The sequence below is a fragment of the Heptranchias perlo genome, chromosome 34, assembly GCF_035084215.1.
Source record: "Heptranchias perlo isolate sHepPer1 chromosome 34, sHepPer1.hap1, whole genome shotgun sequence".
Classification (NCBI taxonomy): Eukaryota; Metazoa; Chordata; class Chondrichthyes; order Hexanchiformes; family Hexanchidae; genus Heptranchias; species Heptranchias perlo.
The window spans coordinates 19,448,458-19,520,546 of record NC_090358.1 but is presented as its reverse complement, the minus strand read 5'-3'; the positions used below and the strand labels follow the sequence as shown (position 1 = coordinate 19,520,546).

At 40.8% G+C, this 72,089-nt stretch overlaps 1 long non-coding RNA gene across 6 annotated transcripts; it reads right to left on the bottom strand.

Annotated features, from left to right (window-relative positions):
* Positions 1-19,077: 19,077 nt before the first annotated feature.
* LOC137301868 (uncharacterized) lies at positions 19,078-62,768 on the bottom strand. 6 transcript variants are annotated; one of them, XR_010958367.1, is made up of 4 exons: positions 62,704-62,768; positions 21,914-22,246; positions 21,033-21,218; positions 19,078-19,837 (listed from the first exon to the last, which is right to left on the bottom strand). It is a non-coding gene; the product is annotated as an uncharacterized lncRNA (long non-coding RNA). The 6 variants fall into 6 exon arrangements; XR_010958368.1 differs by lacking the exon at positions 62,704-62,768 and adding an exon at positions 34,569-34,686; XR_010958371.1 differs by lacking the exon at positions 62,704-62,768 and adding an exon at positions 27,346-27,471 and having other exon boundaries at positions 20,994-21,218.
* Positions 62,769-72,089: the final 9,321 nt, after the last annotated feature.

The following is a 72,089-nucleotide window of genomic DNA, read 5'->3' as shown; positions in this document are numbered from 1 at the left end:
CTTGTTAAGTCATTCCGTTAATCTCAGTTTTGCAGTGAGATATTAAAGTGCCTTGTATTTACATATGCACAGAATCCTGCTGTTCAGGACTCTCCATTCAGAAGACAAGGCAATTAATCATAGCCAAATACTCCTGCAGAGTCCCCGAGTACCCTAACTGTTCTATCTGCCAATGAATAAGCAGGTGTAAACCACAATGCAGCAAATCTGTCAGAGGAAAATTAAAGTCTACAATAGTTTGAATGGGCGAAGAGTGCATTAATAATTTACTTTATTAACACACATGACATAATGTGAAGATTTTAAAAAATAACTTCTTCCTTTTCCAAAATATCTGATTATTTATTTTGCTACTCGGTGATAAAGTTTAGTAAAAGCTGAGTTTTACAGGAATACTTTCAGATCAAAGCAGCAGAAAATTCAGAAAGCTAACCTAAGCCATTGCGTTTTTAACCAACAGGCTCCTGAGAAATGTGGTTTTGTTTTGTATTTGATAAATGCAACTTTATGAGGACATTACATGGTTCTTTTGAAACAATGCGGTACTTTAATAATTCCTAATGTTTATTCCTGTTAAATTCGGAATAGGTACAGTTCTAATTAAATATATCATAATGCTTGCAACCAGCCCATGAGAGGTTAATACAGTTCTGTAAAAATACACAGATTCTATCACTTACGGCCCATCCACAATGAGGTGTTTGTTCGTGTGTAGTCCAAATATGATGACATTCAAATGACAAAAGGCAGTAGTCAGACTCCTGACTTGTAGATATAAATGATATCCATATATATTAATTCACGATGTACTAAATCTTTCTAGTTGCATTGATAAATTAAGATCAGTCAATTGAAACTTTTTATTATTATGACACTGCGTTAATGCGTAAAAATAGTTTATTCAAAGATAATTTGCACTTTCTTTTGTTGCTAATGGAGGTTGCTTAATTATGTAAAAGTAAAATCCATTATTCACTGCTTCAATTCGAGTTCATTCCAGGGGTTACACAATACAAACAATTTAACCTTGAAGAGACTCACTTTAAACAGTTCTATCCTCTTCTCTCTGGTAATCTAACTGCATATTCTCTTGGTTACTTTGGAATATCAAAATTATTCTTTCTCTCTCTCTTCATTCTTGGTTCAAAACTATTATTCTTTGCAACATGAGGAAAGAAATTTGTTTAAGAAGAATAAGTAGCTAATCCTGATATGTTTTCTGTGCCTCAATGACACAGATGGGTGATTAATATATTTGATAATGTGCCGGTATTGCTTACATTGTGTGCATTTGACCACACAGTAAGCATAATTATTTTTCCTCAGTATAGCCATTATCTTCAAGGTTTTACGATCAATAATTCCAGTGATATTTGTGTAACAGACATTGAATAATCAATAGTAGGTCATATAAAGTAAATTACATTTCTCACGGAGTGATTTTTTTCTGTTGATGAGAAGGGTTTTTTATTGGTTGATTAAAGTCTCATATTCCAATTAACTCTAGAAATGCCAAAAGTGGATAAAATTAAAAAAGATGTACAAAATATTTCCAATGTCCAGTTTAGAGACAAACACTACAATATGCTGATGTGCATTACTACCTGCTCACTTCTGTGCAAACTATAGTAGTGTGTGTGTGTGTGTGTGTGTGTGACTTAGTGAATGCACAAACTGTAAACAACAGATGCAGCAATATTCATGGAATTATGAATAAATAAAATACAAAGAAAAACTCCGCAGGAGTTAATAGTATGTTCACTAAGTAAGTACTGAAGTTAAAACGGAACACCAGCCACATATGGGCACAGATATTAGAACAAAGCTAATAAGAACATTTACTGACAATGTAGGCATCATGATATAGATCTGCGTTCAAACTACTGGTGCTCTGAGCCAGAAACCCCATTGCTCATTTCCAACATTTTGATGTTTGCCACTTGCTTAGCTCATATGTCTTGCACTATCAATCACTAATTGCATCTATAACAGTAGATACTAGGATTAAAAAGAAGCAGGGGCAGGGGTGTACTGGAATGCACTGATATTAGCTATTGATTTGTATATGAAAAGCAGCTGGCTCATTCTGGAGCTGCACCTTGCTGGAGCACATGGCAGCAGATCTACAACCTTATAATGCATTGTAGAAATATGCACAGAGCAGGGGAAAAATGAAAACACTTAAAAAAAATTAAAAAGTCAACCTGCAATGCTCATCACAAACCTCTCTGACTACAAAACGACTTTTACAAGGAAGGAAGCGTTAACCCAATTAATTATGTCTTAACCATGCAAACTGAGATAAAAGTAGCTTTCGCTATGGTAGCTAATTTGAAAGCCATTAAGAGTCTGTTTTTACCCAGATATTCAACAACAGTATTATAAAATCTATGAAAGAATCTGTACAAGTGTTTTGCATGGTAAAATTAGAGATAGACACTATGAATGCAAACAATCTCCTCCGAGAAAATGTGAAGAGGTCAGAAACGTCTAGACTTTGAATGTATACCCTAATGTCTGCTGTCTTTTGGTGTTTTATGAAACAAACAGCAGCTTACACACTCCAGAGACCTTCCTTCCCTTCTGTCTGGTAGCAAAATGGCTAATACTAGCTTGTTCATCATTATAAATTACTATGATATAGTCATAATCAATAATCTTACTATTACCAGAATGACTGTCAGTGTATGTTACTTTTGTATCAGTGCAGTTATTTAATTACTCCTGAAACAGGTTGAAACATTAAGTGTGCTGAAAATCTATTGAACTACGTCTGTTATTACTATGTCAGTCTTGACAGAAGAATTACTTTAAAATGTTAGACCCGGAATAATCATGGCAGCTCACCTAGTACTCATGAAATGCACAGGAAAAAACATTTCCAATTATAGAGTAGTAGATAATGGCTTTGCTATGTCTTTGCATTGTCAATACCTTTTTAGGTGTTGTTTTATGAATAATACCTATATAAAAATGATTCCAAATGCAGTCCTGGGTGGACAAATTATCTAAAAGTAATTACAAGCAATATGGTATAGATTAATTTACAGACCCAGCCAAATGAGAACAACATTAGAAAACAATGATTTCAGAATTGTAATGTAGGTACCAGCATAGACTGGATTTCAAAACTTCATGCCAATGATGTTCCAATTACTTATAAGATTAGAACACTGAATTTAACTCCGGGCGGGTTTTGGGTGTAAGTGTGACAAAGGGGATTCCGAGAGGGTCTCACGGGAGGAGTCCGGGGCTGGGGAGGCATTCCTGCTCCTCTTGGCCCCACAAAAAAAGTAAAAAAAACCTCCTGGTCCCAGATCCTCTTCTCGCTTGACTTTACCTAGCAGGAAAATTGCAGCGGCTTCCCCAATCAGGTCGGCATTAAAATAGCAGTCGGGCCCTGATGACATCATCAGACACCAAACTGGATATGTCAATGAGTGCCCCACTGGTTTTGGGTGGGTGGCATGATTGTCCATCCAATAGCCTGTATCAAAATCACGGACAGCACCATCCTGGTGGCTGGAGGGTGGGTAAGTAACTGGAGCGATTTTAACTGCCCACCTGCCCAGTTTCTGCCAGGCGGGTAGGGTCAAAATCGCCCCCAGCTATCACATTTTGTCTTCTGTGGCTGCTTGTCAGCACTACAAACAGAAAACTGGAATAGCTTTCCCTTTGTGAGGGAACATGACATGTATCTGAGAGCAGGGGCCTTGAAATTGCACCGTAAAATTCTAGCCCATGAGCAATTAATGGGTTAATATGAAATCCCTCTGCTTCCTATTTTGAGCAGAGGCATTAACCCACTTATTTTAAAGAGCTAAAATAGTGAAGAGAGGAATTTCAGAACAAACCGCATAACGTATTTGTGCGTTAGTCTCCCACGGAGTAATTTCAGGGCCAGTGAGCTTTAATACTTTATTCATAAGCAACGTTTGTGCCAAGTGTTTTGTGGGGAAAACTGCAGCTCAGAATGTTACTGCTGGTTGATTGTAGTAAGAGTGAAGTAATCACATGTAGTCAGTAGTTTTGTTGCATAGAGTCCTTTAGATGCTGGCTCATTAAAAAAACACTTCACAAATTATAGTAAGGCACTAGTAACAACATACATAATTTCTGTCAAAATTATAAATGAATATTGAATCTCTACCTGGCAAATATTAAGCTTCTTTTTGTTTTGATTTCTCCCTTTGGGCATTCTCTACAGGCTTTGTTTACTTTTTGTTCTTTTTTTTGTCTGACTCTGGATCGTTTGCCTTGCCTGATTTCCTTTGTACTTTTTTTGATTAGTTTATCTTTCCTCTAATTGATTGGCTAATGTAACAAATGAAGCATTTCTTGCTGATTGTAGCATGGCCCAGGACAAGGTTTCAGATTGTAGATATTAGTTCCATTACCTAGTTAGCAGCAAGAGTTTGTGCCAATATTTAATCCGAAGAGAAGCAAAGTATACAATGTCCAATTGTTTTAATAATATTCCGACTGATACTTTTTTTTGCTTTGACAAATCTATTCGGGAGAGAAATCAGCAAAGGTCAATAGAGGGAACTGATCGGGAAGGAAATGTTGCCGTGTATCCTGGCAGAAGAGGGAAAACATTTAGACATGTATAAAATCAGTATCCATTTGCAAATGTCAGTGGAAACTTATGTACAAAACTACTGACAACTTGCAGACAATTCTATGATGCTATTTTGTCCCAAATGCATTGCAGAAAGAGGAAATCATTGGGCAGGTAAGGTATTGTGAGCTGGATTTCTTCATAACGCAGCGTTTGGAACAATGGGCAAAGGAGTATTTGTAAGCAATTGAAATTGAACACCTAAAATTTTCAAACTTGGATTTGAGAAGCCGAATACTTAGTTAAGATATAACTTCTTCACACAGAGGATGGTGAATATGTGGAATATCCAGGAAGTGGAGGATGTTGTCAGTTTAAACAGAGTGATTGATAAATTTCTGGTTGATAGGGCTATCGAAAGGGATGAGAAATAAAGTGGGATATGAAGTCTGTGACCTTTGGGACTGGCCTGATGAATAGATAGAAATGGTCTCTCCTTGTGCTGGTTTGTGGGGAGGCGAGATGAGTCAAGTATGTCTAGTGATGCATCATGGGTAATCATGGTCTTCTGGAAATTACTTGATTGCCTTCGGGAATCAGGAGAAATTTCCCAGAAATTCTCTTGAAATTTGGCCACAGCTTTTTTTTCTGTCTTCCTTGGGAGTTAGCATTACTAGTGGTTGGGGAGGGTAGTGCATGATTTATACTGTCTAATGAACAGCATGGGTATTACTGGTCTTATCTCACCCTTCTTTTTATATGTAAGTCTGTAAATTTGGTTGAGTTTCCCCTTCAACATATCTGTAGCATAATAGAGCACAGCTTTCCTTTGTGACCCCCACTTAAAGTACAGATATTTAAAACTGTGACCAACAATTGTACTTATTAAAATCAATTGTCGCTACCTTTTGTAGCATTTTACTGTTCTGGATGTTTGCTCATTTTGTCTGCCAAATTGTACAGGATAATGGCAAAGACTATTCGAAGTGCTGTCATAAGATAACAACAAAACTGTAACAACTGTCAAAAGGTAAACTGAACTGCACAAGTGAGACTGGAAGGTGAGGTTGTACATTCAGCATATTATACATGAAAATAGGCTCCCAGATTAACAGTGGAGCTCTCCTTTTTGTTAACTGCAATGACAAAGTTTGTGGGTTTAATACCCCTGCAATGTATTTCCTTTTAGTTTTTTTTCCCCCTCACTGATGCTTTCCTTTACTGTAAATGATATCCTACAACTTTGTGCTGTAATAACTCCTTGTCAGAAAAGCATAAAACACCATCTGTACAGCACAATCATGGAAGCTTGCATCTCCGCTGTGCAGAAGCACTTCTGTTTTAACTCTTGCAAGCCTGTAATTAAAATAGGCATTGTTTAGAGGTAAGGATGTCAGGGCCTAAGAAGGATACTTTATTTATTGCACATCTTTCAACGCTTCCAAAATAGTTCTGCAGCTTGAAACTATTTCTAACACAGTCTTTGCCACTGCAGCTTGGAGAAAGAAGAGCATCTTTATGTCATTATGGGAGTTTGTTTTCACTTGTGGAATGATGCTGACTGTTCAACACATGGTAGTATATACAAAAATTATTTTTCTGCAATGTGGTGCTGAGCATCAAGTGGGTTAAAAGAAATAGTAAGAAGGATTCATTCACAATATACTTAGAAAAAAGGCCCCAGCCTCGATATCTCCCTTCACCTAGTAAAGACATAGGAATGTATGGGAATGGAAAAGACCATGGGCGAGAAATTGCGCCAGACTTCATCTTGGTATAGGTATTAGTGCATGCGCAAATTCTGAACGTAATTCCGAACGAATGTAAAGTTAAGAGAAAATGCTTACATTCAGTGTGCAACGCTGATTTAAAGTGATAGGCTCCATTTTGGACCTTAACGCTCAACTCACGCATAATCTTAATCATGCACACCTGAAAATGTCTTCAAGTGCATGGAGGACCCCCAGCCAACGCTTTTTAAAGGAGCCATGCAGGTGTTGCAGGTTAGTTGCTGGATCATTGCTTCTGGCCGCTGGTAGAATAGGAAGCGTTTTTTCCCTATATTTACTGAGAGATGCTACAGTGCATTTGAGAGTGGTTTGGCAGGTACTGCCTTATGGTTCGGAAAGTTACAACCATGGTTCGACAACATTCCTGGCAACCATGGGTGGTCTGCTAGGGCTTCCGCTGGGCATTGAGCACGACTGGGAGCATGCAGAGAGCCCACGCACAGCAGGTCAAGTAGCGAGGATAGGGAGGAGGAAGAGGAGGAGCAGGGCATGGAGCAGGAGGCCATAGCCAATGAGGGCCTTCCAGGACCAATTCTTGTACCTCAACATGAGCGAGGAGCATTGCATCTGACGGCTGAGGTTCACCAAGGAGGCCGTGACCAAGATCTGTCAGCTGGTGCAGCCACAACTACAGCCTCAGAGCAGGGCAAAGACAGCAGTGCCTGTAGCTGTGAAGGTCACCGTGGCGCTCAACTTCTACGGCTCAGGATCATTTCAGGCCTCTGCTGGCGGCATGTGCAACATCTCGCAGTATGCAGTGCACTGCTGCATAAGGGAGGTCACTGTATCAGATGAGGAACAGGTTCATCTCCTTCCCTCTTGACAGAGAAAAGCAGAATGAGCAAGCACGGGGGTTCGCCCGCATTGCTGGCTTTCCCATGGTGCAGGGTGGCATTGACTGCACGCACATTGCCCTGCGTGCCCCGCATATCAAATCAGCCATCTTCGTCAACCGAAAGGGCTTCCACTCCTTCAATGTGCAGCTGGTGTGCGACCACATGCATCGAATCATGGAGGTCGATGTCTGCAACCCTGGGAGCAGTCATGACACTTTCGTTATGCGACAGTCCAACGTGCCAGCTATCTTTCACCCGGCTCAGCAGGTCAAAAGCTGGCTGTTGGGTGAAAGCGCTATCCCCTCACACGGTGGCTCATGACTCCGGTCAGGCACACGCACACGCACACACGCAGAGCTGGCCTACAGTGAGAGCCATGCTGCCATACGCAACATCATGGAGCACACCATAGGCCTCCTGAAACAACGCTTCCGCTGCCTGGACCGTTCTGGAGGAGCCCTGCAGTACTCCGCTGAGTGGGTGGGAAGGTTCGTGGTGGTATGCTGCATGCTGCACAACCTCGCCATCATGAGGGACCAGCCCTTGCCACCGATGATCGGAGAAGACCCTGAACCAGAGGTGGAGGAGGTGGAGGAGGAGGAGGCTGAGTAGGAAGCAGCTGAGGAGGACGAGGAAGAAGAAGCTGAGGAGGAGGAGGGGAAGGAGCTGGAGGAGGAAGTGGAGGAAGATGCAAAGGTGCAACAGGGAACACACGCCTTGCCTGCAAGGGCTCTGTGTGCTCGCCTGATCCATGCCCGCTATCAATAATGTGAACTACATCCCCAAAATCACCAACAGTTCTACACTCCCCGCTCACACATGACCATCAAATCGCCCTCCATCTGATTACACATTGGTTTCCCCTCCAGCTCATTGCACAAATAAAAACCACCACCAAATGCAAATTCAAAGTCACATTTATCAATTAACAAATAAAATTATGGAAACAGAACAGAACTATTCACCCTTGTGCATTCCCTTAGTGCCTGTTGTTCGTCTGCCTTTACCTATCCTAGTGCTCCTACGAGGTGCATCCCCAATGGCTGGAGCATGGGTGGTGGAAGGCTGGTGGCCTTCAATGGAGGAGAGTGCAGATGGCCTTGGAGGACAACCTCGAGCAGCTCTGGGCCAGGAGGGCCCAGTTTCAGACTGCATCATCTCAGCATGGGCTGCAGCAGTCTGGCCTGGCTGGCTGATAGGCAACAACAAGGGTACTGGCGGAGTGGAAGGGGTAGGAGCAGGAATGCTGTCGCCTTGAGAGAGGACAGCAGGTCCGACTGCCATGGCGCCACTACCACTGTCCCAGGGCAGCGTCTCTGCAATCCTGGTGATCAACTGCAGAATGGATTGCTGGAGTTCTGTGACGACCTGGAAGCCCCGTTCCGCAGTGGTCCCCAGAGCCCCGATAGCAGCAGTCTGAGCAGCAACCGTAGCTTGTAGATCTTTGATGACTTCGGTTAGTGCTGCAATGGAAACCGCAACATCGGCCATCAGGCGTTGCATCATGGTGGGTTCCACAGGTGTGCTGATGGAGGTGACCACCCGTTCCATGTTGGAATGGATGGGCTCGAAGCTCTGCGCAAAGCCCTGTGCCAAGTTGGAGCTGGACTCCTCCATGCCCCTTCTCATTGTGTACAGGCTTTCTGGCAGGCGTTCCAGTGCCCCAAGCATTTGGTGATGTACGTTCATCGGCTGTCTGCTGTAGCCTGGCCCATCGAAGTCCTCATCTAACTCCTCTGCAGCAGAACTAGTGAGTGACCTCACCCTCCGGAGATCTGGCACCTGTGATATCCGTTCTCCCCGCCCCGGCTCCTGCGCACTTGTGCTCGGTGTCTCACCACTTGCAGATCCCTCCTCTAACCTAACCTCTAAAGGATGCACTGTGTCAGTCTCTGAGTTGGTGGATGCGAGTGTCAGATAGAGTGATGGTATGTCTTCAGCGTCCCCCTCTTCCTCGGACGGTGCTGCCACGTGCTCTTGGGTATCTGCAATGACAAAGGGAAACAAGTTGAGTTGAGGAGAGGAGCAAGTAAGAGGTGCGTGACGACAGCATCTGCAGCATGTGAGTCAAAAAGGATTATGGGAGGAGGGAGATGTGGGCAAGGAGAAGGAGCATTAGATATGCAGAGACCCCCTTCATCGGGACCTCCAGCACGGCATGTAATCATGGCTGCAGCGACGGACCGGCCAATGATCCGCAGCACAGTCTCCTCCAAGAGGGTGAGGACGTGTAGGCGTGCCTGTCCACCCTCAGGTCTCTCCTGCTGCTGGCTTTTATGTGCCATCTTCTCCTGCAATACAGAGGGCAGTGTGTCAGTGAGTATCCTGCAAAGTGTCTGGTTGATGTGCCTGTCATGGTGGAATAGCTGCCAGTGTGTGTGACCTGTGAGTGGTGGTTGTGTGGCCTGCAAGTATGTGTAGGTGAGATGCAGCATGCAGAGTGCAGCATTGAGTCTGGATGGGCACTGCTTGTTGGTGGGTTGGTGACGGGGGTGCAGTTGGTAATATGTGCCACTTGACACTTATATTCACTCACCTTGATCACTCGTGTCAAATCATTGAACTTCTTTCGGCACTGCACCCATGTGCGTGGTGCAGTGCTCCTGGCATTCACTTCCAGGTCCACAGCCTCCCAATGCCTGCGGAGCTGGAGTCTGGAGGCTCTCCTGCCACCCTGCGGGTACCCTCCTTTTGTCCACCCTCTCCACCAGGGCCTCCAGTATATCATCGGAGAAGTGTGGCACCCACTCTCGCACTGGTCCTGGTATCCTTCCGGCCATCTTTCCCTCCTCCCAGTGACTCTGCATGTGCCATTTAAAACGTTCCCCTGCACCTTTAAGATGACTTGCACTGAGCATGCCCCGTTTCGGGCTTCCTCATTCTCCGTGCAGACAGCGCTATCCATGCTGCTGAGAGGCTACACGGAGCTATCATGATAAGTAGCAGGCAGCTCGAAATTCACATGCTGGGCATGGGGTAATAGTGGATCGCACTACCAACGCCCGATAATAGGCATTATCCAATTTTTTTTTTTTTCCCCTCATGTGTTTGGGGAAGGGTGGGGGGGGGGGTTTATAGAGTATGTCCAGTGATGTGTCATGGGTAATCAGGGTCACTTGGTGATTACTTGATTGACTTAGAGAATCATGAGAATTTTTCCTGAAATTGGCCATAGTTGTTTTTTTTTCCTTCTCCAGGATTTAGCATTACAAGTGGTACTTATCCAACTCTTCCTTGAATATGCTGATGCAATCATCACCCACTGCCTCCCTTGGCAGTCCATTGCATACATTCCCCACCCTCTGTGCATAGCATTTCACCCTTCCTCTTCTAAGTTTGAGGCTATGCTTTCTTGAAGAATCTGTGACTATGTTAAACATATCTATACCCTTAGGGATCTTGAATACTTCCATGATTCCATACTTCACTGGAAATACAAATCAATAAAGGCCAACATACCATTTGCCTTCCTAATTGCTTGCTGTACCTGCATGTTAACTTTCTGTGCTTCATGTACAAGGACATCCAAATCCCTCTGAACACTAGCATTTAATAGTTCCTCACCGTTTAAAAAATATTCTGTTTTTCTAGTCTTCCTACCAAAGTGAATAAGGTCACATTTCCCCACATTATACTCGACCTTCTTGCCCACTCACTTAACTTGTCTTTTTCTCTTTGCAGACTCTTTGGGCTCGATTATCCAGTGAAGTAACGGGTGTGATGGGTGCGGGGGGCTCCGAAAATCGCGGAAATCCCAAGCGGGTTCGGAACCCGGCTCCAACCCACAAACATATTTATACCCTTAGGGATTTTGAGTACGTCCATCAAGTCACCCGTCAACTCATGTGTCTCATTTAGCAACAAAATGGAAACAAAAAGTGAGTGAAAATCAACACAAGCCAAAATTTTGTTTGCTTCTATTTCTCCCCCCATCTCTCTATCCTGAAGTCATTGACTTCTTACTGAGGCATGATACTATGGCCACTGGGCGTCCTCTGCTACCTCATCCAAATGAACATTCTTCATGCATCAATGTTAACCGTAACTGTCGGTTCGCTATAAACCATGGAGGGCATCAAAGCCAAGTGCAATCCAATCCTCCCTGATGTCCAACACTAACACAATTCCACCATTGTCACTAGATTGGAATCGAGAGAAGGAACCCTGCCGATTTTCCCCTCTCTAACCCAGTTTGCACTCAAGAAGAGGAAAATCAGCTCACTCAGCACAAACTGGGCATCGAACCTAGGATTTTCCTGCATGGCTCAGCTACTCATTGGATAAAGTTACTGAGTCAGCAAAGGAGCTGGCTCCTAGTTCTTTACTGAATAACATTAACAGAGTAGACATTTTGCACTTGAATAAGAAATGTTTATGTTGAGGCACTGTATGTTGACAAACTTAAAACACTCTAGAGCTAATTTTAACTTTGGGCGATAGTCTAGAATGGGCGATATTGAATTATCTGTGCATTATATGCTTCGCCTGATTTTCCCTACCATCAGCTTCAGTGGAAAGGAAAATTTGGTGAGCTGTATAATGGGTGGCTAACTTGATATTGTCCATTTTAAACCATCACCCAAAGTTCAAAGGATTCTCTCTATTTCTGTAACTACCGTTGTTTAATTACTTGGCTCACAGGACAGATTTCGAAAGCTGTTTCAGAATGTATAACTGATACTATTTCTGTAAAAACCCAATTTGGGGGTTAGAGGATCCATATGATACCATCACATGGGTAAGTGTTTTTTGTATGTTTGCTTTCTAAAGTTACAATGAAAAGCAAGTGTACCATTTATTGTGGAAACAATTCATATACAGGAAATAAGCAAAACATTACACATTACAATATCTAACCTGGGCTTTATTTTACTCATGTGAACAGCTAAGATGATTCATATTTACGTCATCCCATGTGCATGTTATAGAATGTGATGAGAGTTACACCACATGCTTAAAATGTCTTAGAAAAGGGCAACATTTTAGAACAAGTGAGAAGGGCGATTGTCAATCTGAATAGATTAAAACTCACCTTTTATTATTTTACTTGTTTTATTTTATTGGGCAATAAAGTGTTATGCTACTTATACAGATAGCACACACCATCAGTTCAGATGTACATATAAATGCTCTTTAAAGTATTAAATAACTTTTTTTTCCACACCCAAAGATTAGTGTCCAAGGACTGGAAAGCTCTTTGTTTGTAATTAACCCTTTGATTCAATCGTTCCAGCATTTAGATCAAAGGCTGCAGTAGATCATCAAGGAGACTTTGCTGATTTTGTTATTATACACTTGACGTATAGCTTTGATTAACTCTACCCCCTCGATACAGAAATGTTATTAAAACCTTTCCACCCCCCTCCCCCCAAAAAAAAACATTTCTTGAATGCTGTTTTGTATACTGTAATAGCTAAAAATAGCAGACAGGAATCCAAAACCACAGCATCTGCTATGATCACGTGATCCCTTCCAGATGTTTAATCCCAGATGTTAGCACACTCACCTGTATGCTGAGGACCTTGTCCTCCCTCAGATGCATGCCTGACCCCCTAACCCCAATCCGTATGCCGATGAACTCAAAGGTTGGCACTAATCTCTAGTATTGATTGGCTATCTTTAGGACAAGAGCTGTAAATTCTCATCTCAGATCTGAGTCGATTTGTTATCAAATCACCCATCGACCGGCTGATTCATTGCCATTCAGTGGTGCTGATTTATATGCAGAATCTTAAACAGATGCAGTATGTGATACATATTTATGGTGAGTGCTGTTGGGAAGATTTATTACTGATTCTTTCATCAGGGGTGTGCATGAGTAAAGCGATGATGGCTTGTATTTCCTCTCAGCTGTCAATGCCAAACTCATTAAAAGAGGTGTGACTATTAATATACATTGTAATACTGACAGACACTAATTTATAATACTGTGGCCTGCTGTAGATTCTTGACGTGGAGATGTTTTGGGTTCCTCTTTCTTATATTGCTGCTAAATGGTGCTTCTAATCCAGGTGATCATTATTTAGAGACTCTGAGGAATATCAGTTTATGGAGAATAACAATGCCTGTAAGAGTATAAATAGCCTTATGCATTTTTTCAACTTTTTATGGATATTGTTTTACTGAACATTCTCAGAAATTACCATATAAGTTTCTTTATGACCAAAGTCCTATGATGATTTGCAGATATGATCCCGGATTGCTTTAGGACAATCTTCATAACAACACGTGCATATGGGAACCACAAGAGCAAAAGGTACTTCATATATCTTCCTGACCATCTTTTATTTTGTATAGCACTTATCAGAATTTTCCCTATGTTTATTTGTGAGAACTGGCCTACATTCTACTGACTATAAGGTAGGACTATACAGGTAATAAAGGCTAATTGGTTGTGACACCCCAAAACGCATCATTATAATGATTTCTAGAATGATGAGAATTAATTGATACATTCTGACAAAAAGCAGATTATAAAAATATGCATTTTTTTAAAATGGAAGTTCAAGGTGATAGAGGTTCTTGTATATATTATGGAACATTAGCAGATAGATTAACCAAAAGAAGGAATCTGATTGTTCAAGACAATGGACATTATAATGCATTAAAGTTTCCTATTCTTGGGTCAAAAGCCATACTGCACAAGTTTTTAAAGTTGCATTTTGAGTATGCATTTGAAATTTAAATCAATTAAGTCCCATCTATCTATTTAAGTCTATAATAAATGTTCCAACATGTTTAATGTTGTAATTGGGGATCCTGCTCTGATTAAAACATGAGGTACAACTCTCAGCCCACTAGTTCAACGTAAAACAGGATTAAACCCCAATATTTGAATTGTCTCTTTCATGACATAACTCATCCCCTCCGCATCATTACTGTCAACTTTTCTCAGGTTTTTTTTAAATTTTCCTACTCAAAACACTTGTTTAGGGCCACCTGTGTGCCACAACACATTTTTTTTGCTGTTAAGAATTATGGTTAAAAGATGAGATTAAAAACTCAGAATTCCTGGGAAAAGCTCCTATGTTAACCATTCTATTGCTTAAATGAGATGAAGAGAGTAAGTAATTGAAAGGAGGGCAAGGGGCAGGGGAATAAGAAGAGGAGAAGGTAAAAGGGATAGTTGCTTTTATAAATACATGTCACGTTGGATCAGCCAATGGACAATTACAGAAACTCTCACTACCTTGTGATATTATAATATAGGAGTTATAATTTTCATTATCACTTAGACTTCCACATTTAATTCTTCATTAACTTCACCAAAACAAGAAGTAAAATTGTCACTGTCAGTAAAATACTTCATAATTAGATAAGAGTACTGTAATACTATCCCATTCTTAACATTATATTCTATTATAAGGAATATTTCCTCTTTGTACTATTTTTAGTGAAACTATAAACATGTCTATGAAGAATAAATTTATCATAACAAAATACAGAAATCACCCCCCCCACCGCCCATAACCTCAATGATATGGTAGTTTTGAATCTGAAACATAAGCACCACCATAAAGCTTAGGAAGTTCATTATATAACACTTTACAAAGTCTCTTTATTCATTGCTGATCATGTTTATATAATTAGAGTCAAAGGCTTTGAAAAATAAAAATAGTTTGCTCCAAAATTCCAGTATAGTGTGATCGCTGCACATTTTAAGAATTAACCTTTCCCTTTTAACCCAAAATCTTCAGCAGCAAAAAACCATTGAGAAAAAGCAAAGCAGAACCTTCATGAGACTATGAGGACCTCGTGAGACCGTGGGGACCTCGTGAGACCGTGAGGACATTGTGAGACCGTGAGGACATTGTGAGACCGTGAGGACCTTGTGAGACCGTGAGGACCTCGTGAGACCGTGAGGACATTGTGAGACTGTGAGGACCTTGTGAGACCGTGGGGACCTCGTGAGACCGTGAGGACCTTGTGAGACCGTGAGGACATTGTGAGACCGTGAGGACCTTGTGAGACCGTGGGGACCTCGTGAGACCGTGGGGACATTGTGAGACCGTGAGGACCTTGTGAGACCGTGGGGACATTGTGAGACCGTGGGGACCTCGTGAGACCATGGGGACATTGTGAGACCGTGGGGACATTGTGAGACCGTGGGGACATTGTGAGACCGTGGGGACCTCGTGAGACCGTGGGGACATTGTGAGACCGTGGGGACCTCGTGAGACCGTGGGGACATTGTGAGACCGTGAGGACATTGTGAGACCGTGAGGACCTCGTGAGACCGTGGGGACCTCGTGAGACCGTGAGGACATTGTGAGACCGTGGGGACATTGTGAGACCGTGAGGACCTTGTGAGACCGTGGGGACCTCGTGAGACCGTGGGGACATTGTGAGACCGTGGGGACCTCGTGAGACCGTGGGGACATTGTGAGACCGTGGGGACATTGTGAGACCGTGGGGACCTCGTGAGACCGTGGGGACATTGTGAGACCGTGAGGACATTGTGAGACCGTGGGGACATTGTGAGACCGTGAGGACCTTGTGAGACCGTGGGGACATTGTGAGACCGTGGGGACCTCGTGAGACCGTGGGGACATTGTGAGACCGTGAGGACATTGTGAGACCGTGGGGACATTGTGAGACCGTGAGGACCTTGTGAGACCGTGGGGACCTCGTGAGACCGTGGGGACATTGTGAGACCGTGGGGACCTCGTGAGACCGTGGGGACATTGTGAGACCGTGTGGACCTCGTGAGATCCTGACGACCTTGTGAGACCTTGAGGACCTCGTGAGACCGTGAGGAGCTCGTGAGACCGTGAGGACCTTGTGAGACCTTGGGGACTTTGTGTGACCGTAGGGACCTCGTGAGACCGTGAGGACCTTGTGAGACCTTGGGGACTTTGTGTGACTGTGGGGACCTCATGAGACCATGAGGACCTTGTGAGACCGTGGGGACCTCGTGAGACCGTGAGGATCTCGTGAGACCGTGAGGACCTTCTGTGACTGTGGGGACCTCGTGAGACCGTGAGGAGTTTGTGAGACCATGAGGACCTCGTGAGACCGTGAGGACCTTGTGATGCTGTGAGGACCTTGTGAGACCGTGAGGGCCTTCTGTGACCGTGAGGACCTTGTGAGACTGTGAAGAGCTTGTGAGACCGTGAGGACCTTATGAGACCGTGAGGCCCATGTGATGCTGTGAGGACCTTGTGAGGCCGTGAGAACTTTGTGAGGCCGTGAGGACCCTGTGAGGCCGTGAGGACCTTGTGCGGCTCTATGGACCTTGTGAGACTCTGTGCATCTTGTGAGGACCTTGTGAAGCCGTGAGGACCTTGTGAGAGTCTGTGGACCTTGTGAGGCCATGAGGACCTTCTGAGACTTTGTGGACCTTGTGAGGCCATGAGGACCTTGTGAGACTCTGTGGACCTTGGGAGACTCTGTGGACCTTGTTAGGACCTGGTGAGGCCATGAGGACCTTGTGTGACCATGAGGACCCTGTGACACTCTGTGGACCTTGTGAGACTCTGTGCATCTTGTGAGGACCTTGTGAAGCCGTGAGGACCTGGTGAGAGTCTGAGGACCTTGTGAGACTCTGTGGACCTTGTGAGGCCATGAGGACCATGATAGAGTCTGAGAACCTTGTGAGACGCTGTGGACCTTGTGAGACTCTGTGGACCTTGTTAGGACCTGGTGAGGCCGTGAGGACCTTGTGAGGCTGCACACACCTGCACTCATCAAGCAGCCTGGTCTTGAGCTTTAACGGATGTCCTATCACAGGGAGGCCCTTCATCTCCAAGACTGTGCCAACATATCATCCCCCTCAGTTTCTGGTCATCTTCCAGGACTGTTGTCTCACAGTTCAACCATAAGACTCTCCAGGCAACTGTGTGGAAGGGGCCATACATTATAGGTGTCTTAACCAACAGACTGTGTCTAATGAAAACATCAATCAATTATGCATATTTTCTGTAGAACCCAAACTGCAGTGGAAAAAAAAAGCTGACTTTAAAAAATAAATGGTGAGGAGACGAGTGGTTTATCCTATAACAGCATTTAATTTGGTTGAGTGATTAAGCTGAATGTATGAAGATTCTCCAGCACGCCAAAATTTAAAGGGTGAAATTCCTACTTTAAGGAAAAAAATGAATACCTGTTTTTCTCCATAATTAATGAGCCGCTAATGAAATCCCTTTCTCAGAAATTGCATATTTCAAAGCCATTCGTTCGTTGGTGGGCGGTTAATTACACATTGTCCTATTTTTCATTTAAAAAAGAAGGAATTTCGCTCTTTGGTGATAGAATTCCACGGCCGGGGCTTATTTTATTCACACAGACATGCGGGGGGTTTCTAACCAAGCTGACCTGAAGTGGGAATTTCATGTTATGACATGAAGACAGAATTTTATATGGGACATCAGCCAGATCATTTACAAAAGTGCTGTACAGTTGACATAACATCCAGAAATTATTAACTGTGTTGGAGAACAGGGGGAAACATTAGATAAAAAAGCTTCTAACATGCAGATCAGAATAGACTGCCAGTGCTTCTAGCCTCCTCTGCTCATGCCCTAGAAATCACATTCAGCAAGCCTCGCTTCCTGAAAAAAAACGGAGAGAGTTTTTTTTCTTTCTAATTAAATTTCGTGAGAAATAAAGCTGATCCATTGATTTTTTTTTAACTTGTTGTTTCTAATCAAGGAAGCTGCGGATATCATCATGTTATTTGAACTTAATTACACTCTGTACATAAAAACTGGCGGAAATTTACGGAATTTGCTTCAGAAGTCATGTTACCTGTACAAAAGATTACATTAAAATGCTCAGACTAATTACTGAAACAATGGTAGTGACATGATGTACAGTTACCTTACTATATGAAAAATAATTTTCTATTTTTCTGCTTAATTAGATAATGTAATTGCTGACAGTTAATGTGCTTGTGTTTCCTTTATTAACTTCCTTAACAAAAAAAAGTGGGGAAAATTAATTTCTGTGTCTGGCAGAGAATGACACACACTGAACAGTAAAAATAACCATTGAACATATTGTCCAGGTGTTAGTTTTAAGACCAGATAAAATATTTACTTTCAAGCCGCTTCTAACTGGCAATGTTAATGCATGAAACATGACAAAAGGGGGTGATTGAGAGAGTTTCCTAAGTCTGTTGAAATATCCTGTTAACTTTTACAACAATATGACAATTCAGTAGAATCTGTCTCTCCTTTGAGACTGCAAGAATCGTGGATATTTATGATCGATTAACCGCAACAAAACAAGAACACTCTTATTTCTGCTTCCTTTCTTTAGTTTTGAAAAGAATTTTGCTTCTTGAACCTACTGTTACGCAAAGGGTCCAATCAAAATGTCAACATTTTGCTTACAACAGAAAAGTTCCATTTAAATTTTCTCTTTAGAATTTGTTAAAACTCATCAAACTTGTTGATCAAAATGTCAACACTTTGCCAATAAGCGACACATACTATACAAGGAGTTTATCTGCCATCACCTTCCTGCTCTGATTAATTGCTACGGTTACGAGTCTGATTAATATTTACTTTTATTTACACAGTGCCATGTTTGCACTTAACTTCTATTCTTCTGTGCATTAGTGCAAAAGTGACGCAGTTTTATGTTTTACAGTGTAATCTGTATTTGTAGCTATTTGTTCTCGTGTTTTGGTTCACTCGGTGTCATGTATGCATTACCAATGCAGTGGAATCATTTCATGTAGCCCATCTCCAGCCCAAACCAAAATGGTTTCACTTGAAGTATTGTCCTGTGAAGCACTGATTTATGCAAAAGATACCAACTGGTGACACTGGGTATAAAGAAGCCAATCTTCAGAAAGTATCTGACATGTTTCCTGACTTGCATTTGTGTTGCATATTTTTGGTATAAGTCAACAACACTGTTGTTATTTTTATACCAATATCACAGGTTTGACAAAAAACATTAATTTATTCAAAATGTTTGCACCATTAGTGTTAATACAACCAGTGCCAGGAGCTGCTGATCAGAAGGTAGCAGAAGCGACAATTCACTGACCTGGAAAACAATGTAAAGTGGCACAAAATCCAGTCATTGAACGTGATATTCTTTTTTGATAATACAAAGAATAAATGAAACAGAACCAGTCCACAAGAAAACTTTTGCAAGGCACAGTACTGTGGAATTGCAAATACGTTTTAAAAGGGAGCCATTTTTCCACATTTACACAGGTTACACCTCCTGGCCTGAGATCAGCACAAGTACCTTGTTGGATCAAAAGTTCTAGCACAGCTGAAAATGGACAAATCTTGACAAATGTCACTTGTGGTGGTTAGTGTGAAAGACACTTGTGGCCAGAACAGGTTTTAAAAATCAAACCCTTCAGTCCTTCTGGCCTCTGCACCCATGGGTTATGTACTTCCTGTTGTCACTTAGTGATTGTTTATCCTCTGTTTATACTTCTCCATTTCCCTACTATCTCCAGGCATTTCCTATTATTTTCTTTTGTGCTCACTCATTGGGAGAGTTCCATGTACAAGATCCTGTCATTGATGTGGCATTGTCAACCCTGACACACATAAAGCCTTATTTTTTAAATCCAGCTCAAGATTGTGTTGTTCCATCATTTTGTTTCTTCGCTGAACACCCTTGCATTTGGAAAGGTTTCTTTTCCTCCTGTGTCCACTGAATTTCTTCTGTTCTTAAACAACCTGAAACAAGCACAATGCTTATTGTTACAACAAGGAACAAATACATGATAAAAACAGCGTGCCACATTTGAGGTGGTACACATCAGCCAAAAACCACCTCTTCCAATTTTTTTTAAGAGGCATATCATATTTGCAAAAAACGGCTGGCAATATTTTTCTTTTTGCTGGACACAGGGACATAAAGGGAGTCAATGAATATTACACACACTTCCTCTGACTTTTTGCGCTCCACAAAAATTCATTTGCCAAACTTAGTTTTCCACAAAGATGATGCTCCTTTAATAATGCTAGTAAAATAAAATCAATTCATAAACAGGGTCATACTAGAACATGATTTTAATATAGGCCTGGAAATTATACTGTGCAATGATAGTGTATGAACACTTAATGTTTTGTCCTATATTTAACTCATGTTGACCTTGAATCATAGGATTTTACATCATAGAAGAAGGACATTCGGCCCATCCTGCCTTGCCAGCTTCCTGAAAGAGTTATCTACTTAGTCCCATTCCCCAACTTCTTTCCTCATACCCTTTCAAATTTTTCTTCTTCATTTATCCCCTTTAAAAGCTATTATGGATTCTGTTTCCACCATTGTTTCTGGTAGGATAATCTATGTCATTACAAATTCACTGTGTGGAAAAAAAATTCTCCTAATCACTCCCTTCGTTCATTTGGTGATGATCTTAAAATGAGGCCGTCTAGTTACCGACTCAGTGACCAATGAAAATAGTTTTTCTTTATTTAACTTATCTAAACCTTCATAACTCCGAACGTTTCTGTCAGATCTCTTGATAACCTTCCCTGGTCTAATGAAAAGACCCCAAGTTTCGCTAGTCTCTTTTTTCCTGGTTATTTTAAACGGTCCAAAACCTCCGCTAAAATAGTGGAAAAAGGAACTTTATGGAAACACCTTAAGCACTCGTATGCTATCACCTCACAGCGTAATTTTCAATTTTAACTTTTTGTTAAAAGGGAGGCTGGCCGCAGAATTTTTGATTGAACTTGCACTACACGACCTCTTGTTGAAAGTCACAGTCAGATGTTTGTTGGCCTCAGTTGCATCAGGTGGATCATCAGGAGCAATAACTTCAAGAGCAGCTGGTTTTTTTTTGGTCAAGTGCCACAAAACGCAGTCACAAAGATACGGACCGACCTGCTGTAAACGCTGGCCGCGCGCTGCGTCAGCCCTCACCAGCTCACTGGGCCGGGAGTCGCATTGGAGGTGAGGCGCTTGGTATCATTGTTCCGCTAACCCCATTTTAACTGTACCCCCCCTTCTGGGTGATCGCGGGGCAGCGTTGACAGGACTGATGAAGAAGTCTACAGGCCAGGCCGGCCCGCCTTCCTGGCTGCTGGTAGAAGTGTGGCAGTAGGCAACCTGAAAGGGGAAAGAATGAGAAAGAAAGTAAAAAAAGGGAAACAGCACAGCTGTCTCCATCACAATTCTCCCTTACCTTAATTATACCAATACGCGTGCTTTAAACCTTTTCAGATTTTAATTGTTTAGATTTCCCTTCTAGATAATGCATATAGCTTGTAAACTACACATCACGTGTTCTTTTCATATATTTCAAATAATTTATTTACTTCCCAGGTTTAAACAAGGTTCCTACGGAAACTTCTAAGGAACAACAACTTACTTTTTATATATATTTTTGATAAGGCATCAAATTTTGTGACAAAAGGATAAACACTTGTACGATATCAACTGCATTCAACTTTCTTCTACCCTCCGCACGATGAAAGCTAGCCCCCCGCCCCCACCCCCCGCCGACCATAGCTCTTGTTCAAATCAAGACTGCGAACAATAGATTGACATCAATGTGTTCTATCTGGTGCATCTAATGAGATAAAGTGGGCAGATCAGCTCTGCTGGTTAGTCATTCAAACCCAGGAGGAAGAAGTGAGGAAAAAAAAATACAATGGTTTTTTCAATATCAGAGTAAGTGATGTGTATCTCAGCCTCCCCGTGAAGGCTGAAGGGAGCCTTCAAACTGCTGAATATTGTTTCTTAACACGGCCCATCCTGTGCTATTATGCCCGCTGACAGCTGATTGGGAGAAGCCTCCTTACTTTCTTAGAATGTGCAGCCAACCATTCCATTAACCCTCGAGGTTCCACATGAAATCCCCCCTTTAGATAAATTCATACTCAACAAATGTGATTAGCTTTACAGCCCTACAGCTTCTAATGTATAAAAGCAGGACATCCATGATCAATGCGGGCGGCAGTTGTCTTCTTTTAAAGTCGGGTGCAATCGCCAGGGCCTGTGAAGATGTAACAAGCAGCAGCCCTTTTTGAAGATGACAAGCCGTGCTTGACAACCTAATCCTTCAGCTTCAGTTGCTGTCTTAGTTAGTGGCCGCCTTTAGAAAAGTCAGAAGTGCTCACTTCCAAGGGTTTTGTCTGCAAAAACAAGGAATATTAAAATGAATCCATTCATTTGCAATTTTGTAAATCATAATTTATTGTAATTGATACCCAATTCACTACAAAAATCAGACAGTCACGTGTACACTACCAATATATAATGTCACAGCAAAAAATGTATGTGGCATAATTATTAATTAATCATTATTGTCCAGTAACTGACACAAGATTCATTGAATGTAGCATCCCTGTTTTGACATTTCATAAAATACTGCTCTACATTACCAGAAGCTGCACACAAAAAGGATTATCTGAGTGCTAACTTCTAATATCTGTTTCAGTTCTGTGCCTGGGTACATGTAGCCTGTATCTCCGCCTCAGCAGACTGTAGTCTATTACAAGGGGCTGTTTAGGAGGTTTTAATTTCTAAGCTGTGCAGCAGTCATCTAAACAAACAAAAAGATCTCGAAACAACAGGCCAGGTCATTTCCATTACAGATCTCCGACACTTACAGCATTATGCCGCTGGAGCAATGGACGAAATCTTGGACATTTTTTGTCGCCTGCCTCGCAAAGTGGCCAAGAAATGTTTACTAGTGAGAATTCAAATGAGTTCTCCATTCTACTATATGTCATTTTCCCACAGTTATATGATTTGGACTTGTTGCTGTTGACACCGAGTTGCGCAGAATGTGGAGAAAAAAAAAAGGAGTGAAAGAATTCTTTTCAACTCTTTTCATGTTTCACTCATTTCGCCTTGGCACCACTTTAGCCTCTTTATGTTACACGATCAGTTGGAATTTGCACAGGAGGAGTTGAAGGAATGCATAGGTTCCCTGGGAGAAGAAACTACAAACATGCTATAGACCAGATGTATAATGTTATATGGTCAAACAGTCAAACACAAAAGCTTAAAAACAAAGCTGTGAATTAGGGAGAAGCATTCAAAGAAATGTTTTCAAAACAGCCCAGCTGAGAGCTTGGATGCCTCTCCTGAGACTAAATGCTTAAAAAGGAGCCAGAGAAAGAAAGGAAAAGCCCATTTTGCTAATTAGGTGAAGCCTGGCTGCTGAATTTAGCATCTACTTTTCATCAAGGGCTGGTCTGTGAAGCTAAAAATATGCTTAGAAACTTATAAAAGGAAACCTATAGAGGATCAATTTTAAAGAAAAAAAATGCTAGATGGTACTGGCACTGCATCTGGGTTACATCAAGGTCTGCATGAAGCTTTTATACTTTTAAACAAGTCGAAAGAAACATATAAATTCTATCTATTAAAACGCAATTTTCTTAAAGAAAGCACAAAGCCTATTTATTAAAAATAAGGCACAGGTTTGTATTTTTAAAGATTGAAATCAAATAGTTTTGAATTGAATCAAAAATATATTTGCATTCTTAAACAATGCTTAAACTCTTAAATTCTTAAATTAATACATACTCTGAAAAGGCAACGTTGATAAATTTGATAAAAATGCCAGAAGTTTAAACTAAAATTAAGTAACCCATTTCTGCCTTTAAAAATAGCGAGAATAGAATAGGCTTCATGCCCTTAGGGTCGTGTTACTTGGATAATTTTACATATTAAAAGTAGCGGAGAGACAGACAGGGAATTAGGCACAGATTTCAATTTATTTTGTAACAAAATAGAACAACAAGTGTAAGTTGAAATCTGTGACTCTGTGTTATTATCAAATTTGGTTGACAAAAAAAACATTCTTGAAACCTTCTTGCCAGGACTTTTTTTAAAAATAGCAATAATGGGTATGCACTTCAGAGAGACAATAATGGTCGAGAAACAGTGGACACAAAGGAGGAACACTGAAAACAGACAACTTCAGCCCTCCTGATGTACTTGAGAAAGTGCCTCAGTGATGAGAACATTAACTAGTTACTGGTTATCTTCAGTGACACTATTTTGTTTTGAAGATTGTGTTGAAGATACAGAAAAGTCAGTGATGATTTATAAGTCAATACTGTTTTCATCGCTAAGGAGCTTCCTCTGACAAGATCAGCAGAGCTGGGGGTTCTATGTCTTCAAGTCTGAGATTTATTCATTAACGGCACTGAGGCATGTGCCTGTTGCTTAACACTGTTAAAAGTAACATTCCCTATATTTTTAATACAAATGCAAAATGGAAATCCACATAGGTATTCTGAAGTTATAATTCAAAAGATACTTTAATAAGATGTCTATTCATCTGTCGACAAAAGAGAATTCAGTATGATAACAAGCTGCACTGAAACAAATACTCCATAAAATCTACTTTCAAATTTTGATCGAGGAATTAATTGTGCTCCTTTTGCATATCAATGAAAATAGACAAACTAAAGCTTAGTGAAAACATAAGACAGCACCATCTCACTCATTAGAAAACTTTAGAGAACTCTGAACAGTCACTGGATGACCATAATCCTGTAATTTCATCATGTTGTCATGCTGTATCTTACCTTCCTTACCAATTTTCAATATTTTCTGAAGTTGCGGCTTCTTATCAGCTTACATATATTTTCAAAAAAAACTCTTTAAATATTACATCTTCTTTCATAAAGTAAGCTTAAAGGAGAGCATCATCTGATCCTTATGTTATTAACCCCATTCTAAAATGTTGTAAAGGTAACCAGCTTCCAGAAATCGTTTGACCCGAATATTACGTATGTGACCTTATAGGGATCCGTAACGTGTTTCACATTGGTTATCGTGACTTATGTTATTAAATTTCCATAACCTTACTTTAAGTGCTGGCAAAGTTGTACATGTTCTCAAACGGAATATTGTAAAAGCAAACAGTGCAAAATGCACCCGTGATTTGTCACAGAGATCATAAAATAGTGAGGTGAAATTCGAGGGGTTTTTTGAAGTTATACGTGGAGTTTGGTGAGAGGGCTCCCATATGTGGAAATGTGAGAGGCCTGTGATGTGTTAAAGGGGATGTAATGTGGATTGGATGTTGGATTGGTCTGCTATACTATAATAAAGAATATTGAAAGGGGAGATACTGCAGCTTTCAGGAAAAGCAGAGTCATAACAATTAGAGTAAATTAAATGTAAGGAGGGAAATAGCCACCATCTGAACATTATCACTTAAAAATATCTCTATTGACAAAATTGGGACAATGACATCTTTTGGCTTAAGTTTGCCTGACTCGAAATGTTTTATCTCACTTTTATAATATAAAGCATCTGTCAATCCGACAGTCAGCATACTTAATCCATCGGCCTGCTTGAAACAATGAGTCACTGTTTGGCTTTAGATGGAGGCACTGAAAGAGAGCACAATTTCCACTGATAGGGCCGACTGTGAAATCACTCAAGAATGATTCATAAAGAGAGACCAGATCTCTGGTCGGAGAATCCAGATTCCTCTATCAACTTGTCCGCAGTTCTGGTTTTAAAGAGAGAGGGGACAGTGAAAGAGAGGTCTGTAAGGAGTAACTAAGATTAATGAGGTAACCAGACTGCTAACATGCAATCATTCTGTTAAATAGCTCCTCAAACTGCCTGCATGAGGCAGACAAGAGTATAGAAGACATTCTTTTTTTTTTGGTGGTACAGAAGAACAGAGCAGGGGGCCCCACCAGCAGAACCTCTGTGAGTAACTGGTTGTCAAGTGCACCTATTGAGAAATGATGAGGTCAGCAGATCTGAGGGGTTCGCACCATATGCTTCAAATCCAGGCGCGTACTGGCGTGACCTCCACAATCATGTGGAAAGGGGGTGGGGGGTGGGAAGGAGGATGCTGCTAATAGGAAATGTGCTAGAACAGGGAAGGGAGATGCAAGGGAAGGCTTGTTGCAAAACATGTAGCAAAAAATGTAACAGTCCAGCCAAAAAAAACAATAGAACTGGCATATCCTTAATTATCGGCCTACAGCATCAAGCCTGAACCTAAAAAAGCACACCTCGTATGTAGCAAGCTTTTGCTAGTACTGTTGTTTAACATTTTAATTTTAACGATGTATCCTTTGCATAGATTTGTAAAAAGGATATTGAGGGATTGTTACTTCCCAAGATTCATTTTATATATTTAGCAGCTTTCATGATAACATTGATTTGAACTGAATTTGAGAGTTTAACTCTTTCTGGTTTGGACTGATAATAATGGCAGTAGTCCTCGCAGGCATCCACACTGGTAATGGTTTTCTCCATAATCTGGGGGTAGAAAAGTAGTGAAATGTTCTATGATATTGCAGAGGGAATATTCCAGTGTGAACGCTTGGCGATACAGTGATGTAGGGGATGGTTGCTCCTGCCAGAGGTGGTTGAGGAAAAGGTAGGACATATTACTTTGACGGATAATTTTAAATAGAGGGTGAGTGTCACAGCCATATATGCTCCCCATGCTCACCCACCACTCCCATTGGGATGCATGGAGTCATTTTCCCTGCAAACATAGGTAGAAAAAAACTATTATTTTTCTTACTGACTTTCTGAGCTACTTTTAAATGCTCTCCACATCCTGGGGGAAAGTCATTTCTCATGTAAACACAGCTTTAAATGGCAATGTTGCTGGCAGGACTTGAACTCGACTCTGCTGATGATCTAAAGCCCCATTCACATTATATCTATTTGACCGACATTCTGGGGTCAAACAGCAGTTTGTCCCTAGGATATAGGGAAACACTTTTCAAAGTGAATGGGACTTTGACTGAGGCAAAAGTTGCTACATTGAACCACAGGCAAGAACTACTGGAAAAACCTTCTGAAGAGTTTACCATACAGAAAACAAATTAAACGTGAGATACAAGGCAGAGTTGTCATTAGTCACATTCTCATTGCTAGAATTCCATTCTGTGAATTTGTCTCTGTGACAATATCAGGCAAAATTTTCCCTGCCTTTCACCACAGTAAACTTATAATGGGAACAAAGCCCAGGCTATAGGGCCTGCAAACAACAATAACTTGTCCATAACTATTTGGTCCACACTTTGATCTATACATAGTTACTCATCCTACCCCTTCAAGAATTGCATTTCCTTTGCAGTTTTCAAACCACACAATTGTTTTCTCATCATATACAGAAACTGTTTTACCATAAACTGCGAATACAAATACTTCTGAATAAGAGAAATACGAGGGAATTAAAACCCAAGTCTTTGTTTATATTGCCCATCGAGTAAGCAACAAAAAGCGTGACCTTGTATATTTACAGTTCACGGTGCTGCCATATTTCTCAAGGGGTTAATTACGCAGTGTTGTGGAAATGCATAAATCCATCAGGTGAATGTCCCCGTCCAGGGATCGGGCGCGAGGAGCAGCAGGAAACAGGATACTTCTATTGCAAAACAAGACCCTCTACTTCAAATTAACTGCTGCCAGTATTATATTTGCGCATCATAATGGAAATAAACAAATGGCTAATCGTGAAGATCATGTCAAGACACGGAGGTTGTGTGTTTGTGGCCTGCTCCCCCTGGTGGATAGAAGCTAACCTGAAGGCATTTCGCTTTCAGGAATTTCAGTATTATATGAACGACATTTCAACACACGAAACTCACGTTGTATAACTGTAGTAAGACCCCATGTATTGTTAGTTTTAGTTCAGTAATAAGATGCAAATGAGCATTCAAAATGAAAAAGAATCAAAGTTTTTCCTCAGGACATTTGATGCACTCAAAATGCATCCTATTTTTCCTTTCTTTCAACCTGTTCTTATTTCTTTTTGAATATGTAAAATTTTAAGTGACTAGAACTGTAATCAATGCACCATAAAAAGCATAAGACAATCTTTACGCTGCAAACAGTATTCAATATTGAAAGGATGGAGATATCATGCTTTAAAAAGGACAAAATAAATGTTTAATGTTCATTGTATGGATCCCATACCTTATTTAAACAAATCCAGTCCTGCTGCTGGTTAATAATAGAATTGTATTTATCAAGATCTCTGACTTTTGAAACAGAACTAAATAATAGTGTTATTATTAATTAACAGAAAACTAAATAAGAATGTAAACTTATTGATAAGCTAGTTTTATTATGAAAAAGAAATTTAGCTAAAAATGTAAAATTTCCAAAATAATATTAAAGATCCTATAGAGACTGTGGGTTCTTATTAATACTTCAATATTTGGTATCAGGACCAAAGTTTCTGGGTTCAGATTCTTCATGGCATGGTCCAGAATCACACAAATGTTGATAGTGATCTGCAATTAGCAACATATTTAATATCATTATTGAAGTAATTTAAGATTCAGTGTAAAAGATATGTTCATCTGCTTTTTACACATAGACTCATCTATATGTTAAAAGTCTAAAATAAACACTGAAAGTAAAGCAATGCCATTTCTATAATGTACCACTGCTTAAAAAATAATTTTAGACAGTTTCCTTGAAAGTGATATCGACCTGAAATATCATTGAATTAAATTGTAAATGGGAGCCAGTCTTATGAAGTAGAGTTAGGTTCTCCCATATCATGCATTATTCCTATATGAACATAGGAACAGGTGTAGACCATTCAGGCCCTTGAACCTGCTCCGTCATTCAATTAGATCATACCTAATCTGTACCTTAACTCTATTTACCCGCCTTTGCTCCATACCCCTAGATACCTCACTTAACAAAAATCTATCGACCTCAATCTTGAAAGCTCCAATTGTTCTAGCATCCACAGCATTATGGGGGAGAAATTACCATAGTTCTACTGCCCTTTGTGTGAAAAGTGCTTTCTGATTTCGCTCCTGAATGATCTAGCTCTAATTTTAAGTTTATGTCCCCTTGTTCTTGATTTCCCCACCAGTGGAAATAGTTTCTCTGTATTTACCCTAACAAATAATTTTAGCATTTTTAACTCCTCAATCAGATCACCCTCAATCTTCTATACTCAAGGGAATACAAGCCAAGTTTATGCAACCTGTCCTCATAATTTAACTTTCTAATCCCTGGTATCGTTCTGGTGAATCTGTGCTGCACCTCTTCCAAGGCCATTATGTCCTTCCTGAGGCACAGTGCCCAAAACTGAATGTAGTACTCCAAATCCTGTAGGAAAGCTCCTCACCTCACCACGCAGACTGCAGCGGTTCAAGGCAGTGGCTCACACCACCTTCTCAAGGGCAATTAGGGATGGGCAATAAATGCTGGCCTTGGCAGTGATGCCCACATCTCATGAACAAATAAAGAAAAACCTCTAATTGATGCCTGTCTTGATAGTCAGCTAAGATCAGGGGCTCACCAGTTGGGAAACATTGGCCAAAAGTTCACCTTATACCATTAAATGGCATGGTGCTTGGTCTACCAATATGCCATAGAACAATACCAACCCATATTTGCAATTCATTCAAATTCAACTGTATTAATATTTGCCTGTACTCATTGCAAGTTCCTAATAACTGTGTAATAAAGTGCCCATTTAAAAATCTCCACTTGTATACAAATAAAAAGCCATACAGTTTGAGAACATTTGGTGAGAATCTTACTTTATCTAGTTAAAACTACTATTTATAAAATAAATGTTACTGGCCAATGAAACAATGCTTCAGCTGCCTGGTTCCTACTCTCTGGAATTCCCTCCTTAGACCGCTTTGCCTCTCCACCCCTCTCATTATTTAAAAACCTTCCTAAAAAATATCTCTTTGATAAAACTTTTGGTCATCCCCTCCTAATCTCTCATTCCCTGGCTCAACTTCCGTTCGCTGAAGCCTATCTGTGAAGAACTTTGACCCTTTATATTAAAGGCACTTTATAAACATAAGTTCTTGATGTTGTTTAAACGGTTTTGTGTTTCTGAAAAGTAATATGTAACTATATTGTACAAGCTATAGAGGAGATTCGGCAATGAAATGGTTAATGACTGGAATCAGTTCGGAATGCTGAACCCTCCTTAAACTTTGCCGGACCCATTTCCCATAAATGTCACTGAAAGAAGAGATAGTGACTGATTGCAACACACTGAACTGTTTTGTTAGTTAAAGCATTTGCGAAGAAATCTTAACCATTTCAACCAGGTTCTATTTTCCGATAATGTGTAAAACTGTTAGTGCTTTGATAATTAAAAAGATGCCTGCATATCCATGAAATGGAATTGTAAAAATCTGATTGGCGTTTGACAGCCTTGTCTCACAGAGATGGTTCAGAGACATGCTGAGGGTTTCATGCCTGTCAGCAGCCAGGTCCTGACCTGCAGGTCTGGGAGTGCCAGTGTAACATGACCTGACACCAGGTGTATGCCCAAAGGGCTTTGGGCTGGGAAGCTAGCACTAACCCACTCTCCCTAACCACCCAGATCCCATTAGCTGTTCAGCCCTCACATTCTTTGTTTTGATAGGTGTTTGGTATTTTGACTGAACCGCACACAAATGCCTTTTTGTTTTACTTCAATGTATCAATTCATTGGGGGAGGAAATGAGGCTGCATGTAAAATACGTTTTCATTTGGCGCACAGCAATAATCTACATTTGATTATCTCGTGACATTACATGATGTATGACTTGCACATTGAGGATATAGTGGCAGCTAAAATTCGTTCAAAAAAAGAAATCAGAATTAGTACTAAAAGAGTGCTGATGACTAAGCATTAGTAGAAATTGATAATCTTTTGCAAGCATGTTTCTCATCAGTAAGAGTGCTTTTCTAACTGATAGAACTATCGCTAAATGACTACTGATAGCGGGCAACGAGCACTAGAGTGACTTGTAATAGCTATAAGGAGATATTATTTTGCATATGTGTTACAGAGCGAGATATACACATGATTTCTAGTGGTCTGTGGTCTTGTTTCCATTTTTAAAAAATAAACTTTAAAACTGTTGGCCAGAACCAGGCTAGATACAGACGTTAGAGCTTCTCCTGCAGTGACATCATCAACAGGGGGAGGGGGGGGGCAACACTCTGACCCCAGCAGTTTCAAAGCAGGAAATAAAATGTGAACTGAGAGATGGCTGAAAGATATCAGTAAGTGTACAGAGAGCTCCCTCTATATTCAGGAGCATGGGAGGGTTTTAATGAATACAATTCTCCGTTAAAATGTCGGATTGATTGAATTACAAAATGTTGCAGATTAAATCATAACATACAGATGCAATTTTCTTTAATCAGGAAACTTGACAATAACATTATTCATGATTTAATAAATATTAAAGACATTGCACTCCAGTGTGAAATATGAATAACCCCGAATTTGAATGCAATTTCCAAAATTTTAAGGCTAGAGTTCAGGTTTCAGATAAGACATGCATTACTGAGTAGGTGTTAGCTACAAGAATTATATCCATTTGTGCCTGGATCATAATAATGAAAAGATTGCAGTTTTTTTTGTATTCTGCATGATTAATTATTGTACATGTAGTGATAGTTTAAGTGAATAACATGAACAGGGCAGAGGCTGGGAACTCTGCAATGAGTGGATCATTTTCCAACCCCTCAAAACCTCACCATCGTCAAGGTTCAAGTCAGGAGTATTATGGAATACTCACCACTCGCTTGGATGGGTACAACCCCAACCGCACTCAAGAAGCTCGATACCAGCCAGGATACAAGGATTTGATAGGATACATAGAGAGAGAAACTATTTCCACTGGTGGGGGAGTCTAGAACAAGGGGGCATAACCATAAAATTAGCACTGGGCCATTCAGGGGTGATGCCAGGAAACACTTCTTCACACAAAGGGTAGTGGAAATCTGGAACTCTCCCCCAAAAAGCTGTTGAGATTGGGGGTCAATTGAAAATTTCAAAGCTGAGATTGATAGATTTTTGTTAGGTAAGGGTATTAAGGGATACGGGATCAAGGCAGGTAAATGGAGCTAAGATCAGCCATGATCTAATTGAATGGCGGAACAGGCTCGAGGGGCTGAATGGCCTACTCCTGTTCCCATGTTCCTATGAGAGAGCAGTCAGATAGATTGTCATCCCTGCCCCTGCACTCAATATCCACCCCTTTCACCACTGGTGTACTGTTGTTGCAGGATGAACTGCCGCAACTCACCGGGTTTACTGCAATAGCACTTGCCAGCCCTCTGTCCTCTACTGCCGAAAAGGACAAAGGAGCAGCAACTTCATAGGAGCACCATCATCTCCAGGTTCCTCTCCAAGTCACACTGCATCTTGAATTGGACATATACTGGCGTTCTTTCAGGGTCACTGGGTCAAACTCCTGGTATTCCCCACTTAACACCACTGTGGGTAAACCATCACCACTAGGACCACAGCAGTTCAAGAAGAATGCCACCACCCCCGCCTCAGCGCAATGGGGATGGGCAGTAAATGCGATCGTGCCAGAATCGCCCACATCCCTAGAACAAATAATAATTAAGAAATTAATCTAGTGTTGTCTTCCATTCTCTCATGTCCAGCATGCCCTGGGCCTTTCTCTCACTATCCTTTCAGCAGAAATACTAATGTGCAATCTAGGGAATGAAAAGTAAAGGTTCACAACAGCCTAGAGGGAAAATGCAGCACCCAGTTGTACTATAGAGGCCTACAAACCAGGAAGATCCCAGGTCTAATCCCTAACCTATGTGGAGTTGGAATGCTACATTTGGCCTCAGCACAAGGGAGTAGAAAAAACATCAGTTAGGAATCCCACTCCTGATCACTATCCAGTCATTCCTGCTGGAAAGTATATGTGTGTGGATATTGGGCTAAGCTGTGCCCCCCCCCCCCAATGTTAAAGACCCTGCCAAGACTTAGCGTCTGGGCATACATCTGAAAATGGGCATTTGTTCAAACTGCTCAAGTGGACAATCTGTACAGGATTTTACTAGTTTTCCAGGACACTTATACAAGCTGCACAGATTTATTGCTAATTTCTTCTGCGCCTGGGAAATTTGCAAAAACCTGTACACTTGTACGGATTTCGCTTCCACGCTGGCACTAGTGGAACTGTACCAACTAGCAAAAGTCAGAGCGCTTTCAAAGAAGAGCAGGGAGTTCTCCCAGTGTCCTGGCCGGCTTTCCTCCCTCAACCAACAGCACGAGAAAAAACATAATAGATTAAATGGTCATTCATCTTTTTGCTGTTCATAGGATCTTGTTTGTTACACCGAGTTACATCGATACTACAGCATAGAAACAGGCCACTCGGCCCAACTGCTCTATGCTGGCGTTTATGCTCCACATGAGCCTCCTCCCTCTTTACGTCATCCAACCCCATCAGCATAACCTTCTATTCCTTTCTCCATTATGTGTTTATCTGGTTTCCCCTTAAATGCATCTATGCTATTCGCCTCAACTACTCCTCATGATATGTGTTCCACACTCTTACCACTCGTTGGGTAAAGAAGTTTCTCCTGAATTCCCGATTGGATTTATTAGCGACTATTTTACATTTATGACCTCTAGTTTTGGACTCTCCCACAAGTGGAAACATTTTCTTTATGTCTACCCTATCAAACCCTTTCATTATCTTAAAGACCTCTATCAGGTCACCCCTCAGTCTTCTCTTTCCTAGAGAGAATAGCCCCTGCCTGTTCAGACTTTCCTGATAAGTATATCCTCTCAGTTACGGTATCATCTTTGAGAATCTTTTTCGCACTCTCTCCAATGCATCTATATCCTTTCTATAATATGGAGACCAGAACTGTGCACACTACTCCAAGTGTAGCCTAACCAAGGTTCTATTTGGTTTTTTTTATTCGTTCATGGGATGTGGGCATCGCTGGCAAGGATACCATTTATTGCCCATCCCTAATTGCCCTTGAGAAGGTGGTGGTGAGCCGCCTTCTTGAACCGCTGCAGTCCATCTGGTGAAGGTTCTCCCACAGTGCTGTTAGGTAGGGAGTTCCAGGATTTTGACCCAGCGACGATGAAGGAACGGCGATATATTTCCAATTTGGGATGGTGTGTTATTTGGAGGGGAACATGCAGGTGGTGTTGTTCCCTTGTGCCTGCTGCCCTTGTCCTTCTAGGTGGTAGAGGTCACGGGTTTGGGAGGTGCTGTCGAAGAAGCCTTGGCGAGTTGCTGCAGTGCGTCCTGTAGATGGTACACACTGCAGCCATGGTATGCAGGTGGTGAAGGGAGTGAATGTTTAGGGTGGTGGATGGGGTGCCAATCAAGCGGGCTGCTTTGTCCTGGATAGTGTCGAACTTCTTGAGTGTTGTTGGAGTTGCACTCATCCAGGCAAGTGGAGAGTATTCCATCACACTCCTGACTTGTGCCTTGTAGATGGCGGAAAGGCTTTGCAGAATTAGGAGGTGAATCACTCACCGCAGAACACCCAGCCTCTGACCTGCTCTTGTAGCCACAGTATTTAAATGGCTGCCTTATTTTCCTGCATGATAACAATCACTGCATTTCAAAGAAAGTACAGTCCTATCCACTTATTCCAAGGCTGTTTATGTTGACATCCTACTTATGTCAACAAACAAAAGTGAAGTTGCTGTCCATTCTACACACATTTAAATAAAAAAAATAAAAAACTTACCGTTTATATTGTGCTTGACATAAACCCTGGCCCGCTTAAATTGACAGATTTTTTTCAGTCCCTAGCAGCGTTAAAGGCTTATGGTGATGCCCGACCAGAACTAGCAAACTCCTTCATCTTCCTGATTGACTCCTGACATTCTAGTCCACATAGCACTCAACACCCGACTTGGACCGACACTAAGTCCCTTAGCGCAGTTTGACGGAGAACATCGTCCAAGCCCCTGTGCCCCAAGACTTGGCAGTTCTCAGGTTCCCACTTGCTGGGCACTCTCTCCTTTGTGTACATTACTTTTTATTGCATTCTTCCCACCGCAGGCAAATCGCACTGTAATAGTAAGCTGCCCGGTCAGTTTCATGTCAATTCAAAAGCAACCACACTCGCCGACAAAACTGGAATGGTCCCGGAAATGGCGACATAAGCGGGAGGGACTGTATTTGGACACGAAGTGCTTTGAAGCAGTTTTTATTTTTGAAGTCTGGATTCTGGGAGATTGGTATCTGGGATCTACCTCCCGAAGGTTATCCTGCTAAATCCGGCTCCCTGATTCCAGCAGTGGAATCGCTGATCAATGAAAACCTGGATCTTCGAGTCTGCCACTGGGATGAGCGGGATTTGGCAATGTAAACGGCGGGAACCAAATCATGAACGCTGGTCTCCCAGGGTCCAAATTGAAACGGCGGCCATGTAAAAGCAGCTCGAGACGGAAGCAGCTTGAGACGTTGTTGAGAGATGTAATGAGACACTACGTAAATGCAGGACAGGTGGGCCGAACATTTAAATGGGAGAACAAAACTAAAGTCCAATTGTGAACAAAGCATCTGCGTCTAAGTCCCTTTCAATGCTGAGTATGTCAATGTTGTTACTTAGAACAATCTGTTCTTCACAACTGCGTTATTTTTACTTTGCATTATTCTTTTTCATTACTGTATTTGAATGGAAGGGGTAACACCATATAGATTAAGTTAAATGAGAGCCCACTGTAGAATCGCTCAGTCAACAGACAACGCAGCACTCTTTTTTTTAAAAAAACACGAGAAAAGAACAGCTCTTGGAATGCACTGCAGTACACCTGACTGTGGGAAGAAAGGTTACATGTTCTGACTCTTTCGGCCTCGCCCTTGTTTTTTCTACTAAGGTGTTGTATGAAATCCGGTCATACCTGTGAGCAGCACCTATGCCCTCCAGTGCAAGCCTACCTCAGAGCTCTAAAATAAATTGACATGAAAATATGTGAGCGTTCGCACAAAAAGAGTGCTTCCCTGCCTTTAATACTTAGACCTCCAGAGTTGTTTTACTACAATAATTCAAAGGAGGAAAAGTCCCACTGAAAGCATAATAACATTTCACTTGATGCTAGAAAAAATAAAGAGGATAATTTATGAGTAGACCCTTGCCTCGAGGAACACAACAGTATAGTGTATAAACGTTCAGCAAATCGCACCCTATATCACCGCTTTAAAACGGCTCCAAAATGTCCAAAGTCAACACTGCACCAAAGTTAAATATACATTTTCTGGTTCCTATGTTTTAAGTGAGCGAAAAGTGAATTGACTCCTAATTAAATTTTAAAAAAAACATGACCTTTTTTTAAACTCCTCTTTCTTGTCAAGTTTGAACTTCCCCTCAAATGCGGCTGAAAAAGATTTGTGATTCGGCAAGGCAATTTACAGGCCACATTTGTTCCACAAGCTGCGGACAAATTGTTTCTTGTGATAATTTTTCATCTGGCTGCAAAGGTCTCACCACCACCCACCCCCACCACCCCCATCCAAGGGAGGATAATGTGGATAAATATGTTTTCATTAAAAAAAAATGAATTGGTAAATGGTGCAAGGCATTTTCCAAATTTATAAGGAGAAAAAAAAGCACATGCCCTGGAAAATCCGTTGGGTAATATTGGCGTCTGTGTGAAATTCCTTTGCCCACTATTTTAGTGGAGGTGTTAATTTAAACGAGAGAATAAAGCAAGTACATGTGAACACTTTAAGCATTTGTATACAAAAAGAAAGTTTTGCATTTATATAGTGCTTTTCACAACCTCTGGACATCCCAATGCACTTTACAGGCAATGAAGTACTGTCACTGTTGTAGGAAATGCAGCAGCCAATTTACACACAGCAAGGTCCCACAAACAGCAATGTGGTACATGACCAGATAATCTGTTGGAGAGATGGTGGCTGAGGGCTAAGTATTGGCCAGGACACAGGGGAGAACTCCCCTGCACTTCTTTGAAATAGTGCATTGGGATCTCTTCCATGAGAGGGCAGACGGGGCCTCGGTTTACCATCTTATCAGAAAGACAGCATCTCCGACAGTGCAGCACTCCTTAAGTACCTCACTGGAGTATCAGCTTAGATTTTATGCTCAAGGCTTTGGAGTGGGATTTGAATCCACAGCCTTCTGATTCAGAGGTGACAGTGCTACCACTGAGCTACAATTGATCTATTCTGCATGTATTCTGTCTGCAAAAGAACTATTCCATCATTATTTTAGAGATGCATTATTTTTAATGGCCCAACAATAATTATTGGCAGGATTACCATAATTACTCCCTACATACTCCTAGAATTTTACGTTCAATTGGTGGCATTATTGAACTAAGTAACACCCAGGTCAACAGGCCAGCAAGTTTGGATTACTCTCTAATAAAATAAATGGTGATTTTTTTCATGCTCCTGCTGCTGTGCTGAAGGGGCAGCTATTCCCTGGGAGGGGAGGGATTAGATGGCAGGGTCATCCTGTGAGGCTATTTGACCAGTAAATGCAGCGTAATCACATGCATTTACTACCCAAGCAATAAACTGCCATTTAGCAAATTCAGTCACGTAAAGTTACCACCAGCAGTAAGTTAAGTCACTCCACCAAATGGGAATAATGCAAATAATGCAATTTAATATCAAGCACACAGCCACTTGCTCTATAATGATGCGGAGATATTTTACATTGGCAGCAATCAAAGTAAAGGTGTGCCACATTTCAGAGTTGTAATCTTTATCATTAAAGTTAGTTTGCAAAAATCAGATATTGCTTACAACTGCCAAAACAACTTTATGATTGCATCATAGTTAATGACGCTGAATGATAAGTTGTCTAACTAACGGCGTTATATGCATTAGAATACATGTGGCAAATTTGTGGCAGCATTTCTCCAACCAAGGGGAGAGAGATATTGAACAAATTCAAATGCAGCCCATGTCTGGCATAGAAAAAAGTGAAATGAAACTGCTTTGCCTTATTTTAGTCAGGTTTCCCCCATAATCATTATTTTAGTCCCTGGGAGGAGTAACACGTCAATCCTGTGATTAACTAATTGCAACTTTGCATGATAACATTAAAAAAGGATTTGTACCAAAATAACGATTCCACTGTTAAATGGCCACAACCATGATTGCAGATAGGACATTCCTCCCACCTTGCACATAATCATATTTTTGTGGCAGTTGCTTCTGACAAATGTAACTGCTGCACAAACATCAGCAGAATCCAGGCAAACATGTATATTTCTTAAAGCTAAAGTGGCAGTCTAGGTCTCCATGGGTGTGGTGAACTATATGACATGGTATTTGGCAACGTTCCCCCCTTCCCCCCGTAACAAAATGAGTACATTGTAGGGCCTCGGTAAATTGGGATTTTACTCAATTGTCGTTGAACTATTTCCCACAGAACCCACAGCACTATTTGAAGAAGAGATGGGGAGTTTTCCCTGGTGTCCTGGCCAATATTTATCCCTCAACCAACATCACTAAAAACAGATTATCTGGTCATGATCACATTGATGTTTTGTGGGACCTTGCTGTGTGCAAATTAGCTGCTGTGTTTCCCTACATTACAACAGTGACTACATGCCAAAAGTCTGTCACTTCATTGGCTGTGAAGTGCTTTGGGATGTCCTGAGGTCATGAAAGGCACTATATAAATGCAAGTTCTTTCTTTCTTTCTTTGATATGCTCCGCAACTGGATTAGTGAATGTTCTGACACTGATACCAATTAAGTTACATGCTAGCTGCGTGAAAAGTGTTACAGCATCATTATTATAGGTGCCTTGTGATTGGCTGCTATTTTTCCATTCCTGCTAACAAAATTAGACTCAGAAAAAAACACATTTCAAAACTGCAGGTTCCCATTACTTCATTACAGAATATTAATTAGGATCAAAAATATGCATATCACCTATTTTTTGAAATAGAACGGAAAGCATAGCCAAATGCTGCATCTTACCAAAATGGTACGATTGGCTGAAATCCTAGGTAGTTGGAGGGACAACACTGGCATTTTCTTGTGGCTGTAGTAAGTTTGAATTTACTTATTAACTTTCTGATTCATACAAACATCTCTGCTACTTATGTTAAGCTGATGGCTGCTAGCAATGGCTAATTTCCTTACTGGGCTTTATCAACAGTGGATACCTGTCTCGATTTGAATGTACTTTTCTTGCGAGAAAAATTTATGCCTTTTAAACATCCTTGGTTAGACAATGTATAAAATACTTCTGTAGTTAATAAGTTAAACTTCTGATGAGCATTACATAAAGACATTCTCAGAGAAGTCTATGATAATGAATCACTGACAATGCCAAAAGTCTGTCACTGTTAAACTCCGAGTGCAAGAACAACAAAAGGTACATTGAACAGTCATTTCTAATATGATTTTATTAAAGTAAATTAAATCTGACACTTGCTGCTGTGCAGGAAATGGAACTATTTCAAACACTTGCTCGGGTCACTCCGTGAAAATCATGTAAATCTCATAATGTCTGTGTGGCTTTTTTTGTTGCACTGAACATATCACATGTATTATTTAATTCATTTCACTTTGGCATGCTCATAATAGAACGCAGAGACAAAAAGAAACGTTGGAGAAAGAGAAAATAATACCGTACAGAACAAAATAGAGCAGGGGAAGTGCAGACTACTGAGAAGAAAGCAGGCAGGCATTACAAAAGTTTCAAAAAGAAAAAAAGGAGGAAGTAAGAGAGAGAGAAAAAAAAAGCAATCTCTGTTGCAGATCTCAAACTTCATCCACAGGGATGGGCTGCAGCCTGGTGGCTGATGTTTCAAAGTTACAATGAATACAATCTAGAGAGACAGACCAAGGATCGCAGCGGCCTTTGAATTTACCCAGTCAGGTATAAATTATGTCGCAATATAAAATGGCTCCAGCGTGCCCGTGTTTGTTGTGGTGAGACCATACTTGTGTAAAGTTCATAAAGTCTGCATGTGGCTTTTCTGTGCTGAATACACCACATTTAATATATAATCAAAGAGAATGAAGAAAGGAAGAAAAAGGAACAAAGATAAAAAAAAGGGCAATGTTGATGCAGCAAAGATTAATAAAGAATACAGTAGGGCAACCCTGCAAGTTCCTGATACATCTATATATATATATATATATATGTGTGTGTGTGAGTGTTTATCTGTAATATATATGTGTAAAGGTCAATTTTCCTCTTCCAGTGGAACCTCATCTGTTGAGTCTGTCTCCTAGAAAATCACTCGTGTTTCCCCACAAAATTCCTCCCATTTATTTTGATGTATAAAGAATCACGCGGGGTGGGGTGGGGGTTACATTCCTGCTGCGCGAGGCTCCATGCCTATGAGCATGTGTTTGGAAAGTTTAACCAATAACAGCACTCCCGGGTTGTTGCTCACAGTGATTTGGAGAATAACAATAAGAGAGTAACGCTAAGTAATACGCACCAAACTATCGGAGTTGGTGATCTACAATGACTGAACAAGTCAAACTCATTTTATTATATGATATTCCAGAATTTTAAAAAAAATGTGACAACTCTGGCCATTTTCCTGTGTAAACGTTAAGTAAGTGGATTTGATTATCATTATTATATGGACCTTTAGATTTCACCATTTTCAAAGGTGAGGGCAGACAGCAAGAATCTCGGTGGATGTATTCCGTCTCTGTCTGATTCTCTCTTTGTCTGTTGCTTTTGATTTGTCTCACTTGATTTCTGTCTCTCGCCCTTTCACTCATTAGATGGGACTTTCAACTGCGTGTAAGGGTCGGTCGTGGATCTCCCCCATCGTACACCCTGTCCGATTTTCTTTCCCACAGACAGGAAAATTAGGTGGGTTGTATACGCAGCAGCAGATTTGCTCCCATCCATTTTACACCCCTGCAGAAGTTGAAGGATCCGCCCTCAGTGTGTCTTCCAGTTTTTATCTGCCTCTCCCTGGCCTCCCTTTCATTTGTCTCTCTGCTGTTCTATTTCTCTTCCCTTTTGTTTCTGTTTTTCTCTTTCTCTGCCCTCATCTCTATTTTCTCTCTCTGTCTGCTTCTGCTTCTCTCCTTTTCCTTAACTTTCTCTATCCTCTTGAGATTGTGGGAAGTGGAAGGGATCTAGGCAGGGCCCCAGACTGGCAATGACAAAGTCTCTGTAGTGTAGGATTCCAGCCAGGGCAACAGGCTGGCATGGAAAGAGCTCCATAGCAGCCATGGCTGCTTATTATTTAATTTATATCTCTTGCCTTTTTATCATCAAAAAACTCAAAAATAATATTAAACATTTTTAAAGTGCAAATGAGATGTTCAAGGAAGCTGAGAGAGGCTTTGAGGACCTATTTCAGTAAGCCTCAGACACTGCTCTGTGGATCACAAAGTATAAGCTAAGCATAGATAGGTATAGTATAGGTATAGTTGTAGAAATAGTGAGACAAAAAGTGCTTGATGGACATAAACAGGACAGGAAAGTGTGATGGGAAATAAGTGTGAACACTTAAAGGAAGTTCATGCGTACACAAGAATTTCAATATATTAATATTTTTCAATTAATTCTTGGATGTCGGCGTCATTGGCGAGGCCAGTATTTATTGCCCATCTCTAGTTGCCCTTGAAATGGTGATAGTGGGCCTTCTGCTTGAACTGTTGCAATCCATGTGGTGAAGGTACTACCATAATGCTGTTAGGTAGGGAGTTCCAGGATTTTGACCTGGCAACGATAAAGGAATGGTGGTATATGTCCAAGTCAGGATGATGTGCGACTTGGAGGGGAACTTAGAAGCGATGGTGTTCCCAAGCACTTGCTGCCCTTGTCCTTCTAGCTGCCGGAGGTCGCGGGTTTGGGAGGTACTGTTGAAAATTCCATATATATATATAAAAAATATAATTTAACTGTGGGCTTTGCTTTCAGGAACTGGACATACTAAATTGTAACAGAAAAGGCCTAACAAATAACTTTCCCTCCAGTTTTCAATATGCATGACATTTAATAATGAAGTCAAAGTTGTACCTTACCAATAAAGGATACTGAGAGTGTTGGACACGTGCCTTTACCTAATCAATGTGAAGGTCTCCTAACTAACCTTCTAATTTCATTAATGTACATGTATTTCAGTGTTTTCTTACTTCTCCCTTTTACCTACATTCTTAATCTACCACACACCTTACATTTACTTCAATTCATTCTCTCCCATGCAGCTTAAATCTGCTCAAATCTTTTCCATTTGCTCTCCGTCTCCCCTGCATTTTTGCAATGACTAAAAGAGTCTCAGTCTGCCTTCTATCAAATAGTTAGACACACAATTGCAGCTACTCTCCCAACTGTCATTCTGCTGTCTACTGTGGTGCCATCCAAACTGCTGTCATCTCTGCCATATATTTGTACTAAGCATCCAGCTTTTCAAACAAATGTCCTCATCTTTTTGGTCACCAAAACCATTTTCCTGTTTATCATAACTGGTAAGTTTGCATTTTGTTCCATGCAGTACTGTAGCTACTCTCAATCATGATGCAAACACAGTAATACACAAACAGGTCATGGTAGCTTAGTGGTGAGCCCTTTCATGCCTCATCAAACTCAAATTAACCCGCAGAAATGGAGATCTTCCAAAAAAAATTATTAAATGCACACACCTTTTAGATAGAAATACACTTCACCTGCGCTGAACCTGCAAAAATGTCATCTGTGAAGTGTGTTCAATCAGATAACAACATCTGTTTCAATATAAAGGTGTAGAATAAAGCCAATGTCATAACAGCCATAAGTTCAGAATGTTTTCATTGAAGATAACAGGAAACCAGTTGGTTAGTTTGGAAGAATGGCTGCTTCTGTATACTCATATTTGCATTGGAGCGGAGGAAGCTGAAGTTTAACCAATCAAAAGCAGGGCTACAGTACTGTTTGGGGCTTGTTGTTCCTTTTAATGCAAATTGTTAACATAACTGAGAAATCCATCCAGGAATCTGTGTTGGTGGCATTTGGCCCAGACAATATAATTTATCCAATCCCTTTTTAAGCAACATAACGAAACTGCTAGGATTCTCTGCGGGCAAGTTTAATCCCTGCTGTTATCTGAAAAATGCATGAGATCACAATAGATGGTTGAGTCGGCAAGGCTGTGTCTAAATGTTCTTCAATACATTATAGCAGTGTCCTTTGGAGTTTGATTTTTTAATGTTTCCCTGATGCTAGCAATGTTTTTATTAGTGGATATACATTCTCGTTGACATTAAAGGTGCCTAAATAGAAATTCAATGCAAATTTTAAATTTAACATTCTTCCCCTCCCTCATCCCCAAGTATGTCCACGGAAATGCTTATTCCTTTTATTTCCAAATATATTTGTGGTGCCATCTTGCCTACTTCATACAATGTATGTTTAGCTCATGAGGAGGGTGGAAGTTTGCACACAAGCAGCAATTATGGGAGTGTAAAATTCTGTTATTAAGACTTAAACGAACATTTCTGTCACTATACTTGTATGACGTTAAAAAAATACAACATGGCCCCTATCTTACTTTTTTGGTGGTTCAATTGTCTCACAACATCATGAATACATTAAAAAAAAACCTTGAGCTTAACAATGCTGCATACTTAACCCATATGATAGCCAAAATGCTTCAAGCATGCACTGGTGGTGAGCAATCTCAGCAGTTGCCTAAACAAAGCAGAAAATAATGGTTGTAGTGTCATAATTTACTAATATATGCCACTTAAAGGTCAAGGTTCTCCACTGCCAGTGAGTACTTCAAGAAACCCCATAATAGATAAAGAAAGAAAGAATGAAATTGCATTTATGTAGCGCCTTTCACATTTTCGGGACGACCCGAAGCACTTCCGAGTCAAAGAAGTACTTTTTGAAGTGTAGTCGCTATTGTAATATGATGACCCGGAAATTACGCTGAGCAGTGTTCAAACGTCGTCCGCAATTTGTTAGTTATAAACTCACCCACAGACTATTTGCGTACTTTAGTGCGGGAACTGCCTCTAATGGTGAGTTGCAAAATGTGCAGCGTCCTCTCCTGGGCATCTGTGAACTGTGTGTGCAGGGAAAGGATCTTTCTGTTCCCTCAACCAATCAGCTTGAAGCATCCTTGACAAGCCACGCAGAGTCAGAACCAGGAAGTGAAAGCTACAACAGTAAATTCAATATAAAATCAGTTAGAGAAAGCAAACTAAAGAGAAAGTAAGAAATATCAAATTAAAAGACAGAGATAAAAGAGACAAAGTTAAAAAAAAATTAAATTGAGTTAGTTTAGACCTAAAAAACCTAGCGTACCCTTTTAATGGAGAAATTAGATCATTTCCAGCTGGGTAGGAGAGCAAGTTCGCGCTGATCCATTCATTCAACTGGTGAGCTGTCTTTCCCGTGCAGCTTTCAAACGAGCAGGGCAAATGGTCGAGCAATTTCCACGTTTGACTGCGCATGTGCGCTCACCGGAAGTTGCTCTTCTATTTGCCCTGAAATAACGATGTGTGCTGTTAGCATCGCCATTATTTATGAGCAATTTCTGGGCTAATATAAAATGATAAATTATAACATATTGCACAGCTGTTAAACATTTTCAATAATCTCTAATAAAGTAAGATTCTTACGGAACAGTGTTTACCCGAAACAAATGCTGAATAATTTCACTTGGACTGGGAGTTAAAACACTAAAAAAAAGCAGGTAGCAATCGTACATGGAAATAAAAGAATAAATATGCACCTAAACTTTGCTAACATTTATAAGCATAGTTATAAGTGTATGTAGACAATAATGATACTCTCAGGCTTTTACGAGATATGATCAATTGGTGTTCATTCACATTTCTGCTGGAATTTGCAGGGGTTGTCTGGTGAAGTCTCCTGAGCAAACTCTTGCAAATGTCACTTTAAAAAGAAGTGGGACAGGTAGGTTGTGTTTATGAGAATATCAATTAATTGTTCTATAATTGATTATTTGCTGGATCATCTAGTTTCAAACATATGTAATTGTTATACCCCCTGTATTGTATACTTTGTTGTGAAGAGTTTATTTGTGTAGGTTAAGTCCTCAACTACACTCCACAGATATCTAATTTCCTGTTTCCTCTTTGCTTTGACACAAGTGTTTGGTTACCGAACTCATTGAGGCTCTTCTGGGGAGAAAGCAATACAATCCACAGAACCTGTGCTCACATAATGTGTTCTGCAGTGTGCTTCAGTGGGCTGCAACCTAGCCACTGAATGTCACTACATTGGCTATTAATATAAAATTACACTGTGCAATATCCATTTTTGCTAAGGTCACAATGTGGGAGGTATTTTACCAAGTAGTCTCCTAGGGCTGAAGGAGTTTGCTCACCATGGATGTTTGCAAGCAGTGGTGGAAAGGCATCAAGGTTGTATTACACAGCTCGGGGTCTGAAAGGACACGGCCGTGAATGTAAACCAATATAAACTCGAAAAGAATGCAGCTTTGTTGGGGCCTTGGGAGCCTTGTTGTATCTGGGAAGGCCCAAGTAGTTTCATGCCAGCTTCTCACACACATCCTGCCTTCAGCATTAAAGCATTCAAGGCACAACTGACTGGCACAATTTAACCACTTCACTGCCTTATATATTCAAAGGAAAAGTATATTCTTTTGGCTGTTAAATAGTTTTTTACAAGATTGCGTAGAATAAAGTCAGAATTAGATAAGGATACAAGCGCTGATGTAGTTAAATTTAAATGTATGGCCTAGCTGCATTCAGCAAAGCTGTGGCACAAGCAGGGAATTTAGAATAAAGTGTGTCACAGAACTACATTGTAATGTAACAGTGAAAATGCCAATGTTCCTGCAGGTGCACACTATGAAGATTTTCTGAACATAACAGGCGGAACTTTCAACTTGGGCAGGGGCGTAAAACGGAAGGTAGTGGATCGGCCATCTGCTTTACATCCCGCTTGATTTTCCTTTCCATTTAAGTCAGTGTTATTTGGCCAGCCAATATTCTGGGAGGTCATACAGCACAGCCACAAGTTAAGTGTGTGACAAAACATAGACAAATCTCATGAATTTATTTTGGAATCTTACCAAATCCAATTTGTATATAACATTTAGAAATGCATAAGGCTGTTACATTTTCGCGATTATTTTACTCTAATTTCAGGCTTTTGTGTTTCAGACTATTCTTGTAGGTGAGTCCTAGCTCCATATCTCCCAGAACATAGGAACATAGGAACAGGAGTAGGCCATTCAGCCCCTCGTGCCTGCTCCGCCATTTGATAAGATCATGGCTGATCTGTGATCTAACTCCATATACCTGCCTTTGGCCCATATCCCTTAATACCTTTGGTTGCCAAAAAGCTATCTATCTCAGATTTAAATTTAGCAATTGAGCTAGTATCAATTGCAGTTTGCGGAAGAGAGTTCCAAACTTCTACCACCCTTTGTGTGTAGAAATGTTTTCTAATCTCACTCCTGAAAGGTCTGGCTCTAATTTTTAGACTGTGTCCCCTACTCCTAGAATCCCCAACCAGCGGAAATAGTTTCTCTCTATCCACCCCATCTGTTCCCCATAATATATTATCAACTTCAATCAGATCACCCCTTAACCTTCTAAACTCTAGAGAATACAACCCCAATTGTGTAATCTCTCCTCATAACTTAACCCTTGAAGTCCGGGTATCATTCTAGTAAACCTATGCTGCACTCCCGCCAAGGCCAATATGTCCTTCCGAAGGTGCGGTGCCCAGAACTGCTCACAGTACTCCAGGTGCGGTCTAACCAGGGTTTTGTATAGCTGCAGCATAACTTCTGCCCCCTTGTAATCTAGTCCTCTAGATATAAAAGCCAGCATTCTGCACTTTGGCAGGAAAAACCAGAGAGCAAGTTATTATCTTAATGGCAAGAGATTGGAAAGTACTGCAGTACAAAGGGATCTGGGGGTCCTAGTGCAAGAAAAACAAAAAGTTAGAGTGCAGGTGCAGCAGGTGATCAAGAAGGCCAATGGAATGTTGGCGTTTATTGCTAGGGGGATAGAATATAAAAACAGGGAGGTATTGCTGCAGTTATATAAGGTATTGGTGAGACCGCACCTGGAATACTGCATACAGTTTTGGTCTCCATACTTAAGAAAAGACATACTTGCTCTCGAGGCAGTACAAAGAAGGTTCACTCGGTTAATCCCGGGGATGAGGGGGCGGACATATGAGGAGAGGTTGAGTAGATTGGGACTCTACTCATTGGAGTTCAGAAGAATGAGAGGCGATCTTATTGAAACATATAAGATTGTGAAGGGGCTTGATCGGGTGGATGCGGTGAGGATGTTCCCAAGGATGGGTGAAACTAGAACTAGGGGGCATAATCTTAGAATAAGGGGCTGCTCTTTCAAAACTGAGATGAGGGGAAACTTCTTCACTCAGAGGGTAGTAGGTCTGTGGAATTTGCTGCCCCAAGAAGCTGTGGAAGCTACATCATTAAATAAATTCAAAGCAGAAATAGACAGTTTCCTAGAAGTGAAGGGAATTAGGGGTTACGGGGAGCGGGCAGGAAATTGGACATGAATTTAGATTTGAGGTTAGGATCAGGTCAGCCATGATCTTATTGAATGGCGGAGCAGGCTCGAAGGGCCGATTGGCCTACTCCTGCTCCTATTTCTTATGTTCTTATGTTCATTCCATTAGCCTTATTGGTTATTTTCTGCACCTGTTCATGATACTTCAATGATCTATGTACCTGTACCTCTAAGTCCCTTTGGACATTCACTGTTTTTACCTTTTTACCATTTAGAAAGTACCCTGTTCTATCCTTTTTTTGATCCAAAGTGGATGACCTCACATTTGTCTACATTGAATTCCATTTGCCACAGTTTTGCCCATTCACCTAATCTATCAATATCGCTTTGTAATTTTATGTTTTCATCTACACTGCTTACAATGCCACCAATCTTTGTGTCATCGGCAAACTTAGATATGAGACTTTCTATGCCTTCATCTAAGTCGTTAATAAATATTGTGAATAATTGAGGCCCCAAGACAGATCCCTGCGGGACTCCACTAGTCACATCCTGCCAATGTGAGTATCTACCCATTATCCCTACTCTCTGTCGCCTTTCGCTCAGCCAACTTCCTAACCAAGTCCGTACTTTTCCCTCGATTCCATGGGCTTCTATCTTAGCTAAAAGTTTCTTGTGTGGGACCTTATCAAATGCCTTCTGAAAGTCCTTATAAATAACATCCATTGACATTCCTCTGTCCACTACTTTAGTCACCTCTTCAAAAAATTCAATCAGTTTTGTCAGGCACGACCTGCCTTTCACAAATCCATGCTGGCTCTCTCTGATTGACTGAAAATTCTCGCGATGTTCAGTCACCCTATCCTTAATTATAGACTCCAGCATTTTCCCCACAACAGATGTTAGGCGAACTGGTCTATAATTCCCTGGTTTCCCTCTCTCTCCTTTCTTAAAAAGCGGAGTGACATGTGCAATTTTCCAATCTCAAGGGACAGTTCCTGAATCTAGAGAACTTTGAAAGATTATACTTAGGGCATCTGCAATGTGCTCACCTACTTCCTTTAAAACCCTGGGATGGAAACCATCTGGTCCTGGGGATTTGTCACTCTTTAGTGCTATTATTTTCTTCATTATTGTTGCTTTACTTATGTTAATTTTATCGAGTCCCTGTCCCCGATTCAATATTAGTTTTCTTGGGATTTCCGGCATGCTATCCTCTTTTTCTACTGTAAATACTGACGCAAAGTAATTGTTCAATATGTCCGCCATTTCCCCATTGTCAATGACAATATCCCCACTTTCAGTTTTTAAGGGGTCAACACTGCTCCTGGCCACCCTCTTTTTCCTAATGTAACTATAAAAGTTCTTCATATTGGTTTTGATATCCCTTGCAAGTTTCTTTTCATACTCTCTTTTTGTACCTCTTACTATCTGTTTTGTGACCCTTTGTTGATCTTTGTATCTTTCCCATTCGCCAGGATCTGTGCCATTTTTTGCCTTTTTGTATACCCTTTCCTTATGTCTTATACTGTCCCTTACCTCTTTAGTTGTCCATGGCTGCTTTTTTGGCAATTAGTGTTCTTGCCCCTCAGGGGTATAAACCGGTTCTGTATCATGTTAAATTTGATATAGAACCGGTTTATTTCCCACTGATCATCAGTCGTTTTACCCATTAACAGATTTGCCCAGTTTACTGTGGACAGAGCGTTTTCACTTGCCCAGGTATCTAGGTAAATTTGTAGTGTGTCCAGTGAATGAACAGAGGTCCCTCTTTAGTTTATTTCTACTGCTGGTTTATTCCTCACTTCCATGTGAGTCTCATCTTTGGAAGTTGGCAGAATAACACTACACTACACTATACTATACTTTGACATGGTCTTTAACTGCCATACAAATTTATTGAACATTAAAAGAACAAGAGAATAGTAGCAGGAACACAATATTTTTTTTGTAGTTGCTAAACTTAGCTCACTGCTCATGTAGCAAAAAATAATAACTGGTTTGTATGTATTCTTACATAGCTTCCTTTCCTCGCCATGTGTAAAAGCTATTTGGTCTGATTATGTATCTTTGAAGTTATTAATAGATTTTCTGATTTTTTTTTTTATTTGTTCACGGGATGTGGGCGTCGCTGGCAAGGCCGGCATTTATTGCCCATCCCTAATTGCCCTCGAGAAGGGACAATGGATTGATAAATATCTTCAAAAAGTGATTGGGACCAAAGACATTTAAATAACTATCTGTTGATTTTTCTTAAGCTGCTGATCTCACACATACTTGAACAAATCCCACAAGATGTTTGTATTTGAATTGAATGTATTGAGTGTCCTCCTTCAGGTATCAGGTAAATCAACTAAAATCTGTAACAATAATATCAAGTTAAGCTGGAATATGATTTCTATCCATGACTGCAGCGATTCAAGAAGGCGGCTCACCATCACCTTATACTTCTCAAGGGCAATTAGGGATGGGCAATAAATGTTGGCCTCACCAGTGATGCCCACATCCCATGAATGAATAAAAAAAAAGCTGGTTTTAACCCCTTATGTACTGTGACAGAATACAAGAAGCCAATACCATGCTAAATCTTAGGCAAAAATGTTTCTATTTTTCTATTATACTGTAAAATAAAGTACGTCATTGAATTACATGTAATGTAACAGTATTATTACACTATAACAGTATCATACAGTAAAATATGAAAATCTGATTACTGAGAATTTAACTAGACCATAAGCTCCAAGCTCTCACTCCCATCCCCCTCCCCTACTAATTGTAACAAAAATCAAGGTACAACATAGTAGTTTGTTAACGCAACTGAATATAGGTTCAGCACGGGGATAGAATGTGGCAGACTTGAGTGCACTGTTGAAAGCATTTATTATTTCATTTAAATTAAAGAGTAGAGACTCTGCTCGTTCTGTGCTGTCCCTTTCCTTTCATCTGGTCTGAAGTGCACCATTTTTCCAAAATCACGGACTCTATTTTTTCACTTGTGCCTCTGTCTGAGAGGGACAGCCAATCCATTCTTACTTTTGCCTATGTCTCCATTTTACTTACATTATGGCCTGACTCCTGGTATTTTATTCTTGCAGATAGCATAAGTATTTACCATGAATCCAAATTACCTCAAATTCAAACTGAAAGCATATAGTCCCTTGGCACTATGAAGTTACAACATTGTACCATATCAGCATAATATTACATTACAGTATTTTATCCTTGTAGGCTAGAAGATGAGTTGCCAAAACATGCAGGTATCATCTTCTGTATTTTTTTTGCACCTCCAGTATTAAATATCCATTGTTCTCTTATGTTGTATCACATGCCCATTGTTCTTCATCACTGATTGCCTCCTACCTGAATATTCACTTCACCTTAGATTATTTTTCATCTGCAGAAACAGGAAAAAGGCAGCAAACATCACCGAGTGTTGAATAACATAATCAACAGTGTTGTACAGACATATGTGGGATTTCTTGTTGTGTTGAATTTGAATGTGCATCAGTGAATTGGGATCACATCCAGAAGTGGGCAATGAGATACATTTAGTCTCAGGCATAGGAGATACCAAAGTTAAAGTCCTTCAGAGCTAAAGTCTGAAATTAAATACATCAACATGTCAGTAAAAATGACCCGGCTTTACCATAGAAGTTTAAAGCATGGAAGGAGCCCATTCAACCCATCATATCTATGCCGGCTCTTTGCTAGCGCAATCTGTAACTAATTTCACTGCACCACACTCTCTCTCCATAGGCCTGTTTCTTCCACCATTCTTCAAGAAAAAGATGCAATGGTTTCTATCTCAACCACTCCCTGTGGCAAAGCATTCCATGCTTTCTGTGTAAAGAATTTTCTCCTAACCTCTCTCCTGACCGTCTTAGTGACAATTTTAAATTTGATGACCCTTTGTCACTGGGCTCCTTAGATCGGTTAAAGCCACTGTAGAATATGGGTAAGCATGGGTAAGAAGCATTGCCATTTCAACATATTTACTGTACCTTCACAAGGCTATGACTCCTCTACATGTTAAACAACCAGCGATCAGATATACACATCACCACACTGAGACTGCATCCCCTCCCTATAGAATACCAGAGTTTGGATAAATGCAACAAAATATAGCTACATACCTCACCCCCTGCTGAATTAACAGAGCTATTTTTTAAAGTTTAATTTATTAATTTTTTTAAGGTAATCAGCCATTCTACTAGCGCTGCCGGGAATCAGAAAACTGACTGCAAACTTACAGAACTGGTAACCGGCAGGTAAGCTTTTTATTTTAAAAAAAATACAATTAACATTTGCCTTTGTCATTGCAGAATTATGAGAGGAAAACGCTAATGGGTTTGGGAAAAAAAAGCCATCACATACACAAAAGAGGTGAATTCCAGAGGTGAGGTGAGAGTGACTGCCCTTGACATCAAGGCAGCATTTGACCGAGTGTGGCACCAAGGAGCCCTAGTAAAATTGAAGTCAATGGGAATCAGGGGGAAAACTCTCCAGAGGCTGGAGTCATACCTAGCACAAAGGAAGATGGTCGTGGTTGTTGGGTGGCCAATCATCTCAGCCCCAGGACATTGCTGCAGGAGTTCCTCAAGGCAGTGTCTTAGGCCCAACCATCTTCAGCTGCTTCATCAATGACCTTCCCTCCATCATAAGGTCAGAAATGGGGATGTTCACTGATGATTGCACAGTGTTCAGTTCCATTCGCAAACCCTCAGATAACGAAGCAGTCCGTGCCTGCATGCAGCAAGACCTGGACAACATCCAGGCTTGGGTTGATAAATGGCAAGTAATATTCACGCCAGACAAGTGCCAGGCAATGACCATCTCCAACAGGAGAGAGTCAAATCACCTCCCCTTGACATTCAACGGCATTACCATTGCCAAATCCCCCACCATCAACATACTGGGGATCACCATTGACCAGAACTTAACTGGGCCAGCCACATAAATACTGTGGCTACAAGAGCAGGTCAGAGGCTGGGTATTCTGTGGCGAGTGACTCACCTCCTGACTCCCCAAAGCTTTTCCACCATCTACAAGGCACAAGTCAGGAGCATGATGGAATACTCTCCACTTGCCTGGATGAGTGCAGCTCCAACAACACTCAAGAAGCTTGACATCATCCAGGACAAAGCTTGATTGGCACCTCATCGACCACTTTCACTCCCTTCACCATCGGCGCACTGTGGCTGCAGTGTGGAACATCCACAGGATGCACTGCAGCAACTCTCCAAGGCTTCTTCGACAGCACCTCCCAAACCCGCGACCTCTACCACCTAGAAGGACAAGGGCAGCAGGCACACGGGAGCAACACCACCTGCACATTCCCCTCAAAGTCACACACCATCCCGACTTGGAAATATATCACCATTCCTTCATCGTCGTTGGGTCAAAATCCTGGAACTCCATACCTAACAGCACTGTGAGAGAACCTTCACCACACGGACTGCAGCGGTTCAAGAATGTGGTTCACGAATACCTTCTCAAGGGCAATAAATGTTGGCCATGCCAGTGACACCCACATCCCATGACCAAATAAAAAAAATTACAGTTGTACATCTAAAAATTGTTCTCACTTTTTATTTAAAAAGAGACATGCAATTACAAATCTGAATGAGATGAAAATTGCACGGTATGATGTTAGTATATGAGCATATTCACGTAGTTTCAATGACCAGAAAATCAGGACCACCATGAATCAGACACTGACCTCTGTGACCGATTCTCTGATCCACACATTGAGTGAACAAGACTTCATACCAGAAGGCGACAGTGCTGCTACTGAGCTACGACTGACACTGCAATAGCTTATAATAGATTTTTAAAAAGGTACCATCTTCATGAAAAAATGTTTGACAAATCAGATACGAGTGTTGTCATAACAACATCACGCACAAATGACGCAGTGATTTATGTCATCACAAAGCTCATTTTTTTCATGAAGTTGGTACCCCTTGAAATGAGCATTTTTAAAAAACTTTTAAATATATTGCTGAAATGAACACCAACATTTGTACTTGGTGCAGGATAGGCTCTCTAGGTTTTGAAGTTAAAATGCTGGTCTGTATTCTAGGTACACTACTGGTGGCCTTGCATACTGGAAATCTAGCATAACCCTCAGATTGCCCATAATCGGAGAAAGCATGTTTTGTTGTCTGTATCTGTTAAGAGCCTGCTACATTCGCTACCATAAAAAAGATTTCTTCTTAAAACCTTTAAATGTTATAAATCCATACAGACCATAAAAAATTCAGGCTACAATAACAACTTGCATTTATATAGCATATTTAATGTAGTAAAGCGTCCCAAGGCGCTTCACAGGAGCATTATCAAACAGAATTTGACACCGAGCCATATAAGGAGATATTAGGATAGGTGACCAAAAGCTTTGTCAAAGAGGTAGGTTTTAAGGAGCGTCTTAGAGGAGGTAGAGAGGTGGAGAGGCTTAAGGAGGGAATTCTAGAGCTTAGGGCCTCGGCAGCTGAAGGCGCGGCCGCCAATGGTGGAGCGATTAAAATTGGGGTTGTGCAAGAGGCCAGAACTGGAGGAGTGCAGACATCTCAGAGGGTTGAAGGGCTGGAGGAGGTTGCAGAGATAGGGAGGGGCGAGGCCATGTAGAGCTTTGAAAACAAGGACGAGAATTTTAAAATATAGGAATTTACAAGGGACACATTTTGCACTGATCCATACGTATCCTGTTGAATTTCTTTCTCAGGTTAGAGCTGCACAACATGTACAATACATTTTCCAATCCATTTGTTGCTGTGATCCCTTCTTCATGGCTGTATGCTTCCATGGGTGAAACCCGCAACATAGTGACGACCGTTACACACTTGCTGAATTACAAGTGCGGCGTGTTTTCCCCTGTTTATCTTGACATCAGCATCTTATTGACAAGGATGTGTTTAGGCGAAACAAATTGCAGAACCTAAATGATGTTGCTGCAAGCTGGATTAAGCTTTCATCAGGAAGATTTTCACTGCCCATTGATTTCAACAAAATAATAGAGGGATCACTTTCATATTAATTTCAGAATGGCTCCTGCAAATAAACTTCCTCACAACCTGTACTGAACAACCAAAATTGCTGTGCATCTCCCAGCTATTGTCTGATTTCTGACTGAGGGGACAAGCCAGCCAGCCGCAAGCATGAAAATTGGGCAAATATTTAAGGCAGCAACTTTCTTGTGGCAGAACAAGCACCACATGAAATGGGAGCACTCAGCTCAATCTTTAGTATAACCTGAGTGGAGTGATGACTTCATCATTATCATCTATTGTTGGCAGCCAACCTTACGGAAAGATGAACAGACCCAGAGCATATTTATTTACAAGCATTGGGACTTTAAATTCTGATCTTCTATTCTGTTCAAAAAAAGCACAGCATCATAGAGGGAGCGTAACTAGCATTCGGCCAACTGTTTACTTACTTCCCAAATGCCCATGGTTTTGCTACAATGTCAATGCATTTGCCTAGTGCTCATGAAATGCTGTAAGGTGCAAACAGAAAGCTCATTGCCAATATAAGCTACCTGCATGCTGTATGTTCAGAAATTCACATAAAGTAGGAACAACGCTGCAGACATCTCTCATTCTCCTCAATCCAACATATGTCCCTTTTCTATTTACTTGCAAGAGAAGGCTATACATAACAGATGCTTGTAATTGCAAACTGGATGGGACATAACAAGCATAAAACAATTGCCCCTTTATAGGGAGAAAGCCCTACACATTCAGGCTCTGGAAGTAATTGAGGGAGCAGGGAAGGATCAGGTTGGAGGCCTCCAAGAACCTTAGGGCTAGTACCATGTTTTGTTCATTATTTTTCCTTCCCTCACTCACCCACATTGATTCATTAATTGAAACACAGTGTTGCGGAGAAATGCTGTGCCATTCATGGATGTTAATGTAAGGTTGGGGGCAACGGCAGTGCCTGGACAGAACTGGTGAAGTTCATCAGCAATATAAAACAGGCGCTGCATAGTTGGTCTGTTCAGCCATTGTGCAGTAAGGACCTCATTAACATTTTTTTGAGATCTTAATGAATCTAGTGCCTGACTGGTGCACAGGTCTTCAGCACCCCAGATGTGTTCACATCGCACAGCAGGCTTTAGAAGCTGATAATACGATTGTTTGCTCTAGTTGTGCACCAGTGTTACAGGCACCGAGCATTGCGTTATCATCCCCCTGCCCTCCCAACACCTTCCCTCGCCCCCCACCCTCCCTCCCCACCCTCCTTCCCCCCCCCCCACCACCCTCCTCTGTCCCTTCCCCCACCACCCTCCATCCCCTACCACCATCTCTCCCCTCTCCCCACCAACCTCCCCTTCCCTTCCTCCCCCAACCTCCCTCCCGTCCCCGCACCACCTTCCCTCTCCTCCCCCACCACCCTCTCTCCCCTCCCCCACCAACCTCCCGCCCCCTCCCTCCCCTCCCCCCACCACCTTCCCTTCCCTCTCCCCACCATCCTCTCTCCCTTCCCTCCCACCGCCCCGTGCAAGGCACCATCCTGGGCCACGCAAGGTGACTTGTTCCCAGCCCAACACTGTATCACTGACCACAAGAAGGTGTTGAAAATTGGCCTGAGGTGATGTTCTCCTTCCTGTGAGAAACATCTGACCTTTGCTCAACAACTCACTTTGCGCCTGGAAGATTGCATTGGTCTTAGTGACAATGATCCCTTTTTTTAATGTATTATGGGTTGGGTTGCTGGGTGGGATAGTGACCAGTCCCACACAATGGTCTCCTGTTCAACACAAATTTCTCACTGAGTAAACACGCCAGAGTATTTTCAAGCACTTGTTATTTTACCGATTTCTCTTAACTATGAGGAAGCTTGGGGTATTAATGTATGTTTGTATCATTCATGTCGTATTGATGTATATTTTCTTAAGACTTACACATACATGTCATTAGTTCCTGAAAAATACCACCAGTGCTTTGAGTAGCAAACTGGAAGGGAAGCCTACCGTCCTTAACCAGGACAGAAGCTTGGCACTGATAGCATTGGCCTCCTGCCAAGCTTAGTGTTGGTGCCAGGAGAAGGGGGAAAAACATCAAGGTTATTGTCTCAAAATAGTTTTTGACTATAAGTTGTAATGCAGATTTCAGTAAAGGATCTGAATGAAGGTCTTTTCTAAGCATATCTATTAGCCCTGGTAGTTACCAAACAATGGGATGCAAATGCAAAGGCTTCTATTCACAACACCTTTGGTAAGGCATTCGTAACAGAGAGTAATATTATGTTGCCGAGAGTTTCCTGGCTATTAACATTACACTTCCAAATGGAGTTTCAGACTTAATTCAGTAGGCTGTTCAGACATGGTATGCAACCACAGAAAAAAGTGGTAGAAGCATGGAAAGAAAAGTTGATAAATATTTGAAAAATTTAAACTTAAAAGGTACATTGAAAGGGTACGGAAATGTGACTCAGTGGACAGGCCTCTCAGAGACTAGGCATAGGTGTGATGAGCAAAATGGCCTTCCATACTGTAAAATTATATGATTGTACTTTATTCAACACAAGCATTAGACATAATGGGGACATCGACATGTAAAAGGTGTAGGATACTAGTAACCAATCAAATTGAGACCTGGAACAGTTAATGAATCAGCATGATCTGCAGATGATACCTCACGGGAAGTCAGATTTTAGGGATTTCATGCTCCTGCTAATGACCCACGACCAGTATAAATACAACAGTGTATTGTGAATGATTACATTTCTTACAAGGGCTCCTCTTTCCTTACTGCGCACATGACACCATTCTCCAGCCAGGATAAGATGTTCCAACTGAAAATATTTTCCCAATATAAGATTGACGCCTAAAAATGGTCGTTGGACAATATTAGCGAACAAATGCTTAACAGGTTCATACGAGATTCATCTATTTTAATGAAATGAATTGATACTGCTGTTCACATAGTGAGCAGAACAGTATCATACAAATGTGTTCAGTGATTGTACTCAATCGCAAGTAGTAATTTCTAGGCTGTGGATTTGTTGTCTAGGAAAGCTCAATAATCAATACATAGACAGATCTATGTCATCACCTCAAAATGGACCGTGCGTCCATTATCACAGTAAGTATTGTTTAACCTAATCCTGCAGAACGGTTTATTTTCCTGTTTTGATCTGGTGTGGCATACCATCTTTTCCTTAATATCCCACTCTAGGTCATTCATGTTTCCTCAGTATCTATACAGGATCTCTGCTGGGTGATTCTGCAGTGACTTTTGGCAAGCTCTCCTGCTGATATTGATCTGGGGACTATTTTGTCAATCCCTGATGACTCTGCCAGGGGGAACAAGAAAAAGAAAACACCGAGGCAATTATAAATAGAGAGATCCCAACGCTGCCAGTGTTCAGAAGCAGCATGCTGGCAACTGGTGTGCCTGACATAAATTAGTTCTCAGAAAAGCAATTTTCATGGCCTGCACTAAAGCAATATTTAAATCATATTAAAATGAAAAAGGAGTATTTGAGGCTCTTTGGTGTCTATTTGTTTGTTGCACAAAAGCACAATGTCAGCATGCAGCAACCACAAGAAAAATTGAGCAATCACTCTTCTCTTTTTTTAATCGCTGGACTTCTGATCTAAGAAGGACAGGAACTCAATTTTCTACTTTTTGCTCTGGCAATCTTATTCAGGCTTGAAATGTTTGCCCTTTGCAGCCACAGGAGAGAATATTATGCAAAAGCATGAACCTTGTCCCATTTTAGACAAAGACATCCAATAGAAAATCAGAGCCATGTTGCTGGATTTTGCTCCATCCTATCGCCTGAAATTGAGAAAAGGAATGCAGATCCACACCACAGCCACCAAAAAGGTTCCTACCCCCAGCAGGGAACTTGGCCAGAGCTGCACAAAAACTTAAATGGTGTAAAGCGAAATTTGGGACAAAGCACTAAATATTAGTGAATAAGCCTAATGCCGTTTGAATGAATATTACTGGAAATACATAAGGGAAGAAAGACTTGAAAAACTTGCATTTATATTAGTGCCTTTTATGACCTCAGGATGCCCCAAAGCGCTTTACAGTCCTTTTGAAGTGTAGTCACTGTTGTAATGTAAGAAACACAGCAACCAATTTGCGCACAGCAAGGTCCCACAAACAACAATGAGGTACATGACCACACAACCTGTTTTTGTGATGGTGGTTGAGGGATAAATGTTGGCCAGGACATCGGGAGAACTCCCGTGCTCTTCTTCGAATAGTGCCATAGGATCTTTTATGTCCACCAGAGAGGGCAGGCGGGGCTTCGGTTTAACGTTTCATCCGAAAGACGGCACCTCTGACAGTGCAGCACTCCCTCAGTACTAAACTGAAGTGTTAGCCTGGATTATGTGCTCAAATCTCTGGAGTGGGACTTGAACCCACAACCTTCTAACTCAGAGGTGAGAGTGCTACCCACTGAGCCACAGCTGGCATCACAATGATGGTGCAGTCAATACAAAAAATATGTTCCAGTAATATTGGGGCTACCAAAATCTGATTGCATCTGTATTTCAATTTTACTGCTTTTATGATCACATCCATGGGAAAAAGCAATACTTCTCCTAGAATAATCTGATCAAGAATATGTGGCGAATGCAATTTTATCTGCTTTTCAGTTCCCTTTTTACTCAGTGAAACGGTCTTCCTAGCAGACTGAAAGAAACATGACGTTGCTTATCTGAGTGGCTAAGCTTAAAAATCATGGGCCTGCAAGAGTTAAACCATAGCACTGTCAAAATAGTGTCCTTGTGATGTGTAGGCAAAAAGTCAAAGCGTCCTTGGGTTCAATTGTTCCTTCAGCACTTCACTGTTCAAAAGACTACCTGGCATACTCTACATTATTAATGACACTCTCTGCGGCCTCTTTTGCACAGAGTTTTGGCAGAGTGCCATTTATAACACCAGAGAACTTGATGTTTCTGTACAGCGTATGGTAATGGACAAAAATCAGTTTGCAGAACAATGATAATCTGCCAATTTGAATTGATTCTCAGAGTCTTTAGATCAATTCAGTTGGCAGATGGCATCCGTTACATTGGCCCAATAATCTCGGCTGTGTGATATATTTTTACAGCTGTCAATCTGTTACATTAGTTAGACATGCTGTTTTTTAATGTAACCATATTAAAAGTCATAATGGTGATTCCTTTGAGGGGCACGTTTTCTAGAATAAACTGTAAAAAGATGCTTCTTAAGGAATTATAAGATGTAGGATGACAAAATTGGACTCCAGTTATTTGGACGTGAACTGAATGGGTTGTAACTCAAAGATGCTTTGCTTTCATCTCTGGAGCAAAGAAATATGAACAGATGTAAATGCCAGACAACATATTACCTCACCAATTAAATTTAATAATTAATGTGTGAAACAAATAAAATAAACAAGTGCCAGTCTTGGATTCTTTTACTTTGAAGTAAAGATCAGCGATGTATAATATTATTAACCACTGGAAGGAAGAGTCTAAAAGCTTGCAGGAACATGTAATGAAAGTTGTCTCACAGGATGCTATTAAGGGTTTGAGATTATAAGACGTTGTTGACATACTATGTGCCAATCAACACATCTTGTACCATTATAACTCCATCTGGGCTGACACAAAGGTCATGGGTGCGAAAAATGGTAAAGGCATACTTAGAGGGTAAAGCTGAGGTTCGATCTTCAGGACAGGGCTCAATAAACAAGTTGGTAACTGTTTCTGTAAACAGAGTGCACAAAGCCATTATTGAATATGAATATAACTGGGATGGATGATGATTCCATTAAAATGATGAAGAATTAGATGACTGAGTTCACAAAAAAATTGTCCTGGCCTTTTAAGAGAAATTCTTGTGAGACTTACTTCCTTGTAAATTTAGAAAAGGGAGAAATCCAAAAACATTAGTTGTGCTACAGTAGTTTTGAAACAGTGAACAAAATGACAACGTCTGGGGGTAAAGGAATGGCTTCATCCAAAAGGCAATAGAAGATAGACAGGATCATCTATCAAAAGGCTTTTAGAGGCTAGGACTAGGTTGGGGAGGAATTAATATTAGAATAAATAATGGTCAGACAGACAGTTCACCGGATGATGTATTAAATGTATTTATAATATAAAGCAAATGTGCTAAGTTGCACCAAGCAGTGTATATATTGTGTCTTTTATCTAGGTCTTCTCTACGCAGAGTCTGGAAAAGACATCATCATGTCATAATTGTTTGTGACGACATTGGCATTACAAGCACATCATCACCACTGCAAACTGCACCAAAGGGAATTCCACCAGAATAAGTGCTCCATCTTCTACTCAGTAAACGAACATATTATTATGCTTTATACAGTGATGATTAGAATTATTTTTTTCTGAATCAGATCTCTGTATAATCGATGATGACCATCCTCACCATTATCTACTGCATGGGTGCAGTGCAAAAATAACAGACAGTACATTTAGAACCTAACCACAGGGAAACTGCAGGGTGGGCCACAGATCCATCTGTACGAGTATGTTGGGGGTCTGAGCAATCCAACATACTTGTATCTGATCCTTAGCAGTGTTGAGGGGATTGTGGGATAAATTGTTGTCCATGTCACCAGGCTGTAAAGTATCACCTGCGTGGAATGCAGAGTAGAAAATCATCTGAGGAGGCTTGCATGTCCATAACAAAGCCTGTCTAATTTTCTTTCTATTTCTATTTCTCTGTGGTCCACCTAGATGATATTTTACACCCAATCAGTGCTGACAACAGTCTACCCATATGTCTCCATATTTCCCAGCAGTGTATGAGGAAAGTGGGGGGTTTGTTGGGGTGCAGTTCTCCCAGTAAATTCAGGAGAGTCGTACAACAGGATTAGGATTAGCTCTACTGCTTTCAAAACAAATCCCTGAATTTGTGGGCACTGAAACCAATACAATATGAATCCTTGCCCTGGAGGTAATAAAAATGCTCAATGGACCAGTTATATCTTAATCTTTGTGTCAATGTGATGCAGCTATCTGCAACCAGTGAAAAGCAAATTTTAAAAAGCCTCCACGCAGTCCAACTTTTGAAACATTATTTTTCACCTTTTTAGTGTTAGTGAAACATTAACAGTCTGATCCACTTTTTGTTAACACCGAAAATGTATTTAGTATTTGCCTACCATGTTTGTGTGTGTACAAGTTTCCGCAGAGTTCTATTTGTTGAAACAGAGATCTAGCAGTGTAACTCCATGGTGGCATCTCAACTTCACCCTAAGTCGGTACTGCCATCAAACTGGTACCTGCAGGATAAGTGTGTCATAAAAGTAACGGACAACATGCCCCATCCCACAGTTTCTAAGTGTGTGGTAGTGAAGTGGTTATGTTACTGGACTAGTAATCAAGAGGCCTGGATTAATAATCCAGAAAACGAGAGTTCCATGTCAGTTTCAGAAATTGAATTCAGTTAATAAAATAAAATAAAAAGCTGGTGACCATGAAGCTATTGGATTGTCGTAGAAACCCAACTGGTTCACTAATGTCCTTTGGAGAAGGAAATCTGCCGTTCTTACCTAGTCTGGCCTATATGTGACTCCAGTCCCACACCAATGTGGTTGATTCTTAACTGCCCTCTGAAATTGCCTAACAAGCCACTCAGTTGTATCAAACTGCATGAAGAAGACGACCCACCAACACCTTCTCAGGATAATAAATACTAGCCTTGCCCACAATACCCACATCCCGATGATGAAGTACAATTAAGAATTCTTACATCCACAATAAATGGATGATTTGGTACATATCAATTAAAACAAGCAGCACTGGATTCCTGTTTGCTGTGATTATCGTCTAAAAATCCTATAACCTCTTAACTTTAGGCATTGGCTATTTTCATTACTTCCATTTCCCAAATCATGTGATTTTGTCGATATTTTTTGCAATTTTTACAATTGCTGTTATTTCAGACTTTAGAAAATGCTCAGCTAAAAAGTAGTAGAAACCGATATCTTCCTGATTATATTTCTGAGAATAAAGTTTGATAAAGGAACTTTAAATGAATGTCACCTATGCTATCACGCTGCAGGTTTCTACAGTAAATGAAGGTGATACAGTACATTACTGCTCCAGTTATAGATCCCAAAATAATGCCAGGTTATTCTTCTGTTCTAGATTCAACCCCTGAGACAATCGTGTTATTTTCAGTGTTTTTTTTTAGAACTACAATAGCCTCGTGCCATAACTCTCTCTGAAATTGAATGACCTCTGGTACAATACACAATATTTACAGATTCCTCCATAATACAGAAACTAACATCCACTTTAAGACACATTCTGCAGCACAATTTTGTGTCGGTCTACAGTATCAGTATTTTATATGTTGCTCCGAATGCCATCTGTTTTTCTTTCACATTCCTTTTCTTGTTCCTCTTATAACTCTCTTATTTTATGATATGTGCGTCTCTCCTGTGTTAGCTTTAAGCACTATTACGTACCCATAAGGCTTCTCTTTTGCTTGGCCCATCTTCCTAGTTTTATATTTTGCTGCCGCCTTTTCTAATCCATCTTCTCTCCTCTGTTAAGGTCCAGAGAAACATTGGTTAGTGAATTCCACTTTGCTAGTGCAAACATTACAATGTATTGTGAGCTGCCCAATTAACCATTTTGCTCAAATAACAAAAGCAGCAAGTTGTGATTGTGAAACTGGGCATGTACCAATGGTATACCCATCCACAAGCTTGTGATCCTCAGACATTTTCATGAATAGTAATTCAACTGGGGATTATTGCTCCTTTTGGGCTAAATGATGAACCAGTGCTTAGATTAGAAGTAGGTAGTAATTTTGCCATAACCAAGTGTCATTACACACAAAATAAGTGAACTGGGACATTGGATTTGCATCACCATAAATTGTAGCTGAGTTCATTATATGAGGTTTCCTCTCAACATGCAATATTTTCATTAGTTTTTCTATTTAATACATTTCATAAAATGCTATTCAGTAGAATGCATTTAAATGTTACTAATAGGCACTTCTGCCAGTTTAGAAGGCCTATCAGAGGATTGCACTTCCTGTCACCACTCAGCATACATCTGTGCTGTATAAACTGTCAAATCTGCACAATATTTCATGTCTTTGCATCCTGTTTCTGTTGGTAATATGTGAACTGAGGATTATCCTAAATATAAGCCATTGTCTCATGGCCTAAAGGTACCACCAACCAGCGATTTACCTTCCAAGAGTAAAATCTGCCTTAAATCTTCATCGTAACTAAAAACACCAAAAGTTGGCCTTAAATGGCACACGTATGTTATAGCTTTCAGTTGTGATCGGAACGACAAGTCAAGCTGAAGTCCTTAAAATCACAGAGAGTAATGGTACAGTGCTGTAACACTATCACACACACTTTAAAGTTAATCATCCTCTTTACTTATCTGAACTGTGCTATTTGTAGTGTTTTTGTCTCTACTACTGTTTAAAACGGTGCACCCAAAAAAGTTGCTTTTTGGGGAAGAGTAAATCTAAGATAGGTGTGAAATGGCTGATCTAATCCAGTCGAGACCATACAGAGCTTGATATGTACAGTACTGGAACTGAAGAATTAGAAGTCCTAGACCAGACTTTTGTCCATAAGAATGACATTTTGAATTAAACAGTACTTTTAATGGATTTTGAGCTAAGTAATGAGCCCAGCTTAAATCAAACACAGAGCTACTATTTTAACTTAATAATAAATCATCCGTAGACATATAAATCCACAGTGCATTAGAGGCAATGTTAATCTTTGGCCTTGAAATTATGCTGTGTGAAGATTGGCTTAGGAACTATTAGTACACTCTGCTGAAATTCCACTGTGCGTTGTTTTAACGGAGGCCAGACGGGTTAGTGCCCCTAGTAAGGTGGCGGACAAACCAATTTCACATGAAAATGTTTAGCATTTGAACACTAGAATTCGCACAGCGTAATTTCAAGACCACGTGGTTTGGTCTTCGGCCCTAACCAGCCAGACTCATGAACCATGCCCCTCATTTGTCTTCATCAATTGCAATGAGTATTTTGACTTTCAAAAGAAAACCTAAGTGGTGTAGGATAATGCCGTCCGAGTGCTCTGGGATTATTAGTTATCTATGCTCTGTTCTTCAAGAAAGTATTAGCTGTAACCTCGACTACTTCAGTTGAATAAAAGCCACATCAAATATTATAAACAAAGACTCGAGTACACTTTAGCTTGCAATTCTTCTGCACTGTCCTAAAAATAACAATTAAAAATCTTGCTTCCAGATGGCTCTAATTGTTTGAAAGGAAATAAATAACAAAGCATTTAACAACAGCAGAGCTTATATTTTACAGCAGATTAAAAGCCGACAAAGTTATTGGTCATCTTTCCAATTATATCAGAGTTATACCCAATTCTAAAATTCAGATCTATAATAACTGACATTTAATCAAACTTTTCCATATTTTTGATTAAAGTTTTCTACTTGAGAGATACACTGAGATATCTACATTTTGAGGAATTGTGCAGCAAAATTATTGTATGTGCATTATATCGATAATATGTTAAAAGTCTCGCGGCTCTGTGCACTTCCTGTTTGTCACACTTACTTCATGTGTCACGATTTTGTTGTGCCTGGGTTGGGATTTTTCTTACATTTTGTTATGCCTGAATAACACTTTATTGTTAAAATTCCTAGAAATGTTTTTAAACTGATATACTTACTTTGGGGGAGTAATTGGCCTTCGTCGCACCTGATTTCTGGGTGTTAAATGAATGTTTGGGACGGGATGAATTTCGGACAGAGTTAGAAGTCGACGATGTCTGAATGTCAAAATTCACCTGCCTGAAAAGTGCTAGGCATCGGATTAGCATATTCAAGAGAGCAAACGCCAATTTTAGGACCCCACTGTCAAAGTTGGCAGAAACTGCTATGCTCACGTTTTCTGGGTCTACCGTGGACTAACTAATGCTTCTCCATGCTCCTCAACAATACTGTGGACCACTGTCAGCCCGGCTGACCTCCCTCCTCCCTCCCAGGAACTACCTGCAGGCCAATCGCCGTCCAATTCAGAGAAGGCCTCGGGCATCAGGTCATTTGATTGGCATCGGCAGCTCGCCGGTTTTATGGAAATGAGGCCCGAGGTTCAATTTGGAGCGAGCTTCAGGCTGCGTCTTCTGGCCACCTTCCAGGCCCACACCCACTTTGTGCCGGTTTCCTGCTCAAAATCAATTTCTCGGCCTATTGATCACCTTTCAAGTCTCCCAGTCGAATCTCCCAGGTCCAACCACCATTTTATTTATCAACCCAAGTTTTCGGTATGCCAGCTCCCCTCTGCCCCATTTTTCAGGTTTAATGTATCGCCTTTCCCATACTGGACACAGCCGGATGCTACCATATCCCATCCAACCCATTTGCAGCCATCCAGTTCCAATTTTGACCCTTGCGTTATCAGCTTCTCATCCACTCGATTTCCTTTCCTTGTTGATAATGGTTGGGCCTCAAGCCTAGCACTCAGACATACCTACCAACCCATTTGCAGTTGGCTGACTGGGATTTTGGGCCTCACCCGCCCATGAATATTTTCTATTATTGATAGAACAGATACAATGATTACCACACAAAACAAACCTTCCATAAAGATTTATATGCAGTCGTAATAGATTAGCACGCAATGATTAAAGCATCAATTAAACCAATTATTTGGGAGTAGCCGCACTGCCATTTTCTGTATTTTTTTGTGCACTGAACATGTGCGTTATAAGTCACATTTAATGTAGGTATTTAATCGCTCCCACTCAGTAACACTAATGCTTCATCAGACATACCCCATATATTTTCTGCTCCATACAAATCTGCTGTGATTTATACAACAGTAGGGATTTGTTAACATTCACTGTGATGCAATCATGGATACATTTTAGGAAATCTAAGCAAAGTGTGATCATTTTAAACTGATTTAAAGGGATTTAAAGCGACACTAATAAATTGAAAATGAATTTAATACACACTATGCAGTGGTTTGTAACTGTTAAATGAATTGGCGCAAAGCCAGCCACCGTCCCCATGCATATATTGAGGAAATCAGGACTGAAAGTGTAGCATGTGCCACAACATTTCAGAAAGTGCGACATGCAGGGTTACCTCGGAGCAAGTGGATCCATGGTAACTGGGGGAGAAAGAGATGAGGATATATTTTTCCATTGGTGAAGTGCATGTACTAATGCTTGATGCACTCATGCTACATTCTTTTGTCTGCTATTTTCAGACAGGCATTAACCTGTTTATTCCAAATGGGTTAACACCTGCCTAAAAATAGTACAAGTGTCTTAAGCATCAGTACATGAACGCCACCAATCGGAAAATATGCCCCACCTGCAGAAGTGGAGCAAATTGGAGTCTTATTTAAATTTTCAATAGTACACAAATAACATAATATTTACATAGTTAAAGAAAAAACAGCAATTAACTTCGTTAGAAATTCATATTAGTATAATACTCTAAAAGCTACTTGAGATATAAGTTTGTTATTAAGGGAACTTTGGAAGGATTCGGAGTAAAGTGGCCCTTAAGGTTATACCCACAATTCCATGCCACATTAGCCATCAGAGAACTCCAAGGGTCTTTGACTAGCAACAGCCTAAACTGTGCAGATTAACAGACGTAGTTGGAGACAAGTGCAGTCAGTAGCATAGTGCCAATGTACGATGTGCCTGTCGCCTCGGACACACCCTGTATCCTGTTGATTCAAGGACTATGGTTAAAAGGGTAACAAATTGATCTGTCCTTTCATACCTTTTAAGTGATTCTTCAATGTGCTGAAATGTCTTTGTGAGATAGTCCTGTGAAGAATCTTAGCGTCGAGGTAATGCTCTTCCTGAATTTTTCCAGCCATGCAGATGCTGGAAAATTTTATCACCTCTTCCACCTTATACTTTGGATGCATCTTGCTGAAATTTTCTCCTCAGAAATTACAATGCATTCTTTTAAAAAAGATTCAACTGTAGTTTTCAAAGCTGATAAGTTGTCCATGAAGCCATGATGGTGGCAATCATTAATATGTCACTATGCACTGTGTATTGTTAAAGCTACTATATTGGACTTTAGCTCCAAATTCTCTTTCAAGATTTCCTGAAATGCAGATACTGGGGAACAAGTAACATACGTATTTCTATGTGTTATGTAAAGTGATAATTATCATCTGTGTATTGACATTAGACACGGTTGAGTGACTTGAGACAATGGGATTCATTTGGCAAGGCGACGGTCCCAATAATTTAATTTTGATCAATGGAAAATCAGGAGCACCATGAATCAGGCATGTTGACCATTAAGAAAGGCTCCATGGCAGAAGAGATTTGCAAAATTTAGGCGAATAGGTATAAAGCTTTTAAAGTTAGCTCACAAGAATCCAAGGAGTTTGTATATACAAGGGTAGGTTCTCGTCTTTCGGCATCCAACAGGTGAAGAAGAACGTGACCACTCTCTGGACATTGCAGCTTAAAAAACGAGTGTAAATCTAAGTGCACGCACGTCTCTCTATATCGGGCTGTTGAAATTTGGGCCTTCGGTTGCTGATTTCCATCAAAAGCCAGAAGAGGCCCCAGGTGTCACCAAACAACAAAATTGGGAGGGGTGGAGGAGTGAGGCAGGGTTGGCAGGGCCCCAGACCTGCAGTCAGCAAGGATCCAGGGCAGGCCATAGTGCCAGGTTCTCATGGGTGTCTCGGCACTGAAGTGCCCACAAAAAATGACTATTAACGTGCAGTTCTTTTTCTCTGAAATGTGGCTTGCAAATAGCTAGGCACTTGCACATATCTTCCTTGTTTTGTAGCCGATATGTAATAATATTGATGCAACAAAGGCCAAAAGTTTCATTTCTGGCTCTCCAGCTGTTAAACCTGTGCAACTTTCAACTGGATGGCTTAACTTGCTGCTGAAATCACTGTTCTTAACTGCAAATCTCTGCTGTAAATGTTCCAAATGCATATATCTATATATATATATATATATATATCAAAAGTCAGATCCCTTAATTTGAAGGGTCTTTATTCTTCTAATGATATTTATCCTCCACACACTTCTTGAACAAGCATGTGCTAAGCATACCCGTAATAAATGTTGTCATGGCATTGCTGATAAGGAGTGCCACATGTGATTTTCTATACCTGTGTACTATAACACTCCAGGACCTACATCATGGTGACAGTTATTTTGCCCTGAAGCTAACCAGTTATCACTAACTCTCCTTACATTGCACCATTGCAGATCAAATTCCTCAAAACTGCACCCTTGCAGGACCTAAAGGGCTGGATTGTGGTGTGGAGGATCCATAACATTTCAAGAATGCTCTACAAGGTAGGTAATCTATCTTTCTTCATCTTGAATCCTACACCAACCATAGGAATTATATCAAAATATCACAAATTTAGGAAGCTCCTGGATTTTTAAAAAATATATTTGATTTTGGGATGTGTCATAGAGTCATAGAGTTATACGGCACGGATAGAGGCCCTTCGGCCCATCGTGTCCGCGCCGGCCATCAAGCCCTGTCTACTCTAATCCCATATTCCAGCATTTGGTCCGTAGCCTTGTATGCTATGGCATTTCAAGTGCTCATCCAAATGCTTCTTGAATGTTGTGAGGGTTCCTGCCTCCACAACCCTTTCAGGCAGTGAGTTCCAGACTCCAACCACCCTCTGGGTGAAAAAGTTCTTTCTCAATTTCCCTCTAAACCTCCCACCTTTTACCTTGAATCTATGTCCCCTTGTTATAGAACCCTCAACGAAGGGAAAAAGCTCCTTAGTATCCATCCTATCTGTGCCCCCCTGTGTGGGTGGCACTGGCAACGTCACATTTATTGCCAATCCCTAGTTGCCCTGTGAAGGTGGTGTTTTTGCAAGCCATTCCAGAGGGCATTAAGCATCAACCATGCAGCTCATTGTTTCTGGTGCTAGCCCACAAATTAATGAATTGAACAGATTTAATTTCACAACTTGCCATGATGGTATTTGAACTTTCTGGGTTGCTAGTCCAGTACCGTAACGACTATACTACCATATCAGTTATTTGCATTGGAGCTTCAACACCAATCTACCAAATATATTGTCATTTGCAACAATTAAATGTAGACATTCATGTTCTGTAAATGTGTGAGGGTAGCTTTATGTGACAGCCTTTCATAAGATACCAATCAGAGCTTAATTGACAAATACCGAGAAGCAACTTTGAAACAACAATAACTTGCATTAATATAGCGCCTTTGACGTGGTGAAACGTCCCAAGGTGCTTCACAGGAGTGTTATTATTCCAAATTTGACACCGAGACACAGGAGGAGATATTAGGATAGGTGACCAAAAGCTTGGTCAAAGAGGTAGGATTTAAGGAGTGTCTTAAAGGAGGAGAGAGGTAGAGAGGTTTAAGGAGGGAATTCCAGAGTTAAGGGCCTAGGCAGCTGAAGGCACACCCATCAATGGTGGGGCGATGAAAATCGGTGATGTGCAAGGGGCCAAAATTGGAGGAGTGCAGAGATCTCAGAGGTTTGCAGGGCTGATAGATTGACTTCATTTGCCCGCCCCCCCCCCCCAATGCTTTGTCACCCACTTGTCGCAGCTCCTGCTACAAAAAGAAATGGACAACTATCAAGACTGCCTAATTTACACTGTGCAAGAGCAATAAGGCGGCTCTGCAAGCTTCCCTACAATGAAAACGATGTTCCAATACTGTTTTGTGTGTCAGTGAATAAAATGATGGGACAATAATCTCTTGACCCAAATGAAATTGGGAAGTGACCTTAGGTAAAGACATCTAAGAACTGCCCTGTCAGAATACCAGATCAAATAGATTGGACCTACAATAAGGGCTTGCAGTTCACCAACTCTGTGAACCAGATCTAACATTAACAACAGTCCCAGTGAGAGGTATTTTGTCAGATTTGGATAGGTTATGAGTGGTGTCCCACAGGGGTCAGTCTGGTCTTTCTTATTTACACTGATGACCTGGATTTTGAAACCAAATGTAAAATTGTTAACTACGTTGTGACACTAAAATAGGCAGTGCGATTAAAAAATGAGGATGCAGTTAAGGACTTGGATCATTTATATAAAGTGGCAACAGACAGCATATGAATTTAAATATTTAGAAATGCACATTGTATGAAATAATTTGCGAGAAAAATAAAAAATGAATAGAATAGAATTAGCCCAAGGTGACTCAGAAAAGGACAGAGCAGTAACTATGGAGTCAATGCTGTCATTAGGTAGACAATGTGGCAAAACAACTAAAACGCCATCAAAATATTGCGACATATAGACAGAACTATGTAATGCAAATATATTGAGATTACATGGAGAATATACAATGCACTGGTCAAAATCACACTTGGAGTATTGTGTACACTTCTGGTCACCATACAAGAAGATGGAAGTTCAAGCACTAGCAACATAGGAACAAAGGAACAGGAGTAGGCCATTCAGCCCCTCGAGCCTGTCATGCCATTCAATGAGATCATGGCTGATCTGCATTCTAGCTCCATCCACACGCCTTGGTTCCATATCCCCTAATGCCCTTGGCTAGCAAAAATCTATTGATCTCAGATTTAAAATATTAATTGAGCTAGCAACTACTGCTTTTTGTGGGAGAGAGTTCCACACTTCTACCACCCTTTGCTTGAAGACGTGTTTCTTAATTTCTCTCCTGAATGGCCTGGCTCTGATTTTAAGGTTATGTCCTCTTGCGGAAAAAGCTCCTCTCTATCTACCCTATCAATTCCTTTCAAAATCCTAAAAACCTCAATCAAATCACCTCATAACCTTTTATATTCCAGGGAATACAAGCCTAGTTTATGTAATCTCTCCTCATAATCTAATACTTGGAGTCTTGGTGAAGCTGCGCTGCACTCCTTCCAAAGCCAATATATCCTTTCTAAGGTGCGGTGCCCAGAACTGTACACAGTACTCCAGATGTGGTCTAACCAAGTTTTTGTGTAGCTTTAGCAAAACTTCCTCCCCTTTATATTCTCGCCCTCTAGTTATAAACGCTAATATTCCATTAGCCTTTTTGATTATTCTTTGTACCTGACTACTACATTTTAGTGACCCATTAGAGAAGCGTGCAGGAGAATAGCAATAATGATTCGGAGTGTTAGGAAGCTATGAGGATCAAACCTGTTCCTGCAGAGAGGTTAAAAACTTTGTTCCACTAGCTGGGGGATGGGTAAATTGAGCTGCCACAATGATAAAGGTCCTGGAGCTTTATATGACATGAGTGTAGGAGGCCATATGTGTTTGGCAAGAATGTTATTATTCCATGTGGATCCTGGTGTGACCTTCTTTCCATGTAAGCATTCACACTGGTGCCACTGCGTATGGAGTCCCCAATGTCAGCCAGCTCACAACCTGCCAAATGGATGACAGGGAGATGACTCCCAATCCTAGGGGCTCTCCCAGAATTGTCAACCTAACACCTCTAACATTTCCCTCAGATCAGCAGCAGAGAATATTGTCAAACCTTTTACACATATGGCTATGGTTTAAACTATTTTAGGGATTTGAAATCTATAATCACAAACGATGTAAGACACATGCTGACCGCACACCTTAATGTACAGTACTGTAACAAGTCTTTTATTGAGCGGTATTTTTAGAACTGGTGGATAATAAACCCCTCCTGGGCTGGATAATTTTATATTTTCATAAGTCTTAACTCGGGGCCTTTAAATGACAAATTATTGCGCCAAAATGTTACAACTAATAAAGTAAAAAGCAACTAGATTATAAGGATGATAAAAAAGCTGAATATTGTTTCATTTCCAGATCCAGCTACAAGTACAAGCAGCTTTATTCAAAAACATCCCAAATTGTTACTTTAAGATAACGTTATACTA